General features: G+C 44.1%; 3 protein-coding genes across 5 annotated transcripts in view; 2 read left to right on the top strand and 1 right to left on the bottom strand.

Moving 5' to 3' along the window:
• Positions 1-8,802: 8,802 nt before the first annotated feature.
• On the top strand, positions 8,803-25,707 carry LOC134455633 (zinc finger protein 572-like). Of its 3 annotated transcripts, none has more exons than XM_063206839.1 (12): positions 8,803-9,238; positions 12,500-12,632; positions 16,529-16,639; positions 17,220-17,253; positions 19,744-19,803; positions 19,917-20,064; positions 20,443-20,571; positions 20,761-20,991; positions 23,846-24,070; positions 24,333-24,403; positions 24,678-24,914; positions 25,173-25,707. In XM_063206839.1, the coding sequence occupies exons 1-12, from the start codon at positions 8,909-8,911 to the stop codon at positions 25,498-25,500; spliced, it is 2,037 nt and encodes a 678-aa protein (XP_063062909.1). In that variant the 5' UTR covers positions 8,803-8,908; the 3' UTR covers positions 25,501-25,707. The 3 variants fall into 3 exon arrangements, with proteins under 3 accessions (XP_063062909.1, XP_063062901.1, XP_063062919.1); XM_063206831.1 differs by having other exon boundaries at positions 20,758-20,991; XM_063206849.1 differs by lacking the exon at positions 8,803-9,238 and adding an exon at positions 10,526-10,859 and having other exon boundaries at positions 20,758-20,991.
• Positions 25,708-30,538: 4,831 nt separating this feature from the next.
• LOC134455662 (zinc finger and BTB domain-containing protein 17-like) lies at positions 30,539-42,491 on the top strand. Its single transcript, XM_063206879.1, has 10 exons — positions 30,539-31,922; positions 32,058-32,190; positions 33,480-33,513; positions 36,179-36,232; positions 36,390-36,537; positions 36,867-37,040; positions 39,213-39,437; positions 41,176-41,246; positions 41,417-41,653; positions 41,933-42,491. The coding sequence occupies exons 1-10, from the start codon at positions 31,650-31,652 to the stop codon at positions 42,255-42,257; spliced, it is 1,674 nt and encodes a 557-aa protein (XP_063062949.1). The 5' UTR covers positions 30,539-31,649; the 3' UTR covers positions 42,258-42,491.
• A 6,934-nt stretch (positions 42,492-49,425) lies between these two features.
• Positions 49,426-61,886, bottom strand: part of LOC134455563 (NLR family CARD domain-containing protein 3-like) — a 13,559-nt gene continuing 1,098 nt past the window's right edge. The window contains exons 2-10 of the mRNA XM_063206706.1: positions 59,116-59,196; positions 58,705-58,978; positions 58,424-58,452; positions 55,426-57,082; positions 55,002-55,175; positions 54,704-54,877; positions 54,320-54,493; positions 51,125-51,171; positions 49,426-50,112 (exon numbers count right to left, since the gene is read on the bottom strand). Coding sequence (XP_063062776.1) covers positions 49,577-50,112; positions 51,125-51,171; positions 54,320-54,493; positions 54,704-54,877; positions 55,002-55,175; positions 55,426-57,082; positions 58,424-58,452; positions 58,705-58,978; positions 59,116-59,155 — 3,105 coding nt within the window. The 5' untranslated portion in view covers positions 59,156-59,196 and the 3' untranslated portion in view covers positions 49,426-49,576. The remainder of the gene's footprint in view (positions 50,113-51,124; positions 51,172-54,319; positions 54,494-54,703; positions 54,878-55,001; positions 55,176-55,425; positions 57,083-58,423; positions 58,453-58,704; positions 58,979-59,115; positions 59,197-61,886) is intronic.

The following is a 61,886-nucleotide window of genomic DNA, read 5'->3' as shown; positions in this document are numbered from 1 at the left end:
CCCCTTTGCGCGTTTCATCGCCACCGGCGAATGCTGTGGTTGCTTCTCCCCTCGTCGTCGAGAGGAGTGCGGTGTCCAGTTCAGATCTAGGAGATGTGGACCATTTCTTGTCCTCGTTGTGATTCCAACTTGGCGTCTCTTACTTGGCTAGAGTGATCTCTTGCTTCTCCACTGGCAAGGACTTCGGTGGACAATACCAATGGTTACCTTGCGCTTTTCCCGTCTCCTGCACGCCGGTATGTATTATAGTGGGTTAGCTTGTGCCTTTACCCAGCTCTGACTGTTTGTTTTCTTACCATGGTTGCTAACGACGGCCATTATTATGGTTTCAGCGTGTGGTCGCTACCGGCGCCTCGGCCGTGTACCTCTGTATTGGCACTCCGACTGTGAGAATTGCGCATCGGTGCACCCTCATCTCCGGGTAAGGTAACCTCTCGGCAGCAGAATCGTGTGATAGTGGGTGTCCTGCTAGCTTGGCTAACGCTCTCCTCCTCCCTCGCAGGTTGTATCCGTGTGGCCGTGGTCAGACACACCACGCGTTTAGGTGCACGAGCGGCGACTTTTAGCCCCGGTTGTGTGGTGCCTCTGGACGCCGGGAACCCGTATCTCGGCTGCTGCTCCGGCCTCGGGAAATTGGACATTCGTGTGTGTGTGTGCGTTGGCGCGCTTAGTTCAGTGTGTGTGTGTGTGTGTGTGTGGGCGCTCGGCTCGGTGTGAGCTGGTGTGTGAGCCATTCCACAGTGTGTGTGCGTGTGTGTACGTTGGTGCGTGTGAGTGTGTGTGGGGATACCTAGGGGACTGCACTGAGCTGAGCCTCTGGGGTTGGTTTACCTCATGTTTTGATTTTCGTTTTCTTTCGTTTGCTGTGCCTAATTTCCTTTTTTTCATTATTTCATTCAATTATCTAATTTCTTATTTAACTGCATGTTATTTTGCATGGTTTGCTATGATTTCTTGTTGTTTCTGTTTGCCGTGAATTATTTCTGTTTGTTGTGAACTATTTCTTTACTTTTTCTTTTGTTAATCCTGAGGTGTGCCATTCGCCCTATTGTGTTAGCCGTGCCAGCCCCTAGTGGCACAGTCTGACAACCTGAGTGTGGGTTCTAAGGCCTTAGGCCTACCAGGTGTGTTGTTTATTGTGAACTAGCGAACATACTTTGGGGCAGGTGTTTACAGATCCGCGGGTGTGGTGGCAGCACGCCCACCCCTGCACTTTACGAATTGTGAGTAACTTTTTTATATTTATTACAGAGTGACAAACATATTTTTATACTGAAAATAATAATAAAGATTTGAATTATTAATTGTCACCACTGTCTCTGCCTCCATTGTGCACGAACCTGTGTTTGCCTGGTAATCTATTGTGCGGGTACATTGTGTGTTGGTCCGGGGTATCTGTAACTACCCCTAATTCATTTCCTCCGGGGGCTCCACCCCCGGGGGTGGCGTAGTCAAACTACTTCCTGTAACGGTCTCGCCCACTACACCTCCATCAATTAGTCTCTCATCTTGGACCATCACTGACAAAAACTGTGATCAAAGAACATATCCTGTAAGGAGATGATTGCATGAGTAGGGGGGGATTGCATGAGGTTGGGATTAAACATGCAGCCATGGTTTCTGATCCAGTCCAGTACTTGCTATCTTTGGAGAGGCCAAAATATTGACCGAGCAAGATGCAACATTGGCTGGGAAGTACTTGGTGCGTGTCTGGGCTGGGGCCAGATCAACCACAACAGCTGTAATATTTGATGATCACAGAGTATAAATGTACAGCATTGGTGATGGAATCAATGCACTTCCTCCCATCAATAGTGCTATAAGAGGGCACATTCACAGAGGGGCATTTCTAGTTCATAGAGTCTGCAACATACTTACTTCTCCTCTAGTGGGGGCTCCTCTCTGTGTTGACTGTTGCAGTGCATGGGCTGTCCTGTCCTCTGACTGTGTGGAAATGTTAGGTTTACATTTATAGTGGCTGTTCCTTATTCTTAATAATGACCTAATAGGCAAGCACATGGCCGAGTTCTTCAGAATAGGGAAAAGACCTGGAACATGACCTTGACCTTGACCTTTTAAGGACTATACTGACACTATACTGACACAAAATAATCATGGCAATATCAGCAAATAACTCCTCATACCATAATTGAGAATTTGTTTCTCATTTTTACAATGAAAGTCTATTGACATTCTTCAGAATAGCAAATTTGACCTTGACAATGACCTTTTAAGGTCACAATCACACATTCTCCTCATGAAATTGTCAGAAATGATTTCCTCTCCAAAAATTGGTCAGAATTGATGTATGGCATGTGTATAAACAGTTTAAAAGTAAAAAACACAGGTTTTTGTCATAGGCGATGGCGGCCATATTCGGCGGCCATATTGTGAAAAATCTGGCACTATGGTGGACGAGCACCTCCGTGATTTTTAATGTCTAGGAACCCAGTAACTCAATTCCAGTGAGAAACGCCCCCAACTCAAAATTGCGAACGGGTCTACATGGATGGTCCAGGACTATCTCAGTCATGATATGCGCTGGGCTATAAATATGCTGTTTAAGAGGCTAGATAAAGATTATTCATGCAGAAGTATCAATGTTTTGTTCCGAGGCCGTCGGCATGAAAAATGTGAAGAAACACAGCTTTCTAAAAAGTTTGGGGGTTCGTACGAAAAATTAAGCAAAAATATCAGAAACAATATATATGGAGCTCGTGGCACAACTCGAAGGGGATCGAAATATCATTTTAATACCGCTATTGGATTACATGCTACGATTTTCGGCTAAAAACGCCGTTGAGGTCCCATGAAATCGGGGGAAGTGACGTCACTTTCGAGCTCTATTGGCTCGTTCAAAAAATCGAGAATCCCCAGAAAGCCGACCTAAAACCTCGGGAAAGTGGGAGTGAACATTTGGTGACGCAATGTCAGATCGATAATTATCGAGGTTGATCTCTGGCGGAAGTATAGAACAACGAGTTCCCGAGCTTGTGTTTTGTGTGACGACACACGCATCATCAACATGGCGCCCATGCATGCAACTGACATGTAAACAGTATCATAAAAGCTAAAATATCGTCTTGTAATCACTATCAACAACACCAGTTGATGTCATTCAATTGCATGTAAAAAGTTACTCTTTTACTCAAGGACAACGCGACACAAGGTTACCGTTACTGTAGGTTTAATGAAGTGAAGAGCTCGCGCCAGATACATAACATAAAAACATAACTGAGGAGATAAGAGTTCTGATTGGCCAACGTCATATCAGTACGGTGGCCAGTGATAGACAATCGAAGCAGAACTAATCATTTACGAAATGATCTACATCCTCTCCTTTTAGCCAATAATATAGCCTTAACGAACAACAGAACAGAATGTCCTTTTTTTCCATTACCATGAACTGATCCAGGACTGGTCCTTCATAAACTCTAGCTTCACAACTAAGTAGGGGGCGCACAACACAGCTAGATATGACTAATAAAAGTTTCATAACACTTATAAACACATCAGGAAATATACAGTGTAATACACCATAGGCAATACATAAAGACTAAAAGGAATAATGAACAGTGATCTTTTTTTTTCATTTCATCACGGCATGTGTTCTTTTTTTTTGTTTTTTTTTTGCCCCTTTTTTTTTGTTTTTTTTTTTTTTTTCGCCGCTTCTTTTGATCTGTCTTTTTTTTTTCTTTTTTTTTCTTTTTTTTGTTTTGTTTGGTTTGTTTGTTTTTTTTTGTTTTTGTTTTTTTGGGGTTTTTTTGTCTGTTTTTTTTTATTTTTTTTCAGACAGGTAAGTCTCTTCACATGTATTTTGGATTAGGCTTACAAGTGCGACCTGAACGCGTAGTGTAGGGTCTTCCGTGCTGGATGGGGACCTGTGGAGGTAAGTTGGGAGTGAGAGGGGCTGGGGGCGGGGACGGGGGGCTCGGGGAGTTGGGCATTGGCATGTGGTGTGTGTGTGTCGTCCCTCCCGCTGAAGGAGAGCTGGCAGCCCGCCATGGGCTTGGGGTGTTGTGCTCTGGTGTGTGGCATGTGTGCCGGGTGTGGTGTGTGTGTGTCGTGCCTCCCACTGGGGGAGAGCCGGCATCCTGGAACACCGGGTCGTAGGGCTGGAGCAGAGGCGGTGGGGGCTCTGCCACAGGGAGGATGTGGCGACGGTTTCTCCTGTAGGTCTTGCCGTTGGCCTGGATGTTGTAGGACCGTGGCTCCTTGCGCACCTCCGTCACAGTGCCGAGTTTGTCGTAGCCCCTCTTTGTCTGCATGCGGACGACTTGCCCCTCCTGGAGAGGCTGCAGTGGGCGGCTTGACTTGTCATAGTGGCGTTTCACCGTCAGTCGCTTTTGAAGGAGTCGGTTGTGGATGTGCCCGCTGTCTCTAGAAGCAGGCTGCAACAATCTGCTGCTCACAGGAATGTCAGCACGAGTCTGTCTGGACATGAGGCGTTCGGCAGGGGATCCCAGTGTTGTGTCACGGGGAATGTTTCTCAGGTTCAGCAGGTTGAGAAAAACATCAGTCCCATCTCTGTGAGACTTCTCCATGAGCTGCTTGGCGCTGCGCACAGCCCTCTCTGCAAGCCCGTTCGATTGTGGGAACTCAGGACTGCTTGTGGAGTGAGTAAAGTCCCATTGTATGGCGAACTCCTGGAACTGCTGGCTGGTGTACTGTCGAGCATTGTCAGTGAAAAGTCTGTGTGGCACACCATGCACAGAGAAATGTCTCTTGAGCTTTGCTATGACTGCCGTCGATGTCATGTCGCGGAGGAGGTCCACTTCGAACCAGCCAGAGTAGGAATCGACAAGGACTTGGTAGTGTTTCCCATGCCAATCGAAAATGTCAGCTGCCACTGTAGACCACGGGAGGTCTGGGACGGGCTGGAGCTGGAGGGGTTCCTTTTGCTGATGTGGTGTGGTGCTGTTGCATACCTTGCATGGGAGCAGCTCTTCCGCGATGTCCTTTGACATTTCCGGCCAGAAGATGACACTCCTGGCTCTGCGCTTGGTCGCGTCGAGACCTGGATGACCTTTGTGAACGATGTTGATGTACTCTTTCTGCAGGGAGCGGGGAATGACTGCTTTGTGGCTTTTCATGATGACGCCGTCCTCCACGCTAAGCTCGTCTCTGTAGGGAAAGAAGGGTGCGATGGTGGCCTGGACCTGGCCTTCCCTGGATGGCCACCCTCTGTAGATGACTGCACTGAGGGTTTGTAGCACATCATCCTGCGCCGTGTGCCTTTTCAGCTCCTCCAGACGGGCGGTGGAAATGCACTCTACAGTCATGACCTCAAACTCTGTGGCCTCGGACCGGCTCTGTGGGGTCTTTGTGCATGGAGCTCTGGAAAGGGTGTCTGCAAGATACATGTGCTTACCCTTTTTGTAGACCAGGCTGATGTTGTAGCTCTGCAGGCGTAGCAGCATCCTCTGTAGACGGGCAGGGGCGACGTGAATGGGCTTTTTCATGATGGTGACCAAGGGCTGGTGGTCCGTTTCAACGGTGATGGGCTTTCCGTAAACATAGTCTCTGAACTTGGCGCAAGCAAAGACGACGGCCAGTAGCTCCTTTTCAATTTGGGCATACCGTGTTTCAGTGTCTGTGAGGGCACGTGAGGCGAAGGCTATCGGTCTGCCGTTTTGCATACATGCTGCACCTAGACCATGGGATGATGCATCACAGGTGAGTGTGACTGGCTCCTCGACGTTGTAGTATGCCAGGACCGGAGCGCTAGACAGGCAGGCCTTCAGGCGGTCAAAGGCCTCCTGGTGCTGCTGGAACCAACACCAGGCCGTCTCCTTGTGTGTGAGCTGTCTCAGGGGTGCCGCGATCTCACTGAGGTTCTGAATGTACTTGCCGAGGTAGTTGACCATGCCGAGGAACCGCTGCAGGGATGTGACGTCCGTGGGAACTGGCATGGCGTTGATGGCGGCTGTTTTGGTGGAGTCTGCTTTGAGGCCGTCAGAGGTGAATATGTGTCCCACATAGGACACCTGGTCGAGCCGGAATTTGCATTTCGCTGGATTCAGCCTGAGGTTGACCTGCCTCGCACGTTCGAGCACCTTGTGTAGGTTGGCATCATGTTCAGCAACACTGCGCCCTCCGATGATGATGTCGTCAACGATGACAGAGCATGGGTAGCCCGCAAACACCTGTTCCATGGAGCGCTGAAACACTTCGCTTGCAGAGTTGATGCCGAAGGGCATGCGCAGGAATCTGAAACGCCCAAACGGGGTGCTGAACGTGGTGAGCATTGAGGATTTCTTATCGAGGCGTACCTGCCAGAAAGAATTCTTGGCATCCAGAACAGAAAACACTGTGGCTCCTGACATCTGTGCTGCTACCTCCTCCACACTGCGCATTGGGTGGTGGGGCCTCTTCAACGCTGTGTTGAGGTCTTTTGGGTTGATGCACAGCCTGATCTCGTTCTTGTCCTTCTTGTGTGCGGCCACCATGGATGAGACCCAGTCGGTTGGCTCTGTGACTGGTGTTATGACACCGATGCGCTGCATACGCTCAAGCTCGCTTTTGACTCTGTCCCGCATTGCAACAGGGACGCGGTGGGCGGGGCGGACCACAGGATGCACATTGGGATCCAACTTCATGGAGTACACAACTGGAAGTTCTCTCAGCTCGTCGCTGAACAGGTCGTCGTACTGAGCCAAGACTTGTGAGCTGAAGTCTGTGTTGCTCTCCACACTGACCTGGTGGACATCAGGGCTCATTTGGACTATACCCATGTTCTTGCACGCCCTGAAACCTAGCAGTGGCTGTACCTCCTTGTCCACCACAAAGAAAGGCAGGAGGTGATGCTGCTCCTGTAGGCGGCATGGCAGTGTGACGGTGCCGCTGGTCTCGATCCTGGTGCCCCCATAAGTGACAAGGCTGACAGCTTTCCCTTGCTTAACTAGGTGTTCTCCCTTTGCTACTCTTCTGTAAGTCTTAAGTGACATCACATTGCATCTCGCCCCTGTGTCAACTTTCATTTCCAGACGTTTGTTGTGTATGTCCATGGTGACAAATCCCTCATCTTTCTCAGCAGTTTCGGAGTTAACACAGTCCACATAGAATAACCCCTCATCGCACGGCGATTCCGCCACCTCGACTTCGTTCACCGAACGTCTCATAAACCTACCTAGTTGGCTGCGTGGTTTAGACTTGCAGCACTGTTTGTAATGGTTTGACTTGCCACAGCTGTGACACTGTTTTCCGAAAGCAGGGCAGTTTTCCCGCCTAGCTGCGTGGCTACCTCCACAGTTTGGGCAATTTGTGGTTTGTGGAGCGTATAGTGGCTTGGGTCTGGCTAAACTGCTTGGGGCTGGCTTGACCGCGTCAACGCTGGTAGCTGCTGTTGCTAGAGTTTTACTGCTTTCCTCAGTCATCTCGTGGATTCGGGCGATTGAAATGGCTTTGGCCAAAGTGAGCTCACTATCCCTCAACAGGGCTTTCCTCAAGGTGTCACTGGTAACGCCGCAGACGATGCGGTCACATATTAGCTCGTCGGTAATCTCCCCGAAGTGACAGCATTTAGCTTTGATCCTCAGATCGCTAATAAATGATTCAATTGTCTCACCTTGCTTTTGGTTTCGTGTGTGAAACTTGTGCCTGTCCATTGTCCGGTTGTGTTGAGGGTTGCAGATTTCGGCGAACTTCCTTTTCAAACATTCTGGGTCCTCTCTAGACTCGGCGGGAGTGATAATCCTGAACTGTCCTTCACCCTCGGGAACGCGCACCTCTGGGGCATAGACGAATGAACGCTCCCGCTCGATGGCCTCTGGTCCGGCGATGTTGAGGAGAATGTAAGCCTGGGTCTTAGCTGGCTTGTCGTAGTGTGCAGCGGCAATGAAGATGTCATATTCCCTTTCAAAAACACGCCAATTCTCGGCGATGTTTTCATTTAAGACGAGGGGGTCGGGTCTGCGAAATCCATCCATCACAGGGAAGAAACGAGGGCCGTTGACGTTGTTGATGTTGTGGCTAACAAACAAAACGTAACGTAACAAACAAACACTACTAGACGTACACGGTAAAGAAAATATAAACTCGCAGGCGAGAAGGTCCGTCCGGCTTCTGACACCATGTAAAAAGTTACTCTTTACCTCAAGTACAACGCGACACAAGTTTACCGTTACTGTAGATTTAATGAAGTGAAGAGCTCGCGCCAGATACATAACATACAAAACATAACTGAGGAGATAAGAGTTCTGATTGGCCAACGTCATATCAGTACGGTGGCCAGTGATAGACAATCGAAGCAGAACTAATCATTTACGAAATGATCTACAATTGCAGATGCATATATGACAGCAATGCTGGTCTCTGACTGTTTAATTTACCTTACTTCAGCTAAAATGATATGTCGTGGGCGTGGAGGCTCAAGTGGAGGTGAAAAAAAGAAAAGAGAACCAAAACAAAACACGCATGATTTCCGATTGTTCCGGGATCAGTGGCGTTCATGTGCCAAAGTCAAGAACTCGGTTGTCACGTGAGCAGTGTCGTCAGCTGTCTCGAGAGGTCCCGAGCTGGTGAAGGCAACATATCCGAGCGCTGTGCGACCTCCCAGTCAGCCAGACGCGCTGCCACTCCTGCTAGCATTTGTGGCTAGGCCCAGTATTGCTAGCAGTATGTTTCGGGGCTGTAGTTAGATGCGACCAACGTCTTCCACGTTTTTCCTGTTAACGTAGGTTTATATGACCAGTAACATGAAACAAAACTTGGTTACGCAAATTCAAACGAGGCTTTCTCTATGCTGTGGAAAGTGTGTACTATAAACGCAGGCGCAGTAATACCTTATGTGCGCTTCGACAGCGCATTGATACTTTCACTTCTGATTTTTACCCCTCCTCCCCATCCCCCGCCCCTCACCCACTGACTTCCACCATAACACAGCCAACGTGAGAAACTTCAGTGGTCTATGGAGGAAGCATTTGTTAGCAAGCTATATCAAAGAAGAACATCAGCAATGGTTTTAACGTGCATCGTGCCGGGTTGTGGCAACAAACCCAGGGTTTACAGCCCCGTGGTGTTTCACACCATTCCAATTCATTACAAACGGCGGAGAGTTTGGCTGGCAGCTTTAGAGTTGGACATATCAACTCCGTTGGATGTTGTGAGGACCTGGAGAGTGTGCTCCGAACATTTCACAGATGAGGACTACACCGAGACTGGAAAACGGCTAAAAGACACTGCTACACCGTCAATCCAGAAATTGCGCATCCAATACAGAGAGGCTCCGGTCAACATTGTAAGTATCCTTTCTGCACTTCATTTTTGGGAAGTGAAGCCTACTTTAGTGTTGTCTGACGGCGTTGTATAGCCTAGCAATATGATAGGCTAGTGTGTTTGACGCTTCAATCCGTTATGATGTTGTTGAACAGACTTTCAACTTTGTTCTTTGAAAAGCTCATTAATGCGGTGTATCTACAGTACCATTCTACAACGCCTGAATATTTACCAATGTGTCAGACTACCGGTGTCCGGCTACTAGTGAGGGTATAGCCTCGTATTTAACATCAGTGAACGACTGTGCAGGGAGGAGCGCGATCTCAATTTATCATTGGTACTGATTGTCACCCATTGACCATAAATGCGCTTCATCTACAGCATCATATTGCAACGTATGAATATTTAGTAATACTTCTTGGTCACAGGCAACTACGCGTCGCGTGTAGTTCATGCCATGGCAATGTCCTGGTAGCCTCGGTCTACAGGGGCCTAGGTCTAGTGAGTGGACAGGGGGATGTTTATGATTTTGATCGTTCGTTCCATTTATATTGAAAAAAGATCACCCCCAATTGACCATAAATGCTGTGAATCTTCAACACCATGCTGCACAGCCCGATTCTTGTGAAAACGTGTGTGTGTGTGTGTGTGTGTGTGTGTGTGTGTGTGTGTGTGTGTGTGTGTGTGTGTGTGTGTGTGTGTGTGTGTGTGTGTGTGTGTGTGTCGTGGCAGTGTACTGCTATGGGGAACCTACGATTTTAGTGAGCAGTTGGCCAAAGTGGGTTGGGGGGAGGGATTACTGGTTAGGCATAAAATGCACAGGTTCTATGTCTATGTCTGTCTATATAATGCCCTACGTAGTGACTTTGTAAAATCTGATAAGTGTTGTAGTGATTTCTGCTGTATTTTTGCTGTTTGTGTGGTCAATGTTACACAGGAAATACATGATTGCCTGGACCGGAGGCTTTACCACATATTTTGTAAGAGACTTCTATAAGGGCTGTGGCTTTACACAGTCAATGCGGGGTGACTGTGGACTTACGAGTTTGACGTTCATATTGTTTATTGTTTTTTTTTATTTTTTTTTGTTTATTATTTTTATGCATCAATATTACGAGTTTGACGTTCGGCACGCTGTCGTGATCTATATTTTATTGTTCGTAAAAACCGCTGGTCTGCGTCTGTCTCGGAGCTCTTGTTTTGAAGAAAATGTTAACACTTCGCTAGCACCTTTCCGGTTTGAACGTTCTAATTTCGCTAGGTTCACACTGCTAGATGTATGCTGCTACAACCTGGCAGTACACCCCAGGCAGCCAGCTGAACCATTCAGGGTCAGTGTGTTGGTGTTGATTGAACAAACAATCATGCCAAATCAATGTTGTGTGCGAGGTTGCGGCAACAAGTGGAGGACATACACTCCCATAATGTTCCACAGGATCCCCAAAGACCACAAACGGCGGAAGGTTTGGTTTGTAGCTCTGAACATGGACCCAGCAACTCCGCCGGTGATTTGGAAGAACTTAGTGGTTTGCTCTGAACACTTTACCGACGACGACTACAACATTTCTGGACAACGGCTGAAGGATGCGGCCACACCATCAGAGCAGCGAATACGGATACAGTGGAGTGAATCACATAATATTGTAGGCCTTTGATTGAAGTGATTTTTGTTTTTGTTTTTATACATTGTCTTGCTTTGAACTGGCAGTGCAACCAATATGAATAGTCACGAGACGGGGGGGTCACGCTCCCTAATTGTTGTCGAAACTATTTTTATAGCATTGCTGCAAATTGTTTTCCTGGTGAACCAGAAGCTATGTGTTGACGCCCAGGGGGCTGGGCCTGTTACTTACAGGCTACTGGTTCACCAGGAAAGCAAATTGTCCCATTTCCATTTCTGGATTACACTATTGAGTGTATTGCCTGGTTAACACCAGACCTAATCACAAGTAACTGTCCAGATCGAAACGATTGTGTAGAACTAAGACAGTAAACCAGTGGGAGTTCCAGGCTATTGAGTGTATGGAGATCAGAGGTCATCTTGGAAACTGAAATTGACCAAAGACAAATGTCCACTATCCCACATAATTCCATCGTGGGAAATTGATTGGAAGATTCCATAGTAGGCCTGCACAATTAATTGAAAATCGTGATATAGAAATCATGATTTCAATCTTGCAATTATAGTGACCTACCTTCGAGATCCTCCTTGAAGCCAGAACATTGACCGGTTTCTGGCCAGAAACCTGTTCACCTGAGTTTCATGCTATTGCTTTTTACATTATTATTGCAATTTATTTTGTTTTGCTCATCTCGTACATAATTCATTCTTGGTTATATTTCATTTTGTTATATATATTTTTTTTAATCGGGGGTAGGCCTACTGTGTCGCAGCGCGCTATTACCCCCCACATTTGGGTTTGCATGCCCACGGGGACCCCGGTTCGAGTCCGTCCGGGGTCATTTCCCGATCCCACCCCGTCTCTATGTCCCACTCGTTTCCTGTCACCAGCTCACACGGTCCTATCAAATTAAGGCATATAAGCCTGTAAAAATATGAAAAGGAAAAAAATCAGCAAAAAACAATCATTGTGATCAATAATCGTGATTAGGCTATGATTTTGACCCAAATAATCGTGATTATGATTTTTTTTCCATAATCGTGCAGCCCTAGTCATCAATAGTTTTGTAAAAAACATGTTTAGACTACTTTTATGACAAATATGACTAGACTATGGTTAACCGATCACCACCAGAGTGTTAGTACAATTCGCCGGTTAGCACAAAAGCAACTACAAAATTGGTGACCAGAGATTTGCAAATATCAGACGTTTGATTGAATGACATGGAAAGTGAGCTAAATCACAATGTAACTTTGTTGTGGTGGGTTTTGTAAGTGCTTGTCCAACAGTTTGTTTGGCTGTGGCACACTATTTTTGTTTTGTGCTCCAGCTTTCAGAACTAATAGTTGGTGCATTCCTAAAGTTCTACAGAAAACATATCATACCAATAAAAGAAGAAATGATAATACAGTCATAGTCCTTCTCTCGTTATTAGATATTAAATTCATATTGATATCTGTCTAATGTCCTGTGTGTTTTTCGGTGCAGGATGCTGGTCCGTCCTCTCCCCTGTCAGTCTCCTCCACTACCTCCTCCACAGTCTCCCCTCTGTCTCCTCTCTTATCCTCACACATTACTTGTAGATATTGACTTTAGATTCATATTATTCATATTATATTGATATCTGTCTACGTGTGTCCTGTGTTGTGTGTATGTTTTAGGTGCCTGATGCTGAGCCAGCCTCTCCTCAGTCGGTGTCCTCCTCAACTGGTCCGTCCTCTCCCGTCTCCACGCCAACCGTTACTGCCAGTGACGCTGAGAGCCGTCCAAGCCTCCCACTGACCACAGTGAAGGGTGAGGCTACACACACAAACACACACACAGTGCTTCTAATTAAGCCTGTAACGGTACACTGTATTCGTACCGAACCAAACAGACCTTCGGTATGGTACAGTAGGGCTTTGACTTTTGCCTAAAAATCATAGTCGAGGTTCGTTTCTAAATTAAAAATGATATTCGAATATTTTCGAATATTTATTCATATTTTTTACCATTAAAATTTCCTCAGTTAGACCTGATATCAAGCTGAAGTTGTTATTTCCCTCAGTCAGTGACTGGTAAAAGGCTATTCCAACCAGAGATGCAGCCTAATGGCCCATTAACAACATGCATTCAACCAACCATTATTGTTTTGCGATCGTTCAGCACTTATCAAGAAGACGGTACTTAGAGGTGTGAATGCAGATTAAAACATGGCAAAGCTAGCAGCCATGTCAAACTTGTAGCCCAAGTTAAAATTTGAATGGATCTGGGAATCATGTGAATTGAGCACACAGCACCAATATCAACAAATATGTATTATTTTCTATCACTAATCACGGACATTTAGGTAGGCTGTGTGTTTGTAGGTCTAGGTAAGATGACTGCTCTGCTAAAAACGAACATTACACAAACTAGCAGTGCGCTAAAAACATGCTAAAAGCATGCTAACAAACACATAACCTGGAGTCTGTCGATCTGACACCCAGACCAACGAAGCTATTTTATTTATTTTTTTTTATTATTTTTTTTTTCCCTAAACCCAACCACCTTATGGGGGACCTAATTTTTGGTCTTTCATTCTCTCTCTCTTTTTTTTTTTTCTTTTTTCTTTTAAATATATATTTTCATTTACCTTTCTTTTTTAATAAAACAATACAATAAACAAAACATGGGTTTAACAACAAAGAAGGACAATAGTAAAAAGAAAAAAATAAGAAGGAAACAAAATATTCAAATCTGAGGTCCCCCAAAAATGTCAGACCGTATATTTAGTGCCCACCCACCACCCTCATACCCACCCTCCCCCGGGGATGAAGTTACAGTTTACATTTTATCCTGATGCAATGAGAAGTATTACATTAATTAAGAGATAGTTAGAACGAGAAAGGGACAAAAAAAACAACAACAACAAAAAAGACCCTAAGGCCAACCTTCGCCATCTTTTAATTCTAACCATCTATTTGCATAGCTCACCATTCCTGTCTCATTAGCCATTACACATTCTATTTTACAGTAGTGTTTGATATAATTTTTAAAAGCTCTTATAGTCAATGTCTTTATATCCATTGTTCTATGTATGAACACTTTGCCCAACAAAAGAATAATATTTTGCAATCCCTGGTTTTCGCTTGCCAAGTCACCTAGGAGTATACTGCCCTACAATCTAAGAACGCAGTAACTCTGAAAACGGCAAACTGAGAAAAAAGGCTTCAAAGTTTCCCGTATGGCGCGACAACTGTGTTGTCGGTAAATTGGTGGTGACACTTCCTGGTAATGCTTGTTTAGGATAGAAATTTAATGCACACAAAAAACCCAACATTTATGTGTCTTTTTGCCACAAAAAAACGAGTTACTGCGTTCTTGGCTGGTATTACTGCCACAAAATGGAGTTACTGCAGGAGTTACTGCGTTCTTGGCTAGTATTACTGTCTACTCCCAAACCAGTCCCATTGGAACGTGCAGCAGTAACTCGCCGACTTACTGCGTTTTTGTTTTGTACGACATGACCTTACAATACAACAAGCAGTAACTTTTTACTTGGTCATTTTTGCACTTTCAAAATGAGTTTTCTCCAAAACGGGACGGAGTTGGACCACCATTTTTTGACACAAGACAAATGAGGAAGTTTAAAACCCATTTCCGATATAATTTTTTTTTCGACCATTTTGAGTTACTGCGTTCTTGTTTTGCACGGCAGTATAGTAGGGAGATCTAAATGCAAGCTTATATTATACTTTACTAACCAGTTTCCAACTTCAAGCCAGAATATAGCAGTTGAAGAGCAGTACCAAAGTAAATGTTGTGTTGTCTCCTCTTCTTCTGAACAAAATCGACAGAATGGATTTTTTTCAATACCCCAAATATGCAGCATTTTTTTAGTGTTTAAATATTTGAAAATCAATTTTCGAAGCTAATTTTGTCAAAATCCAAAAAACAACAACTTATTATCTTACTCTTGGCGTAATCACAGGTACTTGTGGATTGAATAACATAACTCCAGAAACTCGTCAACAACTCCAGAAAGTAATGTGATGATACTTTGTTTATTAACTATAGCCATTCACTTGAATGGAACTCTGCAGCACGCATCTGCTTATGCGACTCTGGGGGAGACTGCCTGCCGCAAGTCTCCTGCTAGGAATACTAGAGATGAGCCACGCACGCGATTCTTCTCAACACAGTTGTAGCGATTAACCAGCCATGAAAAAATAAATTGAGACTGATTTTACGATCTTTACAGGGAAATAATTGTAAGTAATACCAATGAAATACCCAAAAAATCAATACCCATGTCAGATTCGAATATTAATGGCCAATTCATATTCGTTAGAATGTCTCGAATTTTCTTAATATTCGAATTGTATTCGAATGTCGAATATCGAAGTCAAAGGCCTACGGTACAGTGCTGTACTGGACGGAACAGTGTCATATGTTGTGTTCATGTTTTTACTGCCTGCTGCGCTACATGCAGTGGCAGGAGGACCTGGACGCAATTGTAGTAGCCTAGAAAGGAAAAGTCTACTGCCGGGGACCAACAAGTGCTTGAAGTAGGCTACTTCTACCCTCTCACTAAAATATGCAGCTTGGGAAAACATTGGCTGATTCCCTGGTGAAATATGCAACGCGCCAAATCACCTTTATGAGACAAACAGTGTGGAGCGGTCAGGAGCACACACACGAGTTCAGGGGTAAATCCCACTCTCCAGCGAATCCACAGCAATATGCAGGGTGCACAGGCAATATCCAATGCGGGTAAATAGAGGATTGTGCTTTATGAGACCTTGAGAAATGTGCTACTACTTACACTGATGAAATATCTGACGCAAAGTAGCAGTTTTCACTAGAGATGCACCGGATCCTGATTTTTAGGATCCTGCCGGATACCGGATCCACTGCTTAAGATCCTGCCGGATCCGGGACCAGATACCGGAAACTACGAAAGGGTTGAAACACATAGCCAACTCGCACATGTGGGCCCTTTTTATTACGTTGGCGCAAACTATTTTTAAGACTCATTGGCTTACTGCCACACTGCCTTCAACGGCCGCTTCCAAAGGGCTGTCACTCCATGCAGCGATTGGGGTTGTGAAAAAAGAGATGCACCAGATCCTGATTTTTAGGTAACTGCCAGATACCGGATCCACTGCTTAAGATCCTGCCGGATCCGGATAGTCTGAAAAACCCTATTATCCTGCCGGATCCGGAACCGGATCTTGGATCCTGTACATCTCTAGTTTTCACTGCAATACCCATGCAGCTAATTCATCCATTTCACAACATCTTGAATTGATAGTTCAACTTTACTCTTCCTCTTAACAGTTTCAAAACACACATGAAATAATTAAAATAGCCACTATTTAAATAAAAATTGTCATATGTCTGCAGGAGATGCAGAATTTGTAAAGTCAGGAACATGTTGGAAATTGGAATCGCTTCCTTCTACTGCTCCTCCGAGAAAGCGGGGAATTCCCCATACAAAATAATAAGTGCAATGAAACATTGCAAGTGCATTTAGTTGGAGGTAGATACAGTGCAAAGCAGGCGAGGTAGAAGGCCAGGTAGTGTCGTGACTGTAAAGTAAAGTAAGCTGCCATCACTAATGCAGCTGAGGATATACGTTTGGGAAACGAGTACAGCCTGGGGCCTGTCACAACACTACTAGCAACTTTTTAACAAGTGTGTGTGTGTGTGTGTGTGTGTATCCGCAGAGGAAGGTGGCAGTGCAGCAGTGTGTGGAGCTGTTTGGAACTCACACACTCACACGGGATCTAATCACACGCCTCTTACACACACCCATGAAAGGGAACACTCGTACACTGGTAAGAAACACACACACACACACACACGCACGCTCTCACTCATACGGGATCTAAGCAGACGTCCTTTACATACACTCATCAAAGGGAACATTCATACGCAGGGCAGAAACACACACACACACATACTCACTTATACACTCACTCATTCACTCACTCACACTCAGAGAATTTTTTGCTGTCATCTTGTACTTACAGTACATGTTTACATGTTTACACTCACACAAGATCTAATCAGACTTCTGATACACACACTCTTCATCAAGAACAGTCAACTCACTCTCTCTCTCTCTCTCTCTCTCTCTCTCTCTCTCTCCCTCTCTCTCTCTCTCTCTCTCTCCTTCTCTCTCTCTCTCTCTCTCTCTCTCTCTCTCTCTCTCTATATATATATATATATATATATATATATATATATATATATATATATATATCTCGCACACACACACACTAAAAATCCTTACTCCTGTGTGGATCAGTGCTATCCTGTTATGCTGGAATACTGAGCTGCTTTATTGAACTGTGTGTGTGTGCGTGTGTGTCATCTGATTTGTTGATTTGTTTGTTTGCTAAATTGTTTTCACAGAGGGCAGAAGAACGCGATTCCTCCGCTCTGAGAAGTAAGTATCTCTCTCACACACACACACAGAAGTACGCCATTGCTCCGCTCTGTGAAGTATGTATGTCTCTCAAGGAAAAGCAGCGCACGCGCACACATACGCACACGCGCACGCGCACACGCACACGCGCACACACACACACACGCTTTTTGGTCTATCGGCTGACAAGACCATTCGTATGTGTGTGTGTTTGTATTTACTATTTAGAGTCCAGGGGTGTCATGTACAAGGCTTGCTTGCGCACAAAAAAGCTATCCAAGTAACTTTTATCACAAATGTTCAGATGTACCGAGACTGACTAAGACATTATGCCCTATTCCGATGGGATTAGTTTAGTGGGAGGACCTGGGGCAAAGTAATAATAACCAGGAAATGCTGTCCCGTCCGAACGCGCCAAGCCAGTGAAGATAGCGGAGTATGTCGGGTAATCTTCACTGCGGCTTTTACCTCCTGTAAAAGGGTCCGGAGATATTACCCTGGGTAATACGAATCCCGTCCGAATGCGAACCTATGTAAAGATGTCTGGTTAAGTGCACGAAACGCACAATATATCCATTCTCTCCTGGCTTGCAAATATTAGGCCTACAGCCTTGCAGTAAACTTTTAGTTTTGTTTTAGGGAGTGGTTCCAAGCTGTGCTCGCTGTCAACATCAGACAGTATGGTCAAACGCACCATCCAAATGAAAAGACTCGCAAGCAGACGCATTAGAATGGATTTTGATGGGTTAGTAAACCAACAGGCAATATTTAGAATTGCTCCACGGGACCAAATGCCTCCATGGATGCGCAATATTGTGCTCAAAAATCAATAATAATGTAAAAGTATATAACTTTTCCCTCCACTTTAATCCTAACCAACGACGGCCAGGAGTGGGCATTTGAAACAAAAGCAGTGTTAACTTAAGACACAGGAAAGGCAAATGACATGATACAGATGAGGAGATACAAATGAATGAATGTTATATGACAATTTAATTATCAACTGCAAGGTAACATTACATTTAACTCAAGGCTACTGTAGGTTAAATAGGGTACAGTGAAATCAAATACAGTTTGGATAGACAGAAAGAGAGAGAGAGGGAGAGATAGACAGAGGTTGAAGCCCCATTCAGAGGTTTGATGAGACTCCCAGAGGAATCTCTGAAGTGAGATTATACACTGCAACCCCCCACCCCAAAAGTGTCCTTAGTCTTGCTAGGGCCAGTGGCACCACGGGGGTTGCCACATCTTCAGTGGGGGTGAGCTAGCACAAACAGGCCCCAGCTCTCCTTGAGATAGCATCAACAGTGTAATCTGAGTTAGGGGTGGGCGATATGACGATATTAAATCGTGAATCGCGATATTGAGTAAAAGATCGTCTCGAATCTGCCTAAGTGGAGAAATCGTATAGATCGTCTTGCAGTGAGGATGTTTATTATCAGTGTCAGAGTGACGTTTTCTCACTTGTGTTGTTGTCTTCACTTTATTCTTTACACTATTGTAAACCAATTGTACTCTTTATGAGAGTGTCATCAGTGTGTTAACATTTTATTGACTGCAAATTACAAATTGCAAGTATATGAAAGTTGTTTTTTGTTGTTTTTATTTTTTGGATGGAAGATCGTGATAAAAAATCGAAATCGAGATTTCATGTTAAAAAATCGTGATACAACATTTTTGCCATATCGCCCACCCCTAATCTGAGTCATTCAATAATTTCCATTCTTACAATAATATTATGGAGTTGGCACTCGCAAGTGCAGTCGCAGGTGCGTGATGAGTAACCCCTCCTACTTTCTGTTCGTTTACTGAGATATTTCAATCCAGTCCGAATCGGCCATTTCTATTACCGACGTCCTGAGATAAAAATCACATTTCCCCCACGTCCATACATTAGTCCCGTCGGAATAGGGCTTAAGACTCCCCATGGGCATGCAAGCCCATATGTGGGGCGTTAACAGTGTTGCCAAGTCCGCTTATTATAAGTGACTTTTGGCTTCTTTTTTTGAGCAGTCGCTTTGAATTTTGTAAAGTCGCGGGTTGCGTTTTTTTTGGGCTTGTTCTTTTCAGGGTTGGGCTTGCTGTTTTCTCCTGCTCTGCCGGTCATTTGAATGTGTTTCTCAATGGCAACTCGTCTTTTCTCACTCATCCTTACAAGTGACCCTACTACAGCATTGTTAACTTCCACTTTCTGTGGTCACTTCAGGGGATTTTAGCTGCCACGCAGACCCCCGCAAAGAGCAAGGTCTTCCCTGACTAGGCACGCGACTGACAACCCACGCCTTCGGTTGCTTATTTTGGGCTTGTTTTCACGACGCCCGTCAGTCGCTTCTTTTGGGCTTGTTTTCAGGACGTCAGTCGCTTATTTGTCGCAGAAAATCTGGCAACACTGGGCATTAAGCGAGGCTTTGGAAACTCAAGAGGAAAAATCTTTGCAGCTGCAGTGTTGGGGGGTCACACTGTGTGTGTGTGTGTGTGTGTGTGTCTGTCTGTCTGTCTGTCTGTCTACAGGATTAGTTTGCAGGAGGAGGTGACTGTTCAAGTGTCCTGTCTGCTGCAGCTGTTTGACAGGTAACTGCTATTTTACAGTTACATCACTTCACACTTTGCTGACTCTTCTATCCAAAGTGCCTTACAGTTGTCTGTCTGTCTCTGTCTGTCTGTCTATCTGTCTGTCTATCTAGGTGTTTGGGCTGCAGTGCGGGGTCGTGTAGTGTCTTGACGCGGCGTGATGGACGTGTTTTCCACGTGACTCAGCAATGCTGGACCTGCCAAATCATCATGGAATGGGACAGTCACACAGCTGACTCAGGCACAGCCAACAAGCAACAGGTGAACACACACACACACACACACACACACACACACACACACACACACACACACTCACACACACTCACACACTCAAACACACCAAATAAGAAGTATATCAACAATCTTGACTCCGGCACAGCCTACAAGCAACAGGTGAAAACACACACACACACACACACACTCACCAAACGACAAGTATATCAACACGCCTGACTCGGGCACAGCCAACAAACAGGTGAAAGCACACACACCAAACATCAGGTGGATGGATGGATTCTTGTCTGAAGATCTATGATCAGAACGTCGCTATCCTCAATGAATTGAGTCTTTTTCAAGCAGTGTCGGAACGAGAAGACCACTAAACCAAAAACAAATCTCTCTTGCTTTGTCATGCAGGAGGGAAGAGGAGATGGAGGAGTGGTGGAAATCAAGGAGGAGTGGGAGGAGATCCAAGTCCAGGAGGAGGAGCAGCCCAGAGAGGAGCAGCGCGGGGCAGGCAGGATGAGAAAGGAGGGAGTGGAGGAGGTGATTGTTAAATAGTGCACTGTGATATCAGTTTTATTTAGTCGTGATTGGTTAGATGCCATGATTAAAAATGCATGCATGCTAACTTGTGGTGTGTTCCAAACTCCACACTGTGCACTGTGGACTGAGGTTGAGTGCCCTTTCCCAGCCACTGATCTACAAATGTTCTACATTTCAATGGTGCAGCAGACTTCCCTGGACACTCTGGAGGAAGAGGAGGACCGTGGCGATGAGGATGAAGAGGATGAGGTGGAGGGAGAAGACGGTATGTCTGGGATGCGGCGTGGGAGGAAGAGGAAGAAGATGCAGGATATCAACGAAGATGATGATGATGAAGATGGTGAAGAGTATGAGGAGGGAGAGGAGGAGGCACAGTGGCAGGAGAAGAAGGCCAAGAAGAAGAGGGAGGAGATTGACGAGGTAGGTGTGTGTGTGTGTGTGTGTGTGTGTGTGTGTGTGTGTGTGTGTGTGTGTGTGTGTGTGTGTGTGTGTGTGTGTGTGTGTGTGTGTGTGTGTTAGGGGTCTACAATATTAAATCGTGAAATGGAGTAGAAGATCCTTGAGAATCTGCCAAAATGGAAAAATGAACTAATACATTTATTAATTTGCACATGGGGAATGCCTCTTGAGATGTGACCTCGTTCTCAAAAGGGTCCCCTTAAATCTGGACAGTGCAGACAATACAAGACAAAACATTACATCACAACACACATTCATTCGATCTGGACAGTGCAGACAATACAAGACAAAACATGTGAAAGTGAAAGCCCAACTGGCAATCTCCAACTCCCATATCGTTGTGACACAGCACTCCGCATCACACAAGTGCACATTGCACTCAACGAAATTGCATTTATGCCTCATCCATGCAAGGGGACAGTCCTCATTGGCACCCGAAAGGGAGTAGTGCAGCGGGACGGTACCATGTTCAGTCATGGAGGAGGATGGGGGAGAGCACTGATTAATTACGATCCCTACCAACCTGACAGGTCGGGAGTTGAGCTGGCAACCTTTGGGCAGAGAACATGGAAGCTTTGAGAACGGAATCTGTCATTGGCTCCCATTATAGCCCCGTTGGCGAACCCAGCCAAGTGAAAGATGAATGGGAGCCTATTGGGCTAAATGGCTAAGCACAGCATTTGTGAAGGTTCTGTTCTCTGGTTTTTAAAGATGTGTGCACATTCTGTACCTTATCATGGAAGTTGTATTAGAAGTGAAGTTAAAGGTTCCTTGTATGGCTTTGTTCTCCCAAAGACTTGTTAGTTTTGTCCTGCAACACGCTAGCATTCAGCTAATACCTGCTGGCTGAGGAATCTCTGCGACTATTTACGACCAGAGCTGACGACAGACGTACTCTGACTGATCCTCGCAGAGACCTCTATGGTCACACACCTCAAAACCCCCCCACCACTGTCCAACATGTTACTTGAAGATTCCCCAAATTCTTAAGGATGAGCGCTGTCATTTCCTTTACCTAGGGCTGTAACGATACACTCAACTCACGATTCGGTTTATATCCCAATTTTTGACCTACGGTCGATACAGCCAACGATTTCACAAATGTTTACATAAAATAAAAACATGACTAAAAACTCTGATAATTCATAGGTAGAATAGGTTACAGGAGTATACTAATACTTTTAAAAAGTTTAAATGTAATAATGAGGATGATTTGAAGCTTTGAAGCATTATCACTCATTTCATGTGTTTGTTTTCTGGACTGAAACTTTGAAAGGGTGCATCATGATACTGCTTCCTTGTATCACGATACTGTATCTTGACTCTGTATCATGATTTCTCGATTCGATACAATATCGTTACACTCCGACCTTTACCCCATTTACACTTACTGCTTTTCCACCACCTTAAATGCAATAATCCTAAATAACATAATCGACATCTGAAGTCAGACTTAAAGGGGTATGCCACTATTTTGGGGCTTAATACAGTTAAAATCGTTCTCTGGGGTTTATAAAGGTGGTTAAGTGTCTTATTTTTCATGTGAAGCGTTGTCTTGCTTTAAGCCAAGTTAAAAGAGGGAGTATGTCGCTAAGCTAGTGAAAGTCAATGCATCCATGTAGCATTGCTACATGCTACACGGATCCATTGACTTTCACTAGCTTAGCGACATACTCCCTCTTTTAACTTGTCTTAAAACAAGACAACGGCTTACATGAAAGATAAGACACTTAACCACCTATATAAACCCTGGCCAACGATTTTAAAATACTGAATCAAACCAAGATGACACAAAACACGCCCACTCAATGCAAAAGCGTGTACTCAAGTTGGGTCTCCTAAGGGGGCGTTGTCCCCTACTTCTTCTCTTTTTGAGGTGTTTGTGCAAGATGTGCGCTACCGCCATCTACAGCGCTAAGGGGACTTCATTGATTCTCAACCTCAGGACTCCGAAGGTCTCCTAACCGAAGGTTTCCTAAAGGGGCGTTCACCCGACATAAAGTGGATACCGGAAAAGAAACAAAATGACGCTTTTTGTTAGATCCATCTTCTTTGCCTTAACCACTTACCCATGACTGCCCAACATTACATCACAACCCACATTCACACACTCATTCAAGCCACAGCTAACCACATAACTAAGTGGTTTTGGATGAAAAGCAGCTAATTGCAATGTATTGTCGTGTAATGTAGTGTAATGTAATGTTATGTGTATTGTGACACTTCTCAGCACATTGGGCAGAATTAAAGGGCAACTCCTGCCAATTTCAATGTGCTGTTGTATTGCTCACGCTACCCTTGACTTGTCAGTACCCGGTGACGCCACATTTTTTGGCTCAGCCCTTTCCGAGATATGAGCTATTCTAATGGGGAAAACGTTTGTTTACATTTCAAAAAAACATTTTTATTTATTCCCAAAAACATCCAAACTGCTATGCAACATCAGCAGACAGCTAGCAAACAGCGATACCTTTTGGGAAAATATTTGGAGTAGGCCTATGGTCATTTTTTTAAAAATGTAAACAAAAGTTGCCCCCATTAGAATTGCTCATATCTCGGAAAGGGCTGAGCCAAAAACTGCGGCGTCACCGGGTATTGACAAGTCAAGGGTAGCGTGAGCAATACAACACCACATTGAAATTGGCAGGAGTTGCCCTTTAAGTCTTTATTGGAATTATTTATATTTGTTTCATTTCAATCAATATCCTGTATTTCTTTTAATTCCATCTCTCTCTCTCTCTCTCTCTCTCTCTCTCTCTCTCTCTCTCTCTCTCTCTCTCTCTCTCTCTCTCTCTCTCTCTCTCCTTATGACCAGGACTGGGCTCCGGAAGATGACCAGGTGCTTCCGGAATCGGAACGCCGTTCCTCCTGTTCTGAGGAGTATGATGATGATGGTGTTGATGTTGAAGATTGGGAGTGGGAGCTGTGCTCGGACTGCGGAAAAAAGTTCCGGAATCGACCGGACAAACCGCACGTCTGCCTCCACAAAGCCAAACCAGTGGAATGCCACATATGTGGCAAAAGATGCCTCAACCAACAGGTGTGTGTGTGTGTGTGTGTGTGTGTGTGTGTGTGTGTGTGTGTGTGTGTGTGTGTGTGTGTGTGTGTGTGTGTGTGTGTGTGTGTGTGTGTGTGTGTGTGTGTGTGGCTATGTCCTCGATTGTAAGTCGCTTTGGATAATTCTAACGTAGTGTGTGTGTGTTTGCGCATATATACGTATGTGTTCTCACAGCCTCCTCCTGTCGCATAAGGTAATGTCAGCCTAATGTAAATTGTGTGTGTGTGTGTGTGTTCGTTCTCAGGGTCTCAGTGTCCACATAGCCCACTGCCATGAACGAGGACCCCAGTGCAAGTACTGCAACATGATACTCAGGTACACACACACACACACACACACACACACACACACACACACACACACACACACACACACACACACACACACACACACACACACACGACATGATACTCAGGTACACACACACACACACACATACACGATATGCTCAGGTAAACACACACACACACACACACACATACACGACATGCTCAGGTAAACACACACACACACACCAGACGTAATCTCAGGTACACACACACCCCCACACAGGGCTGCTGAGAGCTGTGCCTCATTGTCTCTCCTCCAGGCTCACAGACGAAAAACTCCATCACGAGGAGACGTCCCATCGGGACGAGGAGGGCCCCAAGTTCCGCTGCGCCGACTGTTCCGAGCGTTTCCATGACTACGAGAGCCGAGCCGCCCACCGGAAGACGGCGCACCCCCCCAACACCATCTGCCCCTACTGCGACAGGAAGTTCAAGAACGAATGTCATCTAAAGAGACACAAGCTGATACACACGGGAAAGAAGCCCTTTGCCTGCAGGTAGAGATGCAAATCAGAGCCTTCGTGGCGATTCGATTCAATATCAATTTCTAAGGCCTGCAATTCGATTATTTTCAATACTTCAGAATGCTCCTTGATTCAAATCAAAAGTTAATATTTTATTTACTTTACAGGATTGGCTTATGTGTGAAATGTTAAATGAATGAACAAAAGCTGAAACGTCTACATGCATTTTATCTGAGGAACATGATTATTACATGAGCAAAGTCGATTAATTGTTGACATCCCTGCCTGTAGACTGTGCGACCGTTCGTTCAACCAAGACGGCCACCTGAAGTCACACATGCGCCTACACACGGGAGAGAGACCCTTCAAGTGCCCGCAGTGTGAGAGGAGCTTCAACCACAACGTCAGCCTCAAGAACCACCTCCAGCGACACCATGGAGCCAAGACTGGCCCAGCTCAACAGGAGACTTCCGGCACGCAGCAGGACGGTTCTAGAACTGACCAAAGTTCCGGAACATTGCAGCAGACTTTGCTGAGCAGGCCTGAGGAAGATGCTAATAGTAATCAGAACTCTATAACATGTTCTAGAACTGACCAAAGTTCCGGAACATCGGAGTAGACTTTGCTGAAGAGCCCTGAGAGGACACACTAGCTTGTTCTTGAACTGAAACCGATATGAAAAATCTTGAAGGTGCCGGAGGGTTCAGTCAAATGTTCTGGAACATAAGACTGGATCATGGTAACTGAGTACACCCCCCTTTTGTCTGTTCCTGTTTTTGAACTGGCTCTCCAGCTTTTGTATAAAATACTGCATTGCAACCTCTCAGGTGTCTGTCTATAAATATGTTTTTTGTTTGTTTTGGGTTTTTTTTCAGTTATTGCTGTTGTCTAATGTGTCTTTTTTTTTTGTTACCAAGGTGAACTTGTAATATCTTGGGAAACCAGTTGGGGTGCCGTTTTGGGGCTGCCCCTTGTATGCATTCTGTTGTGTGCAATACACACTGTGGAGTGCTGTCACCAATTTTTGCAAGTCTGGTGAATGCCGCTGCTGGTGACATCATCTGCTGGTGGCTGGCGTCTGACGTGCCATCCAACGATGGGGTAACTAAGTCTCAGATCACAGTCACTGATCAAACCTATTTTGTGATCCACCTCGCATTCCCCCTAGGTCACACATACAGTTATGCTCATAATAATAGCAGTGCCTTTACAAAGGTGAGTACATTTCCAAATTCTACAAATAAATTGTACCTTAATGAGCAAAAAATGCTGTTGGGACACTGCACATTCTACTTCAAAGCCAGAATGGCCAAATTTGGGAAAGTGATTCTATTTAATGATATTTCACAGAAAGTGAAGAAATGTAACATCTGTGTTTGGAAACTCAAAAATGTTATGACAAACTAACAAATTCATGAAAATTCAACTTTGCTGAGCATCCTAAAGTAATAGTATTTTGTGGCATAGCCATGGATTGTAATAACAGTATAACATCTGTGGTCCATGCAGTCGACCAATGTCCGGCAACAGCCAACAGGTATTGCAGTATAATTGTATCCCATTCTGTGATTCCTCTGCTTTTCTTGGTTTGATCAGCCATTTTTGTGACAGCCCACATCATTTTAATGGTATTAAGGTCCTGGAATTGCGCCGGCCATGCCTCCATTTATCTGATTTGATTTTTCCTTTAGTCAGCCACTGTGCAGCACTTTGGTCAGATTTGGACTGTTTGTAAATGTGCTCTGTAAATAAAATGTACTTACTTTACGTATTTACACTACAGTTGCATATCTGGCATTCAACCTCTTCAGCCGCAGTGCAGTGGTAGGGCTGGCTGTGCACCTCACTGCTCTCAACAGCTTGCTCTATTCTGCCACCTGGTGGCCAATGGCAGATGTGCAACAAATTATGATTCTCATACAGCCAGTGAGACACATGCTGGATCCAGCAAAGCCACTTTCAGCCCTTCCATTCACTAATTAGCACTGGATTTCTCAATGCAAGGCACGAATTGAGTTCAGGTATGTGCTTAGACTGGTCTTTGCACACCAACGGCGAATTTTCGAAAGTTCTATTTTTGGAACTCTGTATTTTCAATGAATGCTTGCAAACTGGAGGCGAATTTTCGCCGCGACAAAGCGACACACAAAAAACGTATGTCATCCAGACATATGTGAGTCACGCAGATTGATGACCGGCCTCAGCTCTCGTGCACGAGTACGCACAAGCCAAATCCCGCCCATCCCGGCCGACACGGCGTCGAACTAGTGAGTGCCTGCAAGTTGCAGGCTGCAACTTTTATTCATTCACACAACTGCAGAAGAAGTAGACGCGAGAAGAAGAGTAGCTCGTCTATCATTTCTATGTTGTTACAATGGGCCGACTGTGTGCATATCCAGGATGCGAGAATAAAATGTCAACGTGGACACCGCACAGTTTTCACCGGTTTCCCCTCGCTAATCGGGATATTTTGAATCAGTGGCTTGTTGCCCTAGGGATGAACCCGAAGATCTCACTTCCACGCTTACGTCGTCTGGACTATCGGGTGTGCAGTGTCCACTTCTCACCAGAACACTTTCATCCATTAAGGGAAAAGAAAGAGGGCCAGAGGTTTCAGCACCAGCACATGAAAAAGACTGCTGTGCCGCTGGCGGCTGAGGAGATAAACATGCAAAATGCTGTTCTTCCGATCGCTGCAGAGGAAAAGTGCCGAGAGACGTCAGAGGTAATGAGAACATGTCTGTCTAACGTTTTTGAATTGCTAATCTTGGGGACTGGCATTTCATGTGTTGTCTGAAACTAAACTAGGAAACATTTATTTGAAAGTGGATTTGAAAACCCAACCGTTATAATGAACGTCTGAAAGTGCCCGTGTCCTGCTGCGATAGCACACTTCAGCCCAGTGGGGCTATAATGACTGGCTGCAGGCTTGCAGCCGGGTCAGTGGTGACGTCACCACTGACCTGCTCCGGGACAGAGTCGACGTCACAGGCGATGAAGCAGTGACGGTTCCTATCAAAATCTCTGGATGAAGTGGACGATGTGGCAGGTTCGCGTCCCCGAGGGGGAGTTATGTAGGCCTATGCCTACATCGTCTTTCAGAAAAAGAAAAAAGAAAAACCTGCACTTGTGGCTGTGTGTAATTTTTTATTGTATGCTAGTTCTTCTGGTCAAAAACTGCACTTGTATGGGGACCTAGTATATAGCCTACAACACATAACATAGTCTGCATAACATAGTTTGATTACATCTGTCAATAGGTTGACCAAACACACCTCATGTATGATCAACCAACAGGCCTCGGCTATTTTTGACAGACTGCCACGTCATGTGTCGTTAATCTTTAACTTTAATTAACCCAAGGAAAAGGAAAAAAATATTTTCCATACACCACCGGCAACATTATAATGTTAGGAATGTGGCAGAAGTATGATAACACAACTCGTCCCCCTCGGGGACGCGAACCTGCCACGTCGTCCACTTCATCGCTATTCCAAAGAAAAGCAAGACACGGGGTTAACACGCTGAGCTACAACACCACTTACTCCACTTGAGTTGCCTTCCAAATTTCAACCACCAGCAAAGAGATGTTGGCCTGTTTTAATGTTCCACGTGATACTCTGTTAGTTGGCCTTTTGTTTCTTTCCCGGCACACACTACAGTTATAACATTACGTGGTGTATCAATAAACCACGAAAAATGCCATAACCTCGGCTACTCGAACAAAACAAATGTTATAGAGTACAGACAGCCTTTCAGCGAAACAAGCCTTTAGCAAACTTCTTCATCTTCAGTCAGGTTTTATGGCGGCTGACAAACGCAATGCATTGCCGCCATCTACTGGAGTGTGGTGTGATCACTTGGACTTAGTTCTACAGCCTATCTAACACTGGTGCTGTGTTCCATTATTCACCCTCTGTACTGTGTACCTTGTTTGAGTGCAGTGAAGTACCCTTTCCACCCTCCGCAATTCACAAGGCGAGTACATTCCGATTCCCGTTCTGTCTGATACACTTAACGGAAATGACACTTTACCCTCGCGATTAGAAATGGAACGCCCTGCGTACCCAAACACAGTGCGGAAAGGGCGTTAAGTACGGGTAATGGAACACAGCATGGGTCTTTCTCAAAACCTAGGCCAGTGTCCTTCCAAGTGTATCAGCCTAATTAAGCCCAGTGATTGGATACTCTTTATTAGTCACACCCAGTGATTGGATATTCTGTAGAGTTCCCCCAAAAGTATCCAATCACTGGGCCTGACTAATTAGGCTGATACACTTGGAAGGACACTGGCCTAGGTTTTGAGAAAGACCCACTATTGCCTTTAGCAAACTGAAGGGCGACTACTCCACGAATCGTGTTGCACATGCGCAGAGCGGGGACACATACCACAAAACATAACATTCGACATTAGGCAACATTATAGGCCTACGTGTTGAAAATATGTCTTCTCAATTTAAAGTCTGAATTTCAAAAGACGAGACCGAGGATCGGATTGTTCACATTTTAGCTTGATGTCGCGGTCTTGTAGGCCCACAGACTCACGTGTGACGTCGACTCTGTCCCGGAGCAGGTCAGTGGTGACGTCACCACTGACCCGGCTGCAAGCCTGCAGCCAGACCCCTCTCCAGTAGGGGTCGGCGTTGCACTGCGATTGCTGATTGCCAGAGCCGCGAGCAAGCAGCAGTGCGTTTTGCTTAGCCAGAGAGAGAGGATAGATCAATGATACAGTAAGTAATGTCAAAGAAAATGGAATCTTGTACAAGAACGACAACTAGCTGGTGTGGCCAGGAGTGGCACTGCAGCTATGTTATCGCAGCCAAGTAAATAATGAATGGGTGCCAATGGGGCTGTACGCTTCTCTTAGAACTATCTGCCCGTGTGATTTTTTCCCTGGAAACAATGAAGTCGCGTTCGATAGATATGAGTAAGTGAAAGCATTTGCCGACACGTTTGCATCTTGTCAAGTGTTAGATTCGTGAAAATGACCCTTATTTCAACTATAGCAATGACATAACACGTGACAATCGACTTTACGGCATACGCCATTTGTTTTGTAGTTTTAAGTCTGACTTCAGATGTCGATGTGTTTAAAGTTATGTTAGGATTGTTGCGGACACCTGTTATTTATTGCATTTAAGGTGGTGGAAAAGCGGCATGTGTACATGGGGTAAAGGAAATGACTGCGCTCATCCTTAAGAATTTGGGCACCTTCAATTAACATGTTGGACGGTGGTGGGGGTTGAGGTGTGTGACCGTAGATGTCTCTGCTAGGAGGATCAGTCAGAGTACGTCTCTCGTCAGCTCTGGTCGTGAATAGTCGCAGAGATTCCTCAGCCAGCAGGTATTAGCCGAATGCTAGCGTGTTGCAGGACAAAACTAACACGTCTTTGGGAGAACAAAGCCATGTCAGGAACCTTTAACTTCACTTCTAATACAACTTCCATGATAAGGTACAGAATGTGCACACATCTTTACAAACCAGAGAACAGAATCGTCACAAATCCCTGCTGAGCCATTTAGCCCAATAGGCTCCCATTCATCTTTTACTTGGCTGCGTGCGCCAACGGGGCTATAATGGGAGCCAATGAGAGACGGCTATCTCATAGCTTAGAACATTTCTGGTAATGTAGACCTCCTTGGGATAGATCTAACCCCAATCAAAACGAGGGACAGACACGTTTTTAGGTCTATATACATATTTGTGCGCGAGTCGTGTTGAAACTTTTATCAGGAGTTTTCCCGGGTCTGTAACGGAAATACCCTCCTGCACTCCAACGTGTTGCTTGCTGAGTGACCGACAGCTGCAGGAAAAACAATGGTTCGCGTGTGCTTATCCGGGCTGTGAACGAAAAATGAAATGGTTCAACGCACGTTTTCACCGTCTGCCGTTATCTAAACCGCACATTTGACAACAATGGCTGACTGGATGCAGGTGTTTACATCCATTTCCAACGCAGACACTGAGGGAGCGTGACTATCGCGTGTGCAGCCAGCATTTTGATTATGCAGACGATAGGCCTACTTTACATGGAGATGCAGCACCTCAAAGAAGCCGTCTGAAGAAGAACGCAGTCCCGAAAAGCAGCGTTGCTTTGGATGTGTGTTTTGAAGTATAGTAATCAGGGGGTGAACGTAGTTTCATGTCTTCAAAGGAAAGGATTCATGTGGAGTTGTATTTCAATGTCGGCCAATGGCAGTGATGCATTTGAGTTAGTGTTATTTAGTGGGTAGGCCTACTCCAATAATTTGGGGCTAAATACTGGTAAAATGACTGCACACTGGGTTTGTTAAGGAGGTAAATGGTCTTGTTTTTCATTGTAGGTGCTGTCTCTTCTTAGACCGCCCCTGGGAGGCAGTGTAGCGGGTGTCAATCTACCCATGTCGCACCACCCCTGGAACTAGGCCTAGGGTTCTACACATGATTTGAGAAACATTTTACTCCTTTAGAACTACTACACACGCTTGTTTGTACACAGCAACATATAAAAATAAGGTCACTGAATTGCCGCCTTCGCACATGGAGAAGGGAGGACTATTTTCTTGCTGACGTGAGCCATTGCTGAATTAGAAATAGTTCTACAAGCCGAATTGCTACTGCTCCACAACAACTGATAAGCTCAGGTGAATCTTGCAAAGTGGAGAGAAGGGTTTCTGCAGCTGACTGACTTCAGAGTTAAGCTTTTTCGAGATTCGAGTAGACAGTTCCCAGTGGAGTTTAGAACTAAAGAATCAAAGCCCTTTTAGTCTTCAACAATCTGTGAAGAAATGGCGTTGTGTGCTGTCAAGTCTTGTGAAAACAAGTACAAGAGACACAGACAGTTGATGTTTCACCGTATACCACACCAGCCTGAGCGAATGCAGCAATGGATATCCGCCTGTGGCATCAACCCAAGTACACCTGTGGAGAAAATGGTTAATTACAGAGTTTGCGAGGAGCATTTCACCCCTGAGGACTATATGGATGTCACGTTCTTTATGAGGGGACCGACTCGAAAATTGAAGGACACCGCAGTTCCATCAATTTTCAAACCTCAGACCGTAAGTGTTGTTGCTTTCATCGCCTGTTTTTGGTACTCCCCTCTGTCTCCTCTCTTATCCTCACACATTAGATATTGATTTTAGATTCATATTGATATCTGTCTACGTGTGTCCTGTGTTGTGTGTATGTTTTAGGTGCCTGATGCTGAGCCATCCTCTCCTCAGTCGGTGTCCTCCTCAACTGGTCTGTCCTCTCCCGTCTCCACGCCAACCGTTACTGCCAGTGACGCTGAGAGCCGTCCAAGCCTCCCACTGACCACAGTGAAGGGTGAGGCTACACACACACACACACACAAACACACACACAGTGCTTTAACTGCGAGCCTTCTAATTAAGCCTGTAACGGTACACCGTATTCGTACCGAACCAAACAGACCTTCGGTACGGTATAGTGCTGTACTGGACAGTATCATATGTTGTGTTCATGTTTTTACTGCCTGCTGCTCTACATGCAGTGGCAGGAGGACCTGGACGCAATTGTAGTAGCCTAGAAAGGAAAAGTCTACTGCCGGGGACCAACAAGTGCTTGAAGTAGGCTACTTCTACCCTCTCACTAAAATATGCAGTTTGGGAAAACTTTGGCTGGCTCCTTGATGAAATGTGCAACGCGCCAAATCACCTTTATGAGACAAACGGCGTGGAGCGGTCAGGAGCACACACGCGAGTTCAGGGGTAAATCCCACTCTCCAGCGAATCCACAGCAATATGCAGGGTGCACAGGCAATGCGGGGAAATGGAGGATTGTGCTTTGTGAGACCATCAGAAATGTGCTACTACTTACACTGATGAAATATCTGACGCAAAGTAGCAGTTTTCACTGCAATACCTATGCAGCTAATTCATCCATTTGACAACATGATGGCAGTGAATTTTGAAGGTTTGGATTTGCGTCGCAAGACCATCCTTTTTCGGCACTCAAGAAAGGTTATTTTAGCTTTTGTGCAAAACAGTGTTAGAGACTACAACGTGCGCCTCGCATATTTGACGCGAACCGAGGCACAGCCAACCCTACTGCTGCTCCACGGCTTAAGTGGCTGCACGTCGGACATGCGACTTTTGTTGTGTAGTCCAAATAATTACATATTTTTGCACGCACACTACTCAAAAAACGCTTGCCAAGTGAAGTCAACAAGCACACCATTGATTATCATTAAATCTGAGGTACAGCATATGTGTGATCGAAGGGGGAATGCGAGGTCGAACAGAAAATAGCTTTGATCAGTCCATTACAACTCAGTCAAAAGTTTTGGCTTTCCCAGTCCCACGAGCCGCCCGGAAGGGGTGGAGACTTAGGTGCCCCATTATGCTGAAACAGAGCAAACTTTTGCCAGTGTTTTTGCACCCCCTTTCTGCAGTCCCGCAATCTACAGTCCTCTGACAACACACACACACACACACACACACACACACACACACACACACACACACACACACACACATTTTTATTGTGTATCAGTGCTATCCTGTTATGCTGGAATACTGAGCTGCTTTATTGAACTGTGTGTGTGTGTGTCATCTGATTTGTTGATTTGTTTGTTTGTTCATTTGTTTTTACAGAGGGCAGAAGTACGTCATTCCTCCGCTCTGAGAAGTAAGTATATCTCTCTCTCTCTCTCTCTCTCACTCAAACTCACACACACACACACACACACACACACACACACACACACACACTCTCTCTCTCTCACTCAAACTCACACACACACACACACACACACACTCTCTCTCTCTCTCTCTCTCTCTCTCTCTCTCTCTCTCTCTCTCTCTCTCTCTCTCTCTCTCTCTCTCTCTCTCTCTCTCTCTCTCTCTCTCACACACACACACCATTCCTCCGCTCTAAGAGGTAAGTATGTCTCTCAAGGAAGAGCAACACACACACACTTTTTGGTCCATCAACTGACAAGTCTATTCATATGTACAGTATGTGTATTTAGTAGGGCTGGGCAACGTTAACGCGTTAACGGTGCGTTAACTATTGAGGTCAGTATCGCCCGACAATTTTGTTAACGCATTTTTTTTTTATTTTTTTTTTAGCCTTTTATGACCGTCACGTCGTTCGTTTAGGCCTACCTTTATTTTGAAAGCGTCTGCGCTCTTAAAGCCTTGCCCCTCGCACACAGCAGTTGGAGACCACCAGTGACAGCTGACAGAGAAAAAGACAACAGGGTCTAGAAAGTAGGCAAAACTTCTGAATGGACATTTTCGGTACAAAGTTCTACAGCCCTCATTGCGTAGCTCTCAAACAGCATGTGCGCCTTGGCAACTCGCAAGGTTATGAAAAAAAAATGTATCAGCTGTCAATAACGACATGCGGACTGACCTTGTGCATAGCTGAAAACTAAAGCCTTGATCAAAAAGCCGACCGCGAGATATTAATTCCTCAGGCAACGTTTTGGTTTCTACCTACATCTGGGATCTGTTGTTGCGCATGCATGGTAGGCTAGCAGAAGAGGCACAGTTGAAAAACAAGCGGTAAAAGAATGCATCTTTAGCCAAAGTCTAATTGCGTTTAACTTCAGCGCCTCACAAAGTTACATTCAGCATTCATATCGGCACCAACATAGTATGATTTCGCCGTGCCAAAAAAGTTCACCCGACATCAGCAACCTCACAATGTCAGCATTTATGTCATTGTTTTGTGATGCCAACGTTATTGATTTGAAAGTTGTAGCCTAATTACTGCCAGCAGTCAGTCGATTAGTTTCTAGTCGCTGAAACACCAAAATAATAGCGACAGATGAGGACGGAGAGTGGACGGTAGAGTTCTAGGCTACTCCACGCTCTTGACAGAGAGGGAAGGAGGGGCATTTCAGACACACGCCTGCTTGCCTAATTCATTTCAAGTGACAAGTTTTGTTTCTTGTAGGCCCATGTAGACTATCCTAATTTGAGTTTCTAATATTTCAGCTTCAGTTCAATCTAAATAGCCTATAGTTTAATAATTGTATGCAATAATGGTGATACTCTAATCTTAAATAGCCTAGTAGGCCTAATTGTATGCATAAAAAACCTCTCCTCTACAAGAATTTGTTTCATTAGTTATGGGCATGCTTTTAACTTAGTGTGATATGTAGGCCTAGATTGGCAAATAGGCCCATTTCTATTTTGAAAGATAGATATAGGCCTATTACATAGGTTGCAGTAGCCTACATATGCAAATGAAGATTATGATTGACATTTTCTAAAATGAAGTAGACCAATGTAGATAGTCTGTTGAAAAAAACAGCAAAGATTCCATTTCTTCCTGTGGTCGTCTGTGATATATGATAATTACGGTGTAATCAGTGATTTGGTAATCTGACATTTTCAAATATATTGGCGCTTTTGAATTCATATTTGTGCGATCGCTGTGCGATTAATCACAGAAAGTCATTGAGTTAATGCGATTAAAGATTTTCAAGTTTGCCCACCCCTAGTATTTAGACTCCAGGGGCATCATGTACAAGGCTTGCTTGTGCACAAAAAAGCTATCCAAGTAACTTTTATCGCAAATGTTCAGATGTATCATGCCTGACTAAGACTAAAGCTGCCGGTATGCTTGCTGCAAGTATACGCGAGCGCATGCACGATTCATTCATGAACGCGTTAACATGCGTATTTAATGTCCATTTCGCGCGCGTTGGACACGGCAGCCAAATGCGTGCGTCAGGTGCAATAGGCTATCTTCAAACTCAATGGGGGCGATCGTAAGATAGACAGTTCAGTTCAGTTCAGTTCAACTTTATTGGTACCCGAAGGTAAACTGGGTTTGCAGTATAAAAGAGAAGATGGCTGTCCTTACATCAGAACCACAAGACACATGACACATAAACATGGAGTCTAAAAAAACACATGTAGGCTTCACAAGGAAATAAATAAATTCTCTCACTGCCTGTCGCTGCGTGCGCAAGCGCCAAGTCCCACCACTACTCACGCGTCTGTGTTAGATAGACTGCGCAGTTCCACGCGTGTGCATAATTAGTCACGCCTAGTGATTGGATACTCCATAGAGTTCACCAAAGACTATCCAATCACTGCGTGTGACTAATTAGGCTGAGCACACTTGGAAGTGTGCGGACTAGGTTTTGAGAAATACCCCATATGTGGGGCATTAAGCGAGGCTTTGGAAACTCTTGAGAAAAACTCTTTACAGCTGCAGTGTTGGGGGGTCACATTAATGTGTGTGTGTGTGTGTGTGTGTGTGTGTGTGTGTGTGTGTGTGTGTGTGTGTGTGTGTGTGTGTGTGTGTGTGTGTGTGTGTGTGTCTACATGATTAGTTTGCAGGAGGAGGTTACAGTTCAAGTGTCCTGTCTGCTGCAGCTGTTTGACAGGTAACTGCTATTTTACAGTTACACCAGTTCACACTTTGCTGACTCTTCTATCCAAAGTGCCTTGCAGTTATATCTCTCTCTCTATCTCTCTATCTATCTCTCTATCTATCTCTCCATCTATCTCTCTATCTATCTCTCTCTCTGTCTGTCTATCTAGGTGTTTGGGCTGCAGTGCGGGGTCGTGTAGTGTCTTGACACGGCGTGATGGACGTGTTTTCCACGTGACACAACAGTGCTGGACCTGCCAAATCATTGTGGAATGGAACAGTCACACAGCTGACTCGGGCACAGCCAACAAGCAACAGGTGAAAACACACACACGTACACGCACACACACACACACCAAATAACAAGTATATCAACAATCCTGACTCCGGCACAGCCAACAAACAGGTGAAAACACACACACACACACACTCACACTCACCAAACGACAAGTATATCAACACGCCTGACTCGGGCACGGCCAACAGGTGAAAGCACACACACCAAACATCAGGTGGACGGATGGATTCTTGTCTGAAGATCTATGATCAGAACATCGCTATCCTCAATGAATTGAGTCTTTTTCAAGCAGTGTCGGAACGACAAGACCACTGAACCAAAAGCAAATGTCTCTTGCTTTGTTCTGCAGGAGGGAAGAGGAAAAGGTGGAGTGATGGAGATCAAGGAGGAGTGGGAGGAGATCCAAGTCGAGGAGGAGGAGGAGGAGGAGGAGGAGGAGGAGCAGCAGCAGCTCAGAGAGGAGCAGCGCGGGGCAGGCAGAAGGAAGCAGAGGACCCCCCTGAAGGAGGAGGGAGGGGAGGAGGTGATTGTTAAATAGTGCACTGTGCATATATAGTGCATACAGTTAGGGCCATAAATATTTGCACAATTTTCATCTTTTTGGTGCTGTACACCATCCCAATGGATTTGGAATTAAACAAACAAGCTGTACAATCACTTAGAGACTTTCAACTTCAATATAAGGGTGTTTGCGTCAAAATCGGGTGAACTGTAAAGGAATTACGACAATTTCTATCAGTGCCTCCCAATTTTTAAGGGACCAAAAGTAATTGGACAGTCTAGTATTTATACATCAAACTTTCATTTTTCACTATTTGGTTGCAAATAATTTCCAGTCAGTTACAGCCTGGAACTTGCATTCCATAGACATCAATAGAGACTGAGTTTTGTCCCTGGTGAGCTCTCTATTGCAACAGTCTTCAGTTCCTGCTTATTCATAGGGTATTTTCCCTTCAGTTTTGCCTCCAGCAAGTGAAATGTGTGCTCAATCGTACTCATGTGAGTTGATTGACTGGGCCATTGCATAGTATTCAACTTTTTTTCCGGTTAGAAATTGCTCAGTGGCTTTCACATGAAGCTTTGGGTCATTGTCCATCGGCACTGTGAAGCATTGTCCAATGAGTTCAGAACCATTAGGTTTAATACGGCATGATAACAGCTTGAAAATCTTCAGAAATCATCCTGCGGCTTTTGTCTGTAGTCATTATCATTAATAAATATAAGGGAAAATGTATTGACCGATATGCATGCCCACACCACGACACTACCACCACCATGATTCACTGATTGGGCAGTATGCTTTGAATCATGAGCAGTTCCTTTCCTTCTCTAAACTCTTTTCTGCCCATTACTCTTGTAAAAGATGATTTTTGTCTCCTTTGTCCATAGGAGACAAATATAAGACGTATAAAAGTATTTTTTAGACATTGTTTGCCAAAGCCGAATCTGGTATTGCTATTTCTGATGCAAACAATTGTTTACATCTTTAAGTGAACCCTCTGTATTTCCTATGGTGAAGTGTTCCTAATGTTCTTGATCTTGGTCTTGATCGCTGACTTGGACATCTATCCACCGTCCTCCTGGACACTGTTCTACATCTGGCCAACTGTTGGGAGATGGGGTTTTGTTCACCAGATACAGAATGTTGTCTGTTATCCACAGCATTTGTTTTCCATGTCTGCCAGGTAATTTGGTGTTGCTCCGGTATTGCTTTTTTCTAATATTCAGAACTCTTAAATTGATTACATTCAATGTTTCCCCTATTTCTCAAATGGGTTTGTTTTGATTCTTTTCAACCTAATGATGGCTTGCATCACTGATGGTGACAGGGGGACTTTGGATCTCATAGAGATTATGTAAAAATATATGGAAATGCAAATTGGCACTTAAATAAACTCTAAGACCTTGTATTGACATCTTGGTGATGGTGTAGTAAAGGAATAACACACACCTGACTGGAGAATAGCTGAGCAGCCTACTGTCCAATTACTTTTGATCCCTTGAAAAGTGGGCAACACGTGCAAAAACTGTTGCTATTTCAATCCTGTTTATGCGATATGGATTTTAACACCCGCACATTAACGCTGATAGTCTACAGTTAATGCGTAGCTTATTTGTTTTATTGTAAATCCATTGTGGTTGGGTATAGGTTGGAAAAGGATAATAATTGTGTTGCTGTCCAAATATTTCTGACCCTAACTGTATATGCTCATCCGGGCAAGGGGGCAGCCCTCAATGGCGCCCGAAAGGGAGCAGTGCAGCGGGACGGTACCATGCTCAGTCATGGAGGAGGATGGGGGAGAGCACTGATTAATTACGGCTCCTACCAACATGGCAGGTCAGGAGTTGAGCTGGCAATCTTTGGGCTACAAGTCTGACACCCTAACCGCTTACCCATGACTGCCCATCATTACATCACAACCCACATTCACACACTCAATCAAGCCACAGCTAACCACATAACTAAGTGGTTTTGGATAAAAAGCAGCTAATGTCAGCTAATTGTAATGTATTGTCGTGTAATGTAATGTTATGTGTATGGTGACACTTCTCAGCACATTGATTCCAATAAAGACTTAATTCTGCCTATTTATATTTGTTTCATTTCAATCAATATCCTGTATTTCTTTTAATTCCATCTCTCTGTCCCTCTCTCTCTATCTATCTCTCTCTCTCTCTCTCTCCTTATGACCAGGACTGGGCTCCGGAAGACGACCAGATGCTTTCGGAATCAGAACGCCCTTCCTCCTGTTCTGAGGAGTATGATGATGATGGTGTTGATGATGAAGATTGGGAGCAGGAGCTGTGCTCGGACTGTGGAAAAAGGTTCCGGAATCGACCGGACAAACCGCACGTCTGCCTCCACAAAGCCAAACCAGTGGAATGCCACATATGTGGCAAAAGATGCCTCAACAAACAGGTGTGTGTGTGTGTGTTTATTTCCTTGTAAGTTTTTGTGACAATGGGTTTTGTGACAATGAGTTTGTCCTGCCCAATGTAAGTGTGTGTGTGTGTGCGTGTTCTCAAGGACTCAAGTGTACACACGTCTGCCTAATGTAGTGTGTGTGTGTGTGGCTATGTCCTTGATTGTAAGTTGCTTTTGATCATTCTAATGCTGTGTGTGTGTGTGGCTATGTCCTTGATTGTAAGTTGCTTTGAATAATTCCAATGTAGTGTGTGTGTTTGTGCATATATACGTATGTGTTCTCACTAGAGCATGACACAGGAGTGGATTTTCACTCCTGTCCTGTCCCGCTCCCAGAAAAAAAATTCTGTACTGCCCAATCCTGGTCCAGAGTTGGAAAAATAAATCCTGTCCTGTCCTGTGTGGAACGACTCCCAATCCTGCCCGCTCCTGCTCAAAAGTAGCCTACTCCCAATCCTGTCCCACTTCTGTAGTTTTTTTTGTGTATGCGTTACCTGTATGCATATTTGCCTCCTAGTAAGCAGTTGTAGCCATAATAACCGATACCAGTATATACAAGCTGATGGGGGCCTGGAGAAACCCTGGGTAGCCTCATAGAAAAACTGCATTTTTCAATTTTTTATTATTATTATTTGGCCCTATTATTATTATTCATATCATTATTATTATACTACAGGAGGGGGGGGATCTAATTCTTCATACACTAATAGCCTACAGTAGGCTATATGCCATTTCTCTGTGCAACAAAAACCGGGGAGGAAATCAGAAGCTACAATTAATAGTAGGCTGGGCTGTTGTAATGAAATCAGTTGGACTAGTTGGACTAGTCAATCAGTAAGCATGAGTATACATAGGCCTAGGTCAAATTCATGATGCTGGTTACTGGTTAGGCTACTGAACTAGTAGCATGACTAAATCTAGTCTTCTTCATGCCAGCGTTTGACATTAAACACATGGGGCGAAACTGCGTGTTCTAATTAAAGAGGGAGGCGGAGCAGTAAACTTCCTATGTTGGATACGCTTTTAGACACCGCAATGCTTGGACAAATTGACACAGTTTGCGCACACTGAACACTACTTCTGAATCCTCCCCGCACGATATCTTGACTACTTTGATTACGATTGCATTCTGTGCTAAATTGGCCTCTCTTTTTCCTGTTATCGCGGAGGTAATTGGGAAATGCCCTACGGGGACAGAAGTGGCTCAACCATAGCTAACACAGAATTCAACATTCAAATAACATGAAGAACAGTTTTTATAGCGCATTCCCACTGATCCAATATTTACGTTGTCGGACAGGCAGTGTAGGCTATGCGAGGACTTCTCAGCGAATCAGGGAAAATGCGCAGCTCTCTCTCATTCACTTAAGGCCAGGAGCAAAAATGCGAATGAAAGGGTCGAAATAGCCTACATTCAGAACAATCATCTATCTTGACATTCCCGCTCCTGCCCGCTTCCATGGAATATTACTCCTGTCCTGTCCCAATCACGAGATGGATAAAAGTTTGACTCCTGTTTCACGTGAATCACGTGTCCCGCAGGAATTCCCGAAAAATGTCATCCTCTAGTTCTCACAGCCTCCTCCTGTCGCATAAGGTAATGTCAGCCTAATGTAAATTGTGTGTGTGTGTGTGTGTGTGTGTGTGTGTGTGTGTGTGTGTGTGTGTGTGTGTGTGTGTGTGTGTGTGTGTGTGTGTGTGTGTGTGTGTGTGTGTGTGTGTGTGTTCTCAGGGTCTCAGTGTCCACATAGCCCACTGCCATGAACGAGGACCCCAGTGCAAGTACTGCAACATGATACTCAGGTACACACACACACACACACACACACACACACACACACACACACACCATGCTCAGGTAAACACACACACACACACACCAGACACTCAGGTAAAGACACACACACCAGACGTAATCTCAGGTACACACACACAGGGCTGCTGAGAGCTGTGCCTCATTGTCTCTCCTTCAGGGACACGGACGAAAAACTCCATCACGAGGAGACGTCCCATCGGGACGAGGAGGGCCCCAAGTTCCGCTGCGCTGACTGTTCCGAGCGTTTCCATGACTACGAGAGCCGAGCCGCCCACCGGAAGACGGCGCATCCCCCCAACACTACCTGCCCCTACTGCGACAGGAAGTTCAAGAAGGAATGTCATCTAAAGAGACACAAGCTGATACACACGGGAAAGAAGCCCTTTGTCTGCAGGTAGAGATGCAAATCAGAGCCTTCGTGGCCATTCGATTCAATATCAATTTGTAAGGCCCGCGATTCGATTATTTTCAATATTGCAGAATGCTCCTTGATTCAAATGAAAAGTTAATATTTTATTTACTTTACAGGCTTGGCTTATGTGTGAAATGTTAAATGAATGAACAAAAGCTGAAACGTCTACATGCATTTTATTTGAGGAACATCATTATTACACTCAGTATTATTATTATTACATGAGCAAAGTCGATTAATTTTTGACATCCCTGCCTGTAGGCTGTGCGATCGATCGTTCAGCCAGAGGGGTCACCTGAAGTCACACATGCGCCTGCACACGGGAGAGAGACCCTTCAAGTGCCCGCAGTGTGAGAGGAGCTTCAACCACAACGTCAGCCTCAAGAACCACCTCCAGCGACACCACGGAGCCAAGACTGGCCCAGCTCAACAGGACCAACAGGAGGCTTCCGGAACGCAGCAGGAGGGTTCTAGAACTGACCAAAGTTCCGGAACATTGCAGCAGACTTTGCTGAGCAGGCCTGAGGAAGATGCTAATAGTAATCAGAACTCCATAACATGTTCTAGAACTGACCAAAGTTCCTGAACATCGGAGTAGACTTTGCTGAAGAGCCATGAGAGGACACACTAGCGATTACTCACCAACTTGTTCTTGAACTGAAACCGATATGAAAAATCTTGAAGGTGCCGGAGGGTTCAGTCAAATGTTCTGGAACATAAGATTAGATCATGGTAACTGAGTACACCCCCCTTTTGTCTGTTCCTGTTTTTGAACTGGCTCTCCAGCTTTTGTATAAAATACTGCATTACAACCTCTCAGGTGTCTGTTTATAAATATGTTTTCTTTATTATTGCTGTTGCCTAATGTGTCTTTTTTGTTGTTACCGAGGTGAACTTGTAATGTCTTGGGGAACCAGTTGGGGCGCTGTTTTGGGGCTGCCCCCTTGTATGCACGAGGCATACATGCAATTTTGTTGTGTGCAATACACACTGTGGAGTGCTGTTACCAATTTTTGCAAGTCTGGTGAATGCCGCTGCTGGTGACATCATCTGCTGGTGGCTGGCGCCTGACGTCCCATCCAACGATGGGATACCTAAGTCTCCGATCACAGTCACTGATCAAACCTATTTTCTGATCCACCTCGCATTCCCCCCAGGTCACACATACAGTTGTGCTCATAATAACAACAGTGCCTTTACAAAGGTGAGTACATTTCCATATTCTTCAAGTAAATTGTACTTTAATGAGCAAAAATGCTTTTGGAACACTGCATATTCTATTCCAAAGCCAGAACATTTGGGAAAGTAATTCGATGTTATGATATTTCACAGAAAGTGAAGAAATGTAACAAATGTCTTTGGAAACTCCAAAATGTTCTGCACAAACAAACAAATTCATGAAAATTCAACTTTGCTGAGCATCCTGAACTAATATTTTGTGGCATAGCCATGGATTGTAACAGTATAACATCTGTGGTCCATGCAGTCGACCAATGTCGGGCAACAGCCAACAGAATTGTAGCCCAGTTTAATTGTATCACATTCCGCGATTCCTCTGCACTTCTTGGTTTGGCCTCATGCTCAGCAATTTTTGACAGCCCAGATCATTTTAATGGTATTAAGGTCCTGGAATTGTGCCGGCCATGCCTCATTTATCTGATTTGATTTTTCCTTTAGTCAGCCACTGTACAGCACTTTGGTCAGATTTGGACTGTAATGTCTGCTCTATAAATAAAATGTACTTACTTTACTTATTTAGACGGCAGTCGCATCATATTATATCTGCCGTTTAGCCTCTTCAGCTGCGGTGCAGTGGTAGGGCTGGCTGTGCACCTCACTGCTCTCAACAGCTTACTCTATTCTGCCACCTGGTGGCCAATGGCAGATATACAACAAGTGATGATTCTCTTACAGCCAGAGACACACATGCTGGATCCGGCAGAGCCACTTTCAGCCCTTCCTATGACTGTCATTCACTAATTAGCGCTGGATTTCTCAATGCAAGGCACGAATTGAGTTCAGGTATGTGCTTAGGCTTAGCCATCAGCATTATGTTGCTGACTGCACCAACTGTGTTAGGTGATGTGCATCGCATAAATCCAAGTAGGCCTACCTTTGGCTGCGGGCTGTAGTCAGTTGGACGTCCCTGTTTGTTGGTCCGAGTCGGCCATATTGATCAAGTCAGTAGAACTACGTGAACGTTGTTATTGATTTGAACCGACTATACTCATGAACGGCGTGACGTTTTCCATGTGCGTTACGCCCATTTATGGGGGAAAACAACCCATACAAGTCAATTGGTAATGTTGGGGTTCAATAAACGAAAGATACGGACCTGTAGACAAGCGTTGTTCACGCGCAACATGCCGAAAACGTGTTGTGTTGCCGGCTGTTCAAATAATATAGCCAAATAGCCGTGGCTGAAGCATGGAATCTGTTAATTTAGGTTAGCCGATGTAGCATGTAAGTCAATGAGACATTCGGTTTGTTTTCACCCATAAAGGGGCGTAACGCAGATTTAAGAGCAAAGTACCCGGATGGCCGTTCATGAGTATCGCATGTGTCCAATACGCCTTTGCAAGTTAAGGCGTGCTCCACAAGCGCCCTGTGACAGGTTAGGTTTAGGGATCCCAGATAGCAGAGGGGCGTTGAAAAGGCGCTGAATATTGGTCATAATCACTGTGGATTAAGGTTGAGAAGATCTGTTTTTCGCAGAACTGTCTTTCCTATGTGTCCTCCAAAAAATAAAAGTACGAACATCTTATAGACGCGAGGACAAGCCATAAACTTAAAAAAACAAGATTGCAAGTCTCATGGTAATCATGTTGAAAGTATGTCTCTAACGGTCGACAGATCAACCTTAACCCACGGTGATTAAACAGTGTTTATTCGACCTTCTATGGCGTTAAAGGAGCACTCCTGTCAATTTCAATGTGCTGTTGTATTGCTCACGCTACCCTTGACTTGGCAGTAGCCGGTGATTGCTCATATCTCGGAAAGGGCTGAGCCAAAAACTACGGCGTCACCGGCTACTGACAAGTCAAGGGTAGCGTGAGCAATACAACAGCACATTGAAATTGGCTGCTATCTGGGTAGTTGAAGGTTTGAGCCATGTTTGTTTCAGACAGAACAATTATGTCACACTCTGTCGATTTCGCCCAGAGGCGAATTTCATTGACTTTCTTCACCAGGCTACGCACATTAACACAAAAAAGCACTTAGTCTAATGCTGCCATTTGCGACCGCTGTTGCGTTAAGCTCCGAAAGTCCCACATTATAAATACTTTTTCTGATCTTGTGGCTCATTTAAACCGTATCGAAACACAGTTTGATAACACAGACAAACGTGAAAACACCTGTGCTGCCATCTTCAACACCTGTGCTGCTGAGTTAGTAACTGAGTTACTCCACTAGAAAAGTAACTAGATACATAGTTACTTATTTCGTTAAAAAACAAATTCAGGGACTTTGAAATTGAACATACAACGGTTTAACAGGATATTCATCATGTTTACTGACTTACTTATAGACTGTATGTGACAAGGTATAGGTTATCCAAACAAAGTTGTGGTTGGAAGTGCATCATGCTTCCTAAAACGCTATCAGCATTGTCCTAGGCTATGTGTCCTAGGCATACTTTGACATGAGAGTGAGAAATTAGGCTACCCTGAAATGAAATGGGCACTAGATGTTACCAATAAATTAGCCCTAACATAATTCTGAAGTTGTTGGTGGCAGGCGCGGAGTGGCCGTCGGTAGATCGGGGACTTGTCCCGGTGGGCCGCGGCCGCGAAATGTAATAATGCGGCCGTCCTGCATTCTAATACGGCCACAAAGTTTTGATGCTGCACTTTCTATACACTAACTTCTCAATTTCCGTTTCCATTTAAATCATAATGGCTGACTAGCCAGTATTCATACAGTATACCAGACGGCAATACCTCACTGACGGTGTCAAACAGTAAATTGGCCACACCCCTTTTCTACTGATAAGTTTCATACACCGTAGATCGCGGAAGTTTACAAGATCTTAGTAACACAGTTTCGTTTTCAGTATTTAAATAACCTGTGATATGTAGATTGGTTACCAAAGGATGGAAATATTAATAAATTATGATTTATTTTCCGATTTCCACACGACTGTTACAGTTTACAGTCTTTCCAGTCCTGATTCACTTGCTCTGTGGTTATTGAATTGGGTTACGGACAGACTCCACCAAGTGGTAAGGAAGAGAACTGCACCTAACAGAAGCAATGGGTTTTGTTTTGATTTGTTAGAACTGCCAGTATATCTCCTTATAGTCGAAATAATAGGCCTATTATTATCATACATATACTTATATGTGGTACATTTAGGATGTAGCCTATGTCTGAAGAAATTGAACAAAATAATTACCAGACAAGATTCTGATGTGACCAGTGCTGGGTGTGTAGGCTAAACTGTGGATTAAAGTAGAGTGATTGCAAGAAACAAAGACATTTGCTGCGATGAAGACAGCGTTTTAACCCTAACCAGACCGGGCTTTTTTGGCATTCCTGGGACCTTGGGGGGGGCTCATTTGACCCCCCCACCCCCCCCTCATAACTTGGGAACCGAATGGCGTATGACCACCAAACTTGGAGGGGATGATCTTCAGCCAAAGATCTATGAATGACATCAGTTTGGTGTCATTATTGGATATTATGACATCATTATGACGTCATTTCCTGATTTTATTGCCCAAAATGTGACCTTAATGTATTTTCCATCTAACTTGGGTAATGCACATCAATTTTGGTTATTATGTGCTTCAGACCACTTCAAATGTTCACAAGGGTGTCTGATGCTAATGAAAATGAAAAAAAATATGAAAAGTGATGATGATGAGACTTAGATCAGTGATTTTTGGTCAGGCGTACCTGTCAGAAAACCGTTGCCATGGCAACAACAAAAACGATAAACCTAATCTTTTGGTATCACACTGTAGCCAACTTCATTTTAGGAAAAGTCACAAAGTTTCGTAGTCATAGCTTTAGTCTTTCAGGAGTTATACGACATCAAAGTTGGTGCGGGCACTTTTAGCCCCCCCCCCCGGTCTGGATAGGGTTAAGGTAGGCCCACACCGTTTGGTTATACATTTTGTTGACTTATGGTTGTGCTTTGAAGTAGCTAGGTTTGGCTTATTTGCTGCATGGTGGGTTTATTGCACAATGTAGACAGACTTTTTGTAAGCTATAGGCTACTATACTATATTTTGTAAGCCTACTCTTCTAAAAATCCCCACACTCAAAACTTTGTGCCCATGCTCATCCTGTCTTCCTTAAACAATATTTCAATTTCAAACTGTCAAAATGACAGTGGAGTGCACATTTGCATGGAACAGTAGCGTGATGTAGCCTAACCTAGTAGGCCTATGAATGCTTTGGACTGTGATGATGGCTCCAGTGGTGTAGTATACTTTTTGAAGTGGGTATACAGTATATTTGAGCATTTTTGATGTGTACTGTATATATTTGTGCTATTGTAAATAATGGATCAATCAATTTTAAGTGGGTATACTGTAATCCCTGAAATTTTGAAATGGGTGCGTATACCTGCGTTTTACGTAGACTACACCACTGGCTGTGCATTTCATCAAGGTGTAGGCTAAATTCTCCAATTCAGGTTGATATTTTGACAACACTAATGTTCACATGTAGTACGACTGCAGATTTTGTTGCTTTTGTCTTTTTGGTTAGGAAACCATGTTGTTCGCTTTGGTTTTTTTGGGGGGTTTTTTTTTTTAAAAAGGGCCGCCAAGGGGAAAATTCTCCCGGTGGGAAAAGGTGGGCCACTCCGCCCCTGGTTGGTGGTGCAGAGGTTTGTGTGATCATGATAAATAAAAACTGGGACCATTTTAGGCTACTCCGAAGTGTAGTCAGTTTGGATCAGCATGAATTCAGGAAAAAACCTGTGAAAATATTAAACAATGCACCTTTAAGCATAAAATTAAGTATACATATTTACACATGTTATTTCTATATATCTATTAAACACTTCTATTGAATCCTTTCTTTTCTGGTCTACATCAGGTTTTGCATCAAAAGTTTTGCTTTTAAAGTAGTAATAAAAAAGAGTGCATGGGGAAAGTCCAGTGTTGAGTCCATATGCCTCTGTGAAGGGACTTAAGATGACTTCTTGAACGTAGCCAGTGTGGGGGTAGACCGTTCCAGAGCGTGGGGGTAGCAACACTGAAAGCTCCGTCACCAACAGTGCGAAGTCTGGCTCAGGGCATGGTAAGATGGTCCTTTCCAGAACACCACAGAGACTTGGACTGGGATTGGGGTTGGAGGAGTTGAGACAGGTACTGGGGAGCAAGAGAGTGAAGTGATTTACATGTCAAGAGAAGAATTTTGTAATCAATACGGGACTTCACTGGATAGCTAGTGGAGCTGTCTGAGTGTGGGAGTGATGTGTTGCCACGGCTTTGTGCAAGATAATCCTGGCAGCTGAATTCTGAACATACTGTATACATACATACCTCAGTCCAAGGCTTTGTTGGGTAGGCCATACAGTACCCCATTACAGTAATCCAGGCGATAATACACTTTATCCGTTTAATTTACATTGAAATAGGTATTTACAAATCACTTAATTTACATCCATACTTATAATTACAAATCCATTTAATTTACATTTAAGTATGCATTTACAATACACTAAATTTACAGCTGCAGGCCGACTCATAATAATTATTACAATCCCGTTTCATATCCTCCATGTGTATCACACGTGTAAAACAATACATTTGTTATTACAATAAAGGGTATATTTCTTACTTGGAGGTTAAATAATAAGCAATAATAAGAGTTTGCATTGTGTTGATCATTCTACAGTACCATGTTGTAATCAGTCACACCAATCTAATGAGACCGCTTGTAGTCAAACACCAGTCTAATAAGAGAACACTAGTAAAGAAACTATATACCAGGTGTCACCAACGTTGTGCCCGCGGGCACCAGGTAGCCCTCCAAGAGCTTCTGAGGTGCCCACCAAGGATGTTAATAAACAATGACGACTACCAGATTTTAGTCACAGTTAATGCTTTTCTTGATTTAATTATGGGATTATTTATTCTTCATAACCTATAAGCAAATCATTCAATAATAGTGTGATTTGAGAATGATGTCAAGACATCAGCAGAGGATTTTGGACAAAAGCAACCCCCGGTAGCCCTCTGGTAGCCCTCAGACCCAGAAAGGTTGGGGACCCCTGCTATATACTGTAACTTATCAACCAGTGCTCTCCCCCATCCTCCTCCATGATTGAGAATGGTTCCGTCCTGCTGCACTTCTCCCTTGGGGCGCCATTGAGGGCTGCCCCCTTGCACGGGTGAGGCATAAATGCAATTTTGTTGTGTGCAGTGTGCAGTGTCCAGTGCTGTGTCACAATGACAATGGGAGTTGGAGTTTTGAAATCGGGCTGTCACTTTCACTTTCACTACTAAAACACTCACTAAAGTCCTATTCCAACGGGACTAAATGCCTCCATGGATGCGCAATAATGTGCTCAAAAATCAATAATATATTGTGGAGTTGGCACGCGGGTGACGACAAGTGCAGTCACAGGGTGCGTGATGAGTAACTCCTCCTACTTTCTGTTCGTTTACTGAGACTTATTTCAATTCAGTCCGAATCGGCCATTTCTATTACCGATGTCCTGAGATAAAAATCACATTTCCCCATGTCCAAACATAAAATTAGTCCCATCGGAATAGGGCTAAAGAAAGAAGAAAGAAAGAAAATTGAAAGAATGAAGAGGAAGTAAGACTGAACAATAGAAAGAAAAAGGAAGTTAATTACCAGAAGGAAGAAAGCAATCTGTGTGCGTGCGTGCGTGTGAGAGTGTGTGTGAATGCACATGTGTTGTGTTCCTTTAGGGTGAGGTCATTTGATCTGGCACAGGGACACTGAGGAACCCAAACCAACATAAAACCCAGGATAGAGGGGCTCTGTGAATGTGGAGTGGAACGTGTGCAGGTGGGTGAGTGTGTCAGAGGAGACGCTGTAGAAGGACAGAGTGCCGGCTGGCCAGTCCAGGTAGACTCCTACTCTTCTGGAGTGGGAGGAGGGGGCAGGTATCTCAGTGCGTTTATTATTGTGCCATGCAGAGTAACTGTCAGTAGAGCAGTCGAGTGACCAGGACTTGGCATTCTGTCCCATTATGACATCATCACCCAACCCTTTCCTCTTGGTGCTTTTATAGGCCACAGCTATATCAGGCCCACACCCACTCCACTCAGCCTCCCAGTAGCAGTGTCCAGACAGGCCCTCTCTACACAACACCTGATACTCAGATTCAAATATGTCTGGGTGGTCAGGATACGGCTGCTCTTCATCCACAAATGTAACCTTTCTGTTCCCCTCAGAGAGATACAGAAGTCTGTTTGCTGTGTTTGGGTCAAGTGTGACATCACAGGCATCTGCAGACAAGAGGAGCACTTGTCAGACAGAACACATGCGCGTGGGCGCGCACACACACACACACACACACACACACACACAGTGCATCACACACACCTGATTATGGTACCGTCCCGCCGCACTGAGGGATGCCATTTAGGGCTGCCCCCTGGCACAGCTAAATGCAATTTCGTTGTGTGCAGTGTTCACTTGTGTGCTGTGGAGTGCTGTGTCACAATGGCAATGGGAGTTGGAGTTTCCCAATGGGCTTTCACTTCACTTTCAATATGGTTCACTCTTTTTCCCTGGAGTTGAGTCCACGCCATGACGGTTTCTGGTTCATCTCCTTTTGATTTTTCCTTGTTTGACCTAATTGTTTCCTTGTTTGACCTACCTCAGTAGTCTTTTTCTTACTATTTTGTTCTTATAAATTCTGTTGCAAATCAGCCCAGTGACTTTCTGTCATTCAAAGGTTACAATGTAAACATTTGAACGCTGGCTGTATCTAACGTAAACAGCCAGGATTAAGAACAGCTTATTATAAGAATGGGAGAATGGTCAGTTAGCCATTTCTGTGGTTGTGATCTCAAGTGGCTATTTACCGAGGACGTCTTTACCTGGGTGAGCTTTTAAATAATACTGAACTCTGACAGTTTGAGGTCAGAGTGACCAGCTTTTGCAAATTGTCTGTTTTCTCTTCTTAAGTCATTTCAGTGGACAGAGGAGGAAGGAGTTTACTTTCACATTCATAACCACAGCACAAAATATGAGTATAATGGTTTTGCATGACTATTTCCTGGCTATTCCAGAAGGACAGGACTGAGTTCAATCTTTAATTATATGAGAATAAATGGTGGTTCAAACTAATATGTTTTGATATAAATCAATTCTATATTTTATCCAACAGTGAGCAAACAGAAACAATGTATTCATGAGCAATACAACACAAGTGCAATGTACAAACACATAACACTAAATGAAAATAAGTCATCAAAAATCAAACTAACTAAATTAAAATAAGTAATGACTTACATTTGCGTAGACCTGGTTTCAGTCTGACTTGTCCACAGTTATCTGTACTGTTTTAGAAAAGTACACACACACACACACATACACACACACACACACACACACACACACACACACACACACACACACACACACACACACACACACACACACACACACACACACACACACACACACAGAGAGAGAGCAAGATGGGGAACAAGTTATTTATTAAAATTATCTTAAACATAAGCATACAGCACAACAACCCCTAACCCCAGGCACAATTAAGCAAAATAAAAGCAACAGCAATAACAATAATAATGATAATTAACAATAAATTAAGGTACTATTTTTTTTTTTTTAATTTAAAAAAGGAGGCAATTCAATTACCAAAAAAATCCCACGCTTCTAATTTGACATTATTATTTTCCAAAAAATCTAAAATTATGTACCAAATTCCCCAAAATGTATCCAATTTCCCTTTGATGGTGTAACTCAATTTTTCCGAAGCAAAGTAAAAGCACATGCCTTTCAACCACTGGGCCAGAACACAGGACTTCTGTTTTCTATTCCTTGGCCAAACAGAGTTTAGCCTCCAAAAAACAGATATTCAGCAGACCTTGCACATCACTAGAGGGGGCTAAGTCTTCCGGGTAGATGTGCAGTAGGCATAGTTTTTGTTTAAGGGGCACCTCTTCCTCAATGATCTGACTAGCAACCTGCTTAATGACTTTTTCATTAGTTCACTCTCTGAAATTTGGATTTAGCATGCATACATACATCTTCGTTCTCGCTGGAGAACGGATTTCTCGTGATCATGCTGCTCTCGCAGGAGAGTGGCTGTCCACGCGGTGGACTGATCATCAAAGTGCTTCACGGGGTCCGCAGGGACCACTGCACTCAAGAAGCTGAGAGATTACGTGGCGTATTGGGCAAGACCGCTAGCCATGGTGCTGAAGTACTGCCACGGCCGAGAAATGTCTATGCAGCAAACATTCTCGAGCTCGGGAGTACAGGGCACCACTGAGAGCTCAGGCAGTAACTGCAACCGCAGATATGTGTGAACTCTGAGCGGACACCCCCCGGCAGATGATTGTTGGAGAGCAATGGAGCGAGGTGAACTGGAAGGAAGCTAGGGCAAAACACCGACATCTTCATTCTCGCTGGAGAACAGACCTCTCATGATTGTGCCACTCTCACAGGAGAGTTGCTGTCCACGCGGTGGACTGATCATCGAAGTGCTTCACAGGGTCCGTAGGAGCACTGCACTCAAGAAGCTTAGATAGATTACATGGCGTATTGCAAGACGCCTGATGAATCAATCGAACAGCGGTAAAAGGGCAGGTGGTGGGCAGGCGCGTAGACCTGGGTGGGCCTGGGCCCGCCCACTTGACATCCAGGCCCGTCCCATCTAATGAGAATAGAAGTCACCCACGACAGTCGACTCAACTTGCCTCATTGAACTGTAGCACTGAGCGATAATTAATAATTTTGTAAAGATAAATCTAGTTCATCTTGTATGATTTCCACTATTTCAATTTCAGAGGATATTGTAATAATATTGCGGAATGCTTACGCTATGTGTCTTCGCTCGTCAAAACTCGCGTGGGAGTGGCCACGAACCAACATTGTATTCATGCATCTGCGAGTTCTGCGAGGTGAGGTCCGAGGACTCGTCTCGAGCCACATTTGAAATTGCGCGATTAGGCTACTTTCACTACATTGTAAGCACTGCGGTCATTATTAAGCAATGTTGCTTTCTATCCCGGTTAGCTAGGTATTTTCACACAAATTGCAAAGGCAATGCACTGGTATCATTATTTGACATACCCAGTCTGTTTTCACGAGCAGAAAATGCAAGCATGTAAAGACAGTTGATTCTGCCGATGTGTGTTTACATTCGGTGGAGGAACGGTAGTAAAACCGCAGGCATTGTGCCACGAGTGTTCAACTGATGCATTGTTTGTTACTTAGCTTGTAGCTTCGTGTATTTACACACATTTACACACAAGGCATTAATAAAGTTTTTAACAGAATACAGCTCTGCTCTCGCAAACTACTGGCATTGCGCTGCCACAAGAACAGAACAAGGAAGTAGCGAGACGACCAATCATAGCGCCTTTTTGTCTGCGTACTCAGCGTCCGTCCGACGGATAGTTAGAATTTTTTCGAGGCGCTCGACGACGGGCGCAGAGCCTCTGAGAGGGGGGCGTGGACTCGCATAGACAGAAAACGGACGGACGCAGATTCTATGCGTCCGAAGCATAAATCTAGCTTTAGCGTCTGTGCAGTTGGCTGAGATGTATTCATCATTAAACTTTGGATGCCTTATTTGAATGCAGACGTTTTGGTTTGTCGAGGATAGGGCTGGGTAACATGGTTTCCGTTGGTTTCGGTCTCCGTTAATGAAAGCTTGGCTACATTGTTGTTGTGGTTAATACATCTACCTGTAACAGAATAAGGTTTGTGCTGTCATGAGCACTTCCTGAGTGGAGAATCGCAGTGCGCATTGCCATGTTGCTAAAAGTAATTTAAGTGAGAGTGAAGTGTGGTATTTTTCTTCTCATTTGGCAACACAACATCATAAAATGATGCGCCATAACCGTGGATATTTCCAGGCGCACGGTCGAGACGTATACACGCCAATGGGCATGACAGTATCCCGGAGGAAAGAGCTGTTTGGTGTGTGTGTGTGTGTGTGTGTGTGTGTGTGTGTGTGTGTGTGTGTGTGTGTGCGTGCTCACGCATGGGGGTACTTGTGTCTGACGTGTCGCATCCAGTTGCTTTTCACTTAGAAGTGATTTGCTTACAAACCAGACATACACTCAAACGCGGTAACCTTTTAATATCTACGTTTTGGGGTTGGGCCCGTCCATTTTTTTCTGGGTCCACCTGTTTTATTATTTCTGCCTACGCCCGTGGTGGTGGGTACGAGCGAGAAAGAACATTTCTGACTGGAGACAGGTGAGTGGAGAATAAATGCTTGATAGTTAATCAAGGGGCGTTCCAAATTTTCTGTGCTCTGAAATTCCACCGAATGACGGCAGATTTTACAAAGCGTTTTACTTTTAAAACTCTTAGACACATGTTGAACATGTTGAACAATCAACATATTCCTCTGCTTTATGATATTTAAGCAATGGCTCAGGCAATGAGACCAAGTGGGTACCTCAACATGTTTAAGTTTGCGCAAAAGAAATGTAAATATTTACTAACTTAAGTATCTCCAGTTGGCAGTGCGGATCCTCTAGTCTTGCAGATAAAAGCTTCAATCCTGATTCTCCTGGATGGTTGTAGCTCAGATCCAGCCTTTTCAGGTGGGAGGGGTTTGAAGTTAGGGCTGTGGCCAAACATCTGCAACCACTCTCTGATATCAAACAACCAGAGAGCCTGCGAATTGTAGCAACAGAACATATACATATACATGTACATAAACATGTACATATACAGCCACAATATATCAAATAGTTTGTGAGCAACAACAAACAATATCCACTGAGGGAAAATATATAACACAAAATAGCTTTTGGTTACTTCGTAGGGGTTCCATTTTAAATCACTAGTAGTGTGAAATGTGTAGGTTTATGCAACATCACTGACCTCAGAGTCCCCAGCCTGCATTGCGGTACTCTCAGTCCCTCACAGAGCAGCTCCACTCCTTTGTCCTGGAGCTCATTGTGACTCATTTCCAATTCGTGCAGATGGGAATGCAGCCCTTGAAGAGTAGAGGCCAACATTTCACAACTTGCTTTGGAGAGATGACACTGATTAAGCCTGTTTAAATAGAAACCATAACTTGGTAAACACTTTGATACAAATTTCAGCCATGAGTAGAGTATTTACCTGAAAAACCGTAATTGTAACCAAATCGCCATCACTTTAAACAATCATTACTCACTGAACTCTTTGGGAAATGCAAACAACTGGAAGCATTCTGTGCAGCCCTTCATCTGATTTGAGGTATTTCTTCAGGTCAAACTCTTCCAGGACTTCAGCTGACATGATCAGCAGATAAGCTAGAGCAGAGCACTGGACTGGTGTCAGGTTCTTCTCAACTGATGAGCTCATGTATCTATATTTATCACAAAACACACACTTTGGATAAGCCAAAAAACATACTTAAATATCCTCATACTGTTCAGCATATAGACAGACTAACATGCAAGGCAGACCCAGATATTTCAGATTTGAAGGGGGAAGGAGTAGAAAGGAAAACATTGGCCAGTGTAAGAATTATTGTAAAACTATGCAGAGTGGGTTAAAAGAACAAATAAAAAGTAGCTGGTAAAATGAAAAAATATATATTTTATTTTAGGAAGTACCTTTCAATCTCTTCAACCATTGAGTTGTCCCCAAGCTCATTCAAGCAATGGAACAGGTTAATGATCCTTTCTGGTGAGCTTGTCTTGTTGATCTGCTTCTTGATGTAATCAACTGTTTTGGTGATGCTCATGTCCTTGACATCCTTTGACAGATGTGGAAGTATTGCATCCAGGGGATACTTGATTTCTGGTTCCAACAACGGAGCCAATCCAACGAGGAAGCGCACAAAAAGATCCAAATGTCCATTCTGACTCAGTAATGCCTTTTTTAGACAGACCTTGTAGAGGTTGAATCTTGACTTGCTGAAGCACCACTTGAACTTCTGCATGCCAGTAGTGATGAAGAGGTTAGTGTGGCCAGTAGCATGCATGTGGACCATGTATAGAGCTGCCAGGAACTCCTGTACACTCAAGTGCACAAAACTGAACATGCTTTCTCCACATTCAGCGTTTTCCTTTTTGAAGATCTGCGTACAAAGTCCTGCCTGCAAAGCTCCCGATTCCACTTCGATTTCACATTCAAGCAGGTCCTTCTTGTAAAATATTAGAGTGTCTTTCTCCAAATATTTGAATGCCAGTTTGCCAAGTTTAATGAGGAGGGCCCCTTTGTCCTCCGCACACATCTCGTCTTCTTTGAAGTACTTCTCATTCATTCTTCTGATCTGAAGAACACAGTAGCGAGCGTACATTTCTGTTAAGGTTTTAGGCATCCCCTGATGCTGTTCTAGCTCTTTCCTGCTCAGAGCTTTCTTCTTGCTGGAGAGGCATGACTCCCCTTGATCCCCACCAAGCACAACCGCTGCTATATGACAGAAGACTGGAATGTGGCACATTATGAAGAGGCTTCTTTTGGATTTCAGGTGTGCTATGATTTCTTCAGCTTTCCCTGGGATGACCCTTTCAAAATACTCCTCTCTTTGGCATTCACTGAAACCTTGAATTTCTGTCACAAGGTCGAAAAGATCTTGTAGTTTTTTATTGGCAGCTGCAGGTCTTGATGTCACCCAGACAAGTGCAGATGATAGCAGGTCACCTTTGATCAGGCTTGTGATAAGCTCTGCAATTGAGGCTTTTTTTGTTGGGTCACTGATGGAAGTTTGGAAGAGTTGCATCCTGCTCTCGTCCAGACCATCCAAGACAAAAAGAACTAAATTATTTTTGTTTGCAAAGGCTTTGGTCAGCGCTTTACAATCAGGGTAGAAATTCTTCAGAAGGTCAAAAAGGCTGTACTCTTTGTCAGTGTGCATATTCAACTCTCTAAATGGAAGCACAAAAATCAGGTGTATATTTTGATTTTGTGTTCCTTCTGCCCAGTCCAAGACAAACTTTTGCACTGCAAATGTTTTCCCCGCTCCTGCTATTCCCAGGGTCAAGACCTTTTTGACAGGTTGTCCTGTGACATAGTGGTCAGAAAATATATCGGACAACTTCACTGTCTTGATGTTCGCAGAGGTGGTCCTGGTCTCATCCAGTCTTGCACACATTGCAGACAATTCGTGTTCATCATTGATGCCTCTGGGACCTTCTATGATACAAAGGTCAGTGAAGATGTCCTGCAGTTTTTGTTTCTTCCCTGTTTCCAGTTCTTGGGATATGAGGACAAACTTCTCTCTGAAGATGGACTGAACAGTTTGTTTCAGTGAAGACATCTCCATCGCTGAGGAGAAAGGACCGGGAAGCAGCTTATTACAGGTATGAAAACAAGAGTTTTTGTAACTGTTTGTAAATGACTGGGAAATGTTATACTAATATTTTATATTTGTCAAAAAATGTTTTGCAAATTAATAAAAATACCCAGTTAAAAGTATTGTATATAAAATATTAAAGGTGCACCGTGTAAGATCATGGCCAGAGTAGGTATTACAGACCATGGAGAAGATCCCTCTTTTCATGTATGAAAAGTGATTTTTCTAGTCATAATGAATGTTTAGAATGTTATGGTGGTGGTACATTTTCATTGAAAAGGTAAGGTTTCTGAATGGGCAGCATGAATTCTGGAAACAAACTACTAAAAATATTACACAGTGCACCTTTAAACATATTATTTGTAGATATTTTATAAAGCATTAATAAAACATTTGTTAATGTTTTGTTCATCACTAATTCATTAATTATCTTCATAAGCATCCCTTATTATCAAGTGTTACCAATCAATGGAGCGATATGAACATGTGATAAGGATCCATGAGGTTATTCTGAACCATCCACTTTATTTTGACAGAAGGACTAAATCAATGCAAATGAGCCAAAGCAATTGAGAAGGATATATGCCATTTTTATGGCACTGACTTTTTATGTGGGAAAAAGTTTAGTATTCATCAGAGAATGATCTGTTTGTACGAGGCCAATAAATGTGCATTTGCCAGTACGACTCCAGGGGATGCTTTTGCTATTGGCTAAGACTACCTCTGCATGTGACATCATCCAATGTGACCTCACTTCCTGTGAGGGCTGGTGAAACTTACAGTATAATGTGCGTTCCAATATGCGACCTTGCGTCCTCCACTTGTGCTTGTGGCCTCATACCAGGAAGCAATTCGTAGTGATGACATCACTGACAACAGCATTACATTTCAATATCTCGCAAAAGCTCAATTGTTAAGTCATTTTCTCATTTGTAAACTGGATGGTGAATGAAGAATTGCCCCCCAAAAATTGTTGTGGCTAGGCTGACGGCGGGGACTCCATGGAGGCGGGTCTTCAGCAAAACGTGAGGCCACAAGCACAAGTGGAGGACGCAAGGTCGCATATTGGAACGCACCCACAAACTCTCTTTGTAAGGGCTCTTCTTGCCTTTATCTGTCCATGTAACTCTTCTTCAGGGAGGGGGAGAGAGAGACAATGTGAGAAGGCCTGGGGCCTTTTGTCTCTTTATCCCCCTCCCTGACCAAATAAACCCTGCTTCTGAATTTCAACTTCTGAACTGGATCTGAAGTATTTTACATGAATTAGTTGTAAAACCCTTGTACTATCAGGTGGAAATCTATAATTTGCTCACCATCTCTTCCTTTCTCAGTGGGTGAAACTCTGGGGAAATACAACAATTAAGAGGTCAGTAGGCGCATATTAAGTGCTTCATGTATTTAAATAATTAAGTGATATAAATGTGTCAGTTTACAAAAGTATATTTAATATTCTGCATTCATGTACTGTATGTCACATGAGAATGATTCTGAGAGTGATCTTCTTAATGTACTTGTATGTAGCTGACATGTGATCATAAAGTTAGAGTAATATACACATCACTTCACTAATGCTCCAAAACAGTGTTCTTCTTACAGGCCAAGATCTTGGTAGAGGTAGTTGTCCAGTTCTCTAAGGTGGGACAGCAACATTTCACATGCTTTGTTTCCCTTCTTATCCACCACATCAACCAGGGACCTGACTTGGTCCTGTTCCACACTGGATCTCTGCTGGATCTCCTTTGCTTCTTCATTATTTATCACAGGAGGGCTGTGAGCTTGAAGTTTATCCAAGAGACCTTTGAGAACAACTCCTGTTATTCTCTTGATGAGCTCAGGACGAACTCTTGTCAGCTGATCTCGATAATGACCTTGAAATAACGTTTTGATGACATTTTAGCACCAACATCCCTTGCATTTTCCATGCAAATGGGCAGTTATAGAAATAGAATTGTTACCTGAACTCAATGTGTTAATGATGAGTTTTAATTAAGAAAAAGTTACACACCTTTGTTTGATGCAGAGGCCATGTTCCCTTCTTCCTCCATGGCTCCGTCAGCTCTGCTGCTGTTGGACACTGCTCGTGGATCTGAACAAGGGAAGATGCTGCTAACGTCCTTTCATGAGGGAGATGATTATCCCCTTCACAACACTTTTCTTTTTCAAAAATGTGAAGAATAACCAGAATTATTATCTTTATTTCAATAAAAGTTATTGTATTTTATTTTGAAATGGTATCTCGTTAATTTTCCACTTGCATATTCAGTGTGCTTGATGATGTACAGTAATGTTTAATGCAGTGCTGTCAAAAATATTGATTTATTATCGAGTTAACCCTCAAGGCGACAACATTTATTTTAAAAAAAAAAATGCTGTATTTTTGCATGACAAATTGAAATGACTGTGGCTTGACAGTGGTAACAGACAGAGCTTGACTGCAAATTAGACAAATATTGGGGACGGATGAGTATATATCCATACCTAATTAGCATATTATGACGTCATATATAAACGTTATTACATGCTCTGGGCCCAATAGGCAGACACACAACATAGTATACATACAAACAATAAAATAGGCAGGAAAAGGAAAGGAAGAGAAAAAAACAAGCAATAAGCATATACAAACATATATCTGTCATCATCATCTGTTTTATAATCTGTCATATCATCATTTGTCTTAAAGGTAGCCATTCCAATGCTTCCACATATATGATTGATAGCGGATAGAGCTGCATCGGGAGCTTGTGAGAATCATTATAATACAGTTTTTAGACTTATCCAGACGGCACATGAACTTAAACATCAGGTTCCTCAAGAGAGCCTGTAAAGTACAAAGTCCTGAGTCACAAAATAATTTACTAGCACTGCAACTCCTGGGCTTTTTCAGCAATATCCTCAGTCATAATACGTATAGCATAAGATTGTGTCTATTTATTTTCTGAATGCCTTTCAATTTGTATGTCATGCATTCCCTCTGCCTGCTTGGTAACTACACTCAATTGGTTCTAATCATCTGTCACCTTGCTCTCCACTCTCTCTGATTGCTCCACCTGTCCCTACTCTGCTCCACTCTGCTCACCACTCTGCCTAATCACCTTCACCTGTCTCCACTCTGCTCTGTCTCATTTAGCCTCGTTTACTCTCCAGCTGCACTGCATTTGCCAGTAACCATGCTCAGTATATAAAGCCCTGTTTTTCAGTCATTTCTTGTCAGATCGTCTGCAAGCTCACTCGTGTTTCCAGTCTGCTCCTGCTTTCTCTGACTCCCGTACCTGGACCTGCTGGATCTCTGCTCTGTTCTCCAACCCCGGAAACCCGACCCGCCTTTGACTTCGACTCTGATCTCTCCTCTGCCCCGGTAATTTTGACCTGCCTTCTGCTTAACACTTTCGCCTTGGATTTGCCCTGAACTGTGCCACTGCCTGGTTTTCACCTGCTGTTGTGTGTGTGTGGTTTCCCCAGGACTCCCGGACCCTCCAGCTCCCGTGTTCGCTGCTCAGTTTCCTGGGGAGGCACACACACACAGCCCTTGGGACCCCTGGAACCCCGGACCCCTGGTGACCCCTGCAAACCCCGAAATCCTGGTGACCCCTGCAACACTGGTAACCCCCAGAAGCCCAGAAGCCGGAACCCTTCTCCTTTCCCACTCCCCTTTTCCCTAATTCAATAAATACCCTTCTGGGTTCGAACGCACCTGGTTCCTCCGTCTCGTACCTGACATATGTATGTCTTTACACCTTGTTTTTTTGCTTGTTATGAATATACTGAGTAACTGGCTTTCGACCTCACTCCTAAGTCATTTTGCCCTAACAACAACTGATTGTCCTCCTCTTTCTCACCATGCATTCCCCAGCAGTGGGAGATAGGATGTTTTTGACCGCCTACTGTGGAATGTTCAAGTCGTGAGCTGGTCATCGAAGTCACATTGAAGTACCCTGACAGCATTTAAAACCCTCATCTTGCATTAGAATGTGTACATTCAGATTTAATATACATTCTTTTTTCATTTAAAAAAACCCCCTCAAATCACATCAAATCACATCTACAGTGTAAGTGTGTAACATATTCCATCCATAGTTACATTCATATTTTAGTGTGAAAAAAGGAAGACATGTGGTCTACTTGTTCAAACTTTAAGAGCATGTTATTTTTTTCACTAAGGGTGCAACTCATTTTTGCATGTGGTCTACATGCGTCATTTTGCTTGTTGAAAACCCACTTCCTGGACAGCAGACTAAAATGACAAGCAGACATGACAGTTCTCCTTCTCTGGGGCTAAAACCACAACTAGCCTACTTGTCTTAACCACTAGAGTTTATTAATGTGTCTGTCATCTTACATAGCCTAAATGCGCAAATACAAAACATACACAAAGAACCAATGCAAATGATTGCACATTGCAGGAAACATATAGCCCACGCTTGAGTACAGCAATCAGCATTACATACCCCCCATACACACACACACACACACACACACACACACACACACACACACACACACACACACACACACACACACACACACACACACACACACACACTCACACACACACACACACACACGTTAGTTTGGGGGGGAGCAGCAGCGTGTGTCACGTTGAACACTCACTGGTGTCACATGTACAGGTCAAAACCCTGACTTACTCTCTTGCTCAAACCATGCGGCCCTTTCCGGTCTTACAAAACAGTGAGCCAAAACCAAACGTCTCTTTCACGTCAGGATATTGAGAAAGAAATGCCCCAAAAATCCACTCAAAGCGTCTTAGTAGCGAGA

Source organism: Engraulis encrasicolus, chromosome 1 (assembly GCF_034702125.1).
Source record: "Engraulis encrasicolus isolate BLACKSEA-1 chromosome 1, IST_EnEncr_1.0, whole genome shotgun sequence".
Classification (NCBI taxonomy): Eukaryota; Metazoa; Chordata; class Actinopteri; order Clupeiformes; family Engraulidae; genus Engraulis; species Engraulis encrasicolus.
Note: the sequence above shows the minus strand (reverse complement) of the source record. Positions and strands in the feature narration are given on the sequence as shown.

Bases quoted from the DNA above. Each gene is read 5' to 3' on its own strand.
- LOC134455662 (XM_063206879.1), top strand. From the start codon at position 31,650: ATGGCGTTGTGTGCTGTCAAGTCTTGTGAAAACAAGTACAAGAGACAC. The intron at 37,041-39,212 runs GTGATTGTTAAA...CCTTATGACCAG, and splicing joins AGGAGGAGGGAGGGGAGGAG to GACTGGGCTCCGGAAGACGA. The intron at 39,438-41,175 runs GTGTGTGTGTGT...GTGTGTTCTCAG, and splicing joins AAAGATGCCTCAACAAACAG to GGTCTCAGTGTCCACATAGC.
- LOC134455633 (XM_063206831.1), top strand. From the start codon at position 8,909: ATGGAGGAAGCATTTGTTAGCAAGCTATATCAAAGAAGAACATCAGCA. The intron at 12,633-16,528 runs GTGAGGCTACAC...GTGTATCCGCAG, and splicing joins CCCACTGACCACAGTGAAGG to AGGAAGGTGGCAGTGCAGCA. The intron at 19,804-19,916 runs GTAACTGCTATT...CTGTCTATCTAG, and splicing joins CTGCTGCAGCTGTTTGACAG to GTGTTTGGGCTGCAGTGCGG.